The sequence below is a fragment of the Molothrus aeneus genome, chromosome 2, assembly GCF_037042795.1.
Source record: "Molothrus aeneus isolate 106 chromosome 2, BPBGC_Maene_1.0, whole genome shotgun sequence".
Lineage (NCBI taxonomy): Eukaryota > Metazoa > Chordata > Aves > Passeriformes > Icteridae > Molothrus > Molothrus aeneus.
The window spans coordinates 15,966,274-16,020,369 of record NC_089647.1 but is presented as its reverse complement, the minus strand read 5'-3'; the positions used below and the strand labels follow the sequence as shown (position 1 = coordinate 16,020,369).

The following is a 54,096-nucleotide window of genomic DNA, read 5'->3' as shown; positions in this document are numbered from 1 at the left end:
ATTCAAACAACTTTTGGAGTTCAGCTGGATTTATATACCTAGAAATCTGGCCTATATGGCTTTAGACAGTACTGACCAACTGCAGGCACTTTGCAGTGCTTATTTAATGGTACAATAACTGAGTCAAATATGCTTTAAATAACACTGTACAGAACAACTGACCAATGTGCCTCTTTTAGCTGGTAAATTTGAATATGCCTTAAATCTCATACACTGTGGGATTAATGAGTGACCCATTTCTAAAAGAATGCACGAGTGTTCTCTTCCTATTTTTCTCTTTGTATTTAGGTTAAGTAATCTGAATAGGGGAAGTGTCAGGCTTCAGAAGAGTGTCCTAATGCATGGGCAAGGTTCCAACCACAGGTTGAGTTTCAGCAACCCAAAGTGGTTGTGCTGGAATATTAGAACTGCTTTACCAGTAACAAATTTAGTGGCTCTTGCGCATCCCACCATCTATTTGAACAAACTTGTTTCTGGAAAATTTGGGTCCCTAGAATATTCTGAAAGGTAAAAGAGCAGAAAAAGCATGCTACTAACTTTGGTCTTCAACTTTAGCTGCTTCAGAATTCACCTTCAATTAATAAAAAGAAGTTTATGTTTTGTCATTTGTCTGAAATATGGTAAGAGGTAAAATTCTAGTTACACTGTCTTTAAAGGTGAGACATGAAGACAAAAGGATTTTGCCAAAGACACCATTTTTACTGGCAGTTTTTGAGACCTTTGTATCTCCTGAGTATAACTGTATGTGCAGTGTTTTCAGATGTTTATGATATTCTTCTAATCCTGTAAATTCTGTTCAAGAGAATTTCAACTCACAGTTTGATTGCCAGAGTAAATCTACCATTATATTACTGTCCAAAAGGAAATCACTTGTGAATGTTTATCATGAGAAAGTGGCATTTAAAAGTGCTTAATATTGCTTTTGAAATGAAGCTGTCCAAGTCTAAATGAGCAAGACTGACTGGTAAGAAATCAGCAACGCGAAAAAGGCACCACATGGTAAACTGGATTTAGGCTCTGGTTCAAACAGCACTTACTGTGGGGCACTGTGCCCACATCAAACAAATCTCTTCAACATATCCCTAACTTGAAGCAATGAATAGTTCCCACTGATTTGCCAACAGGACTATTCAAAGGAGGTTTACTCATGCACTGAAGTGTTTTGCTGGATTGAGGCCAGAGAGACCAGTTCCTCACTTGAACCTTGACTGTTTTGGGATCCATTGGAATTTAATTACAAGCTTGGAGTTTTCAAACACTGAGCTACAACGAGGCCTTTCCACTGAGCTGTCTTTCAGGGGGCTGAAAAGATCTTCCCAGCATCTACCACCAGGGAGGACCTTTGTGTGGCAAGGTGCATTACAAAACCATCTTGTGCAGCACCATGAGCTGGTCTAGATCCAGTTGCAGCAGCCACACAAGCCAGATGCTTGTAATGCAGAAGTAGTGAACAAAACATTCTCTTTGTCATTCCTAGTAAGCGCATTTGTTCCCACTCACACAACTGCAGCCATGCCAACCCATATGAAGTGACTCTGTAGGGTCATTATATGAAACTGTATGAGTTTAAAAAGAAAAAAAGCAAGCAAACACAAAGGAAAGGTCAAGTATTTACAAAGGACTATAAATACATTTAGAAATAGCATTTAACTGGCTGACTAACAGCACAATACTACTAAAACTTTTAGAAATGCTCCTCTTGCTTTGGTTTTTTGGGAAAAATGTAGCAGAAATACTGGACTAGGACAAAAATGCCATGGGTGTCTGTCAGATAGACCCCATTCCTCCTTTTCTCTCTCTTCATAATACTGCTCCCTGTTCTTCCAGCAAGAGGAGATCTCAGCTGCTTCAAAGATGAGAGAGAGAAATAAAGTGTTTCCAACAGTTGTGGCTGTGGTACCCTTTTGTTGGAGAAAGCACCCTCTGCTTTTGATGTAGGAACTGGGCAGAGGAGGAGTGCTCTGGTTAAAGGTGGGTCCTCTGCTCTCTACATGAATTGCTACTTGAATTTGGATGTGTGATAAGCAAATAAAACTTTCAATTTGCATGTGGGAAGTAAAGACGTAGAGCTAAAATATGTCCCAGCTGAATTTACTCTGAATTAACACAAGAACTTTTGTGAGTGGCCACAACCTGGACCCACAGCAGTAGGGAATCCAAATCGTTTATTCAAAAGAAACGAGCTGGTTCCACACACTTTTCAAGGCACAGTATTTCCTTACAAGCTAATTCTCACTACATGACCTATCCCATGTTGCCACATCAGCTTCTGAAAAGCCCCTCTATGGGGTGATCACACGCTGCTCACCTGTCTGTCGCCTCCCAGCCGGTTCCTTGCCCGTGGGGGTCTGTGGTGACACCTCCTCCTCCCAGGGTCCAGAGGGGACAAGCCTCTCTCTGCTGCCAGCTGCTTCTTTGTCCTGCCAGGTGCCTCTGCAGGCGTGTCCCATATCCCACAGCTCAACTCCATCCCATCTCTTCCTACTGCCATTGATGCACTGGCAACAATTCAACACGCGGACCTCTCTCCTCACAAATTCACACTTCACACAGACATATGTGGCCACAATTTTGCTTGCGATTCCATCTCACAACTTGATTCTCCCCTGCTGTCAATGCCATTCCTTTGGTCTTTGTAAATTGTGAAAGAAGAATATATCCAGTTCAAACACAATATAATCCAGTATCTGGACCTAGGAAAGAAGAAGACTGCCTTTAAATTTGGCTTGAACCTGTTCCTAATTTTCTGATTTGCTAATCAGAATCACCAATCAGTACTAATCAAAACCAAAGCTTTGCCTTCTTTTTCCCTTTCCTTCCCTCCCCTTCTCTTCCCTTCCCTCCCCTCCCCTCCCCTTCCCCTTTCTTTTCTTTTGCTTTTCTTTTTCTTTTTACCTATTCAGGAATATCAAGAGATATGCCTACAAAAGACAAGGAACTTTGAGTGCCTTTATAAGATGTCATATAGCAGTGAGCTCAGACCTATGTACATGTACAACTGAACAAACAAAATTACTATTTCAGCATTTGGAAGGTTTTGTCTGATTATGCACTTTCCTGTTTCAGGAGAAGCATTTACTTAACATCTCTCTGCTGCAAGCAAAAGATTTATGAAGCACATCATCTTCAGCTAGTCTCAGCCTTACTGATGTGTAATTGAAGACTTTTATTTCAAAACAAACAAATAAATACATATCTCCAGCCTCATTTAAATATTAAACACATTTTTAATTCCATTTTAGTTAAAAATCAGTTCCAGCTAAAGGGTGAAATTAGAAGAGGAGTCTATACTGAGCTTTGATCACTGTGAAGTTTGAGTTTTCAAAACTAAGTAATATTTGCAGGCTGAGTCTCTTGGGACTTCATTCTCAGGCACTGGATAATAGGCTTTTCTGAGTATCTTATTTTTCTGAAATAAATAAAAATTGACATGTTACATCATGCCAGACTTCACCTTTGAAAATGAAGACTGCATAAAGAATCTTCTGACATCTGACAAGAACTCGGACAACAGAGAAAATGCCATGGTGAGATGTTAGCAACTCGGATCACGCGTTATCTGGGGCTGATGCTGCCCTGGGAATGGGGTCAAGAGCTGGCAGGAAATGTTTGTTCCAACTTCAAGTGCCTGGGATAGAGGTCTTTTCCTTCTGCACTGACTGTTTAGGGACATGGGGGTCTAGTCACCTGAAGCAGCTGCTGGAACCTGAGCTAGCTCTTAGAGCTCTGTCGCCACACCAGGAGTGGGGACCTGCCTCCGTATGGGAATTTACCGGAGGCAGAACCTTCAGAGCCACTTGCTCAAAGGTGCCAGACACCAACCAGACAGGGAGCAGGCAGAGGAGAAAGGAGGAGGCTCTCCATCTTGAGGTTCCACAAGGAAGGATGTAAGAGCCTGAATGAGAGATGTGAGACTCCAGGCTGCTCTCCAAAATGCAGTTTATTGTATCCAAGATGTCACAGCAGTCCAGGGTCCTGGGTGACAGAGCCTGTGCCTACAGCTGTCAGCTCCAGCTGCAGGCAGGCCTGGACACCCTTTGGTTTTGGTTACAATGCATTAGATACTTTTCTTTGCTGAGCATCTTAATACAGAAGAACCAATCTATACCTTAACTTTTACCTATAGCCTATCATAACTACTGTAATTACCATATTCATGTTACTATTCTCCAGTCACTAAAAGTTAGTACATTACAGTTTAAGCTAGAAGTTGTGTTTCAGTTTTCTTGCAGTGGAAAATTCTGAGACCTTTTTTCTACTTGCAGCATTGGCATGCTTGTTTGCCTGTGCTTTCTGCTTGGTAAAAACATCTTCTTGTTTGAGGTGGGTTTATCCTTTGCTTTAAGTCATAAAAACCCCTTCTAACTAACATACCCTTTGTCTTCTTGGTTATCCAGCCAAACTGGCTCTGCAATCTTTTCTTCTATATCAAAACTTGCTTCTATCTCTATTCCTTCATCGGACTCTACATTCAAAAATCTTTCTGCTAAGCATACATATCTGTGAGACTTTTTGTCAAACTTTCATCCTTCCCAACAGAAGGGTTTATTCCAGGTGAAGGGAGCAGGGCAGAAAGCCTCTGGCTCTATTGTACAAGGGGTTTTGTTCAGATACAAGTCAGGGTACAAACAGCTAACCAAAAGGGTATCCTCAGGGGAGGAGGGAGGGGATTACATCAAGTGTCTGGGGCCAGTTGGGGGAGGAGGGTGAGGATGGTTCACATGGGCCAACGGGGCTTTCAGGAGTAGGGGAATTCCAAAGGGTCGTTGCAAACAGGGATTGGCTCGAGGTTTAAGTGGCAGAGAAGGTTTGGGAATCAAGGGCTGGGTTGCCTTGACAGGCAGGGAAAGAGCTGGAACAAGGGGCAGGGAATGGCATGAGGGACAGCTTTGAGGGAGGGTAAAACCCAGGGGTAAACCAGCTCAGGGAGAACATGGGGGTACAACAACAAACCACTTAACAAGGAATCAATAAAATAAATTCAAACCATGACAGTCACCCACCAGCTGAGTCTCCATGCCCCTCTTCCTTTGCTGTGAGGGTGGTGAGACCTTGGCACAGCTTGCCCAGAGAAGCTGTGGCTGCCCCATTCCTGGAAGTGTTCAATGCCAGGCTGGACAGGGCTTGGAGAGACCTGGTCTAGTGGAAAGTGTCCCTGCCCATGGAAAGGGCGTGGGAACAAGATGATCATTAAGGTCCCTTCTAACCCAAACCATTCTATGGTTCTGTGAAAAATGCCAATCACTTGGGTTTTTTTAAATTTTAAAAGTTTAATGATAATAAAATGGTTATAAAAATAGCAATATAATTAGAGTAATAATAATTTGGACAATTGAGATTGAGGACAATATGAGACAATAGAAACAAAGAGCTACAGACAGTCCAGGTACCTTTTCTGGGCAAAATAAGCCCAAAAGAGGACACACATTAACAGAGGATTAACCCTTAAAAACAATAGCCTGTTGCATATTCATATACCTCATACATGATGCATAAATTCCATTCAAACACAGGATTCTGTCTGGTCAGTGTCAACTTCTTCCTCTGAATCCTGATGGCGTCGTCCTGCCCAAGCGAGGTGGGAAGAAGTTCATTTCTCCTGATAATGGGGCAATAAATTCTCTTTCTCTGAAAGATTTAGGTGTCCTGTAGCTGTTATCTCCCTGCGAGTCCTTTCTTTAAAAATAGTATCCTACATAGCATAGTTTCTATTTTAACATTTTGTTATAACCTAAAACTATATTTAACATACTACTTAAGAAAATTAATACAGCCTAACTTTCTAACATAACACGTATAATATTCATTTTAATATTTGCGAAAAGCCAATCAAAAAATATGCATTTTTCACAGTTCTGTGATTTACTTAAAACTTGGCTCTCTGCACTCAAGTGCTTCTTGGACTGCTGTTAAGACTGAGACTCCAGGTATTCTGAGTCATGTTGTGTGGATATAAAAAGTACCTAAAACTCAGGTTTGAGTAGCATCAGCATCATGCTATTCTGCTTTGCTTGAAAAAACCACTCCAGAAACCAACTACTTATCAACAAACTATTCTGCCAACCCCACAAAGATGGATATGGCACAGGCACAAACATAACACATCACAAGGAATTTCAAATCCTTATGGAAAGTCTGTGAAGCTGCAGACATTGTTCTCTTGAAGTTGGGGGTCTCGTGCAAAGCCCCACTGTGGGCCACACACAGCACAGTAGATTTGTGTGACCTCTGTTGCTTATGGAGTCGCCTCCAAATTCTGCAGGGCAAAGCAGAGCAAAGGGGCTGCTCCACAACCTGATCTCCTGATTCTGCCTGTTGTTTTCATGGAACTGGCAAAAGGCATCAGAGTCTGTAGAGAACAGAAAATTTAGCCCTTTGTCACCTGAGCGCCAGAGGCACTATCAAGTAGCAAAGAAGCCAAAAAGATTTCAAACATGCAGGGCAAGTGCTCCTGAAGCTCCAGAGGGCTCTAGGGCACTCAACAATAAAAGGAGAGCCAAATGGAAAATGAGATTTAAAGTACAATGGAAACATTCCTGTTAAAAAAAAATAAAAACCACAACAATAAAACCCAAAGCAACGATTTTAAAAAATATTATTTTGTTGCTGCAATGAAGAAGTACGAGACAGACAATTGACAGTTGTCTGTACTGTATGGACAATTATATTCAAGAAGAACTTGAGCTTTTTCAGGGTTCAACTTGCAGCTTCTTCCAATAAGTTGAAACCCTGGAGAAAGACAGCTGACCAGGGGCAGGACACTGCTTTCCTAACATGCTGAAAGAATGTTATTGCTCCGTGATCTGAGCTCAGAGATACAGGAAAAGTACCCTACAAATAAGTTTGCTCATCTGCACTCTTTGACCCCTCCAGAAGGTTTTGATGATGTCTCAGCTTAAGAACAGACTTAGAAGAGTAATAAAGATATGGGAAAATGTGCACTATAAACTTTGTGACACTCTAAGTGGGTCTTTTGGAACTTCCTTGGAAAACTGTTTGGGATCATTTCATTCATGTGCAGTAAACAGGAGGAGAAAAGCATGCAGTGATGTCCTACTAATCCTCTCCAGAGCCAATCTGTAGGACCAGAAATCCCAGGACACACCTGATGATTCATCTCCAGTGCTGCAGGAACTCCTAGAAACTCCAAGCAGGAACAGACTCCCAAGCAAGGGAAGGAGGAAGCAAGGGAAGGAGAGAGGAAGGCAGGCCTGGTGCCTGGGCTGCCTGGCATCCTCTACTAGCCCACTTTTCCCACTTTGCCCATTCACTCTGGACAACTGATCTGGATTGCTTTTTTTTTTCAGTTGCTACTCCAGGTGGTTCCTTCCTTGTTCTTGTTACTATTTTTTTTTTTAGGTTGGGCTATGCACTCTGTGAAGTCAGCTCCAGTTTCATCCTTCCTTCTGCCTAATTATTTCTGGAGACCCTGTGCACAGTTTAGCCATCCATTATTGGTCTGAGCCAACAGTCCTTTTTGATTAAGCAGAAATGTTTCATTTTAATGCTGTTTACTAACACTCTCAGGGCTGAACTTTTCTGTTACCTGTTCTCTGCTAGAATTTTGTTTCTCTTTTCCTTTTTTTGAATTGAACCATTTCATTGTGTTTTGAGTCAGAAGTGCTCTAACCTTCTGTTAGATGGCTCTTTCTACAGAAAAATTAACTTAATACCCACACCAATGCTTTATTAAAAGAAAAAAAGGATTTATTGGTAGCAACACAACTGTCTTAACTTATTAACAGCCAAGTAACTTTCTTAATGGGCAGCTTTTCCCTGATTGTAAGAGTCTATTGCAATTAGCTACTTGTTTTATAATTACTCTGCTTTCCAATATCTTACAGACTCATTGATTGGTTTTTCCTCAATGCTCTTTTGAACTTTTTTTTTCTTTTTTTTAACTAACAGCAACAGCTTTTTTCCCTAGTAAAAGCTTATTTCTCTCTCACAGCCTGTAGGGTAGGGAGAGGACTCTATCTCTGGTATGTCTGCTCTGACATTGATATGGAGGCACCTTTCCTTTCTGGAACTCATTTTCACAGAAGTGTGTTTTCTGCTTTTATCCGATAATGCAAACGTATTTTGTACTTCAACAGCTTCTATGAACATGATGACTTTAAATTCTACCCAAAACAGCACAGCTTTTCTCAGCACTTCTCATTTGTTTTCTAGAGAAGTTTTTAGTTAACTAATTCTAATTCATTCCATCAGTGGTTAAACTTTATAATTTTACTGTATGAATATTCCAGGGCTTTATCTACTTAAATACCATTTTATTCCCTTTGGATGAAGCTTCTTTTTTTTTTTTTTTTTTTTTAATTACACACCATAATACTGCTCAACTATGATTGTCATGTAGCCAATGAATCAAGGATATCTTGCATCTGGAAGGTAGCTGGCAGTTGACAATATGTCGTATTTTGTTGTATGAAACTCTAACAGCATCTGAAAAAGCTCAGCTTAATCCAAGCTAACTATCACATTTTTTATGGCCTACTTCCTATTTTTTATAACTCATGAATTCCAAGCTTAAAGTAGTGGACATGAATTAAAAAAAATCTCCACGTGATGTCTTCAGAAGAGCAGTGTTTGATCAACATAAACAGGCTAATGTCTGGAGAACTAATGATCAGAAGATTAGAAGAACTAAGGAAAACTGGTGATGGCAGTTTTGGTTTTTGTGGCTTTTTAGTAATTTCTACCAAAATAATTGAAAGAATGCTCAGAGGAATGTAATGGCAAGTTTTGTTAGCTTCAAAGACTGTGTCCCCAACACCAGAAAACAGGCTGAGGAAGTCAGAGGATACAGGCAGAGGAAGAACCCTGATCCTGTCATGTTGCAAATGAGTCCTTTCCCAGCAACTTTTGCAACATAGAACATTGCAAATGCCACTCCTGCTCCTCAAAACTGGAGCCCTGCACTTAATCAGGGACAGGCAATAGCTTTCCTGGGCTGTGCATGCACAGCTGGGGGCACTGGGAAGATGCTCAGGTCAAACAGGAAAGGATGGAGCAAATTGAGCTCTGTGCAGGAAGATAATCAAGGAACCCACTGCTCAGTTTTGCATTTTGGATGTAAGTGGAGATCAGTCTTAGAAAACCAGGTGTATTTGTATACCTAGATATACCCAGGCATGTTTCCAACCTCTTCCCACAGAGCAGTGTTTGCAGTTGTGCTACTCTGTCACCAGCTCAGGGGTGCTGTTTGAACTGCTTTATCAAATGCAGTGCTTTAAACACACCAGCTATTATGAAGTTGCCTCCCTCCCCTTTCAGTCCAGTTAATATTTTACTGCTTCCAGCTCCCCAGAAGAATCACTGAAGAGCAATACTTGCAAATAAAACATACCCTCTTTCATTTTGCAGCACAAGTTTTTGCTAATGTCTTTGCTAATTATCTAGCCAGAGGACCTGTCTCACCTTAGGGTAGAAGTGGAGGTGGGTCCACAGCCAATGCAGTGACCTTTGCAAGGAACCACACTGAGAGCAGCAGATCTCCCCAGGGCTGAGCTGTGCAAACCCTGGAAGGTTCCTGGGCTGGGGGACTGCTCTGCTCCCCCAGGGGGCACTTGCTCTCAGATTAAGGTGAAGAGCCTTGAAGAACTCCTGGAAGGCTCCCCAGGGCAGTGGTCATATCCCCAAGCCTGCCAGAGCTCAAGGAGCATTTGGACAACACTCTCAGGCACAGGGTGGAATTCTTGGGGCTGCCCTGTGCAGAGTCAGGAGCTGGTCTTCAAAGACCCTTTTTGATCCCTTCCAGCTAAGGATATTCTGTGATTCTGTGATTCTATGATCATGATTTTCTTTGTCAGAGACCTCCATCACAGGCTTTATCTGGTGAAAAATGCTGTCTTTCTTGATTGAGATAAATATATTCTTTATTATCATTCATCAGGGGATTTATAGTACCAGTGGCATTGTGTCACCTTGCACATTAACTCATGACCTTCTGGTTGTCCACCTGTTCTGGTAAATCACAGCTTTCTGCAGCAGCAGCAGCAGCAGACTACTCTCTAATACACATCATTCTTTACACTACTCTTAAGATACATTGTAATTTAAGAAATGTAATGAAAATAATATGTGACATTTAATTTAAATATAATTTTATATTTAATATTGAAAATGACAAAATATGAGTTAAGAAGTTACTTCTAACATTGATTTCTCTATTCTTACCAGCATCAGCAGTGTAAAAACTTGGCAGCAGTTGAATTCAAAACTGCACCATTTGTGATAGTCGATAGTGTTATTTCAAAACCAGAAAGTACCTAGAAAATACAACTGACTCTTCAGCAGTTTTTTTCTGCTGTATCATTTCCACTGCAGTTGGCAAATAACAAAAAAACCCAAGCAGGCTGTTCATGTCCTGACAGAAATAAGTTTTCCTTTGCCCTGTGCAACTGAGAATCTTTAAACCCAAATCTGTACTGCAATGTACATTTGAGAAGTTTCTAGAAACTTTTAAGGGGTTATCAAAAGTATTTCTCACTTTATGCAACAGCAAGTATTGATATCAATGACTGCCAACTTTATATTAATAGAAACATGTGAAGCTTAGTCATCATGTCCTTACAAATACAACCGCTGGCAACATAAAAACAATTAAAAGTTTCTTGTTGGAAGATGAACAGCGACTAATCCGAATAAACATGCCTGTGATGACACATGACCTCTCTCAGTCAAACAGGCAAGATTTGGGCAATGAGAGACAGAATGGGTAGAACCTCAAACTGTGTTTTATCTATATATAACTTCACATTTCAGTACATAATTCAATGTATTTTCAGTATATATATTTCAATGTATATTGACAGGCAGGTTTAGAAGTCTCATATATGAAACAGTTGTGAAGAAAAAATTTTCCAAAGATGGTGAAATTTGTCATTAATTATTATTACACAAGGACATTTACCCAAAACTGGTTTTACACAAAATATCTGTTACTCCTTGTTTTTTGAGATCAGTGTCTGGAAGTTTTCTTCTCATTCTGCTGTATCATTTCAGTTTGTTAAATCACATTGTGCCACCAATGAAACTGCTAAGTGGTGTTAAAATAGCACAGATCAGAATGATGGAGAAAACACTTCTCTGACATTTCCTGATATGCAACAGAACAGAGTATGTTTTGAATTGATTTTTAAAGGCTTGTTCACTCAGATTCTAGTGGGACTACTCTTCTACTCATGTACATGTCTTAGTCTTAGCAGAAGAGGGACTCAGCCCATGCAATATTCCATTTTACTCTCTCTTTGGAGTATTTGCAGCTCACAACCCTAGAGCTGTAAAATTTTGTATAAACATTCCTTACATAGGCTGTAAGTGCCAGTCCCAAAGCCTACAACTACATACCCAGCTGCAGTGGCAGTTGATTTGCTTCTGTCACATTTGTTATTTTGCTTCAGAAATGCTGTTAAAAATCCCCCTGTATTGTTCACCCTCACCCACACCTCATGATCTGTTAATAACACAGGAGCCACTACTGTGTATTTACATGCAATTTCTGTATGTATTTATTAAGTTCATGCTCAGAGAAAAACATCCAATTTTGATTCATCTAAGGCATGTGAGGGAGCACTCACAGCTGAAGGCTTATCAGGTCCAAACCTTACTTTGTTTTGCCATAGCTGCAAGCAGAGATGTAAACAAGTTGACCCTAACTTGCAAAACTCCACCTGAACTCCAGAATCCCAAATTCTCCAAGTCGTTCTGAGGTGGAGGGACATGAGGAGAAGTAGGTAATATGCACAGGTAGGACACACATGGGGAACATCACTGCCCCAGGGCATTTTGAGGGGTTAGTGAGCAGCAGACTGCTCTGCCAAGCACTTCTCTGGATGCCCCAAGAACAGAGCAGCAGTGTGCTTGGCATAAGCAGGTAGAGAAGACTGTTCTGCAGGTCTCATAAATGGTCACAAAATAAATCCTCTTAAAAAGGCTGTAAGGGTCTTGCCCTTCTGGGGAATACAGCCACCCACAGACAACAGTCTTACACAAAGCCTTACTACAGCCAGCCACATAGTGGGACAGTCCTTGAGTCAATACAGCTGGAATTTGCTAGACAGATAAAAGAGGAGGATTTTGTACTGGAGAAAAGAATCACAGTGGCACAAGAAATACTAAGAGAAAATCAATCTTCTAAGCCAGTCAGGAATCACCTTACAGGAAACTCAACTTTGTAGGTCTCTTTATCAGGAAGTGGGCAAAGAAGGACCCACAAAAATTAGACTCTCTCCCAGCCTTTTGGTGAGGCAACCCTTCACTTCCTCTGCCTTCCCTTCTTTTTCTCAACCTTCCAAATTCTTGCTGAGAGGTAAAGCAGCCAAACTAAGCTGGTCTCTCCTGGGGACTGAAAACCCTATGTGAGCTTTGGAAACAAGAGATAGGGGCCAGTTTCAGGAAAGATAGAGAACTTGCAAAGATACTATCACCACTATACTCACAGACTGCTTTTCACCACTGCACTCAAGCCTAGCATATGTTTGATCATTTTAGCTATCAAACCAGCCCCAAGGCATGTGACAGTAGGTTGCTGCACCATCCAGGATGAGTTTTAAAAAGCCTTCATTGACTTTTTCACGTGATTTTTCTGCAGACAGTTTTGAAAAGGTCCCAGGCTTTGTAAGCTCTGGCTGGAGCAGCACCCAGACTCCAAAAACACTCAAGACCTGCACTGCCATTAAGAGCAATATTTATGGGTTTGTCTGTAAATTGTTGGAATTTGTCTCAAAATTGTTTGTTTGTCTGAAAATTGTTAGAATCATGCAAAAACAGCACCAGAGATTTTTGCTGGGTAAATATGTCTTTCACAAGGCATTTTGGCCTATTTCAGCCTTCCTTTAGTACTTCCTCCCTGCTTAGCAAAAGCTGAGGGCAGATCTTAGCAGGTAAAATATCAGAAGGGGTGGTATAAAGATGATGGACATGGGTTTTTCTCAATGGCACCCAGTGACAGGCAACTGGCACAAACTGGAACACAGGAGGCTCCATCTGAGCATCAGGGAATCCCTTTTCACTCTAAGGGTGACCAAGCACGGGTTGCTCACAGAGGCTGTGGAGTCTCCATCCCTGGAGTCTCTCATCCCTGGAGATATCAAAAAGGGTCTAGGCATGATCCTGAGCTCTGCTTGAGCAGAGGGTTTGGAGCAGATGTACCTTAAAACCTCAGCCATGCTGTGATTCTGTGATGGGAAAGGGGAAGAGAAACTGCTCCTGAGATAGGCTTTGACACTGGTTTCAAGAAGCTCCTACTTGCACTGTGAGAAACTCAACTCCAAAAGGTTTCTAAAAAAAGGTTGTGTCTCCCCTCAGGTCCTGGTACAACCAGACTCCTAAGACATGGATCCTGAGCTGTGCAAAGAGGGGAGAGGAAAAATACAACCAGTAGGAAATTTGCTTATTATTGTGTGCTAAACTATGCCTTATAAGACAAAAAAAGTTAGCTAAGAACCAAGTTATCAGGAAATGACACTGTATAATCAGTTCCATCAGTTCTATAACAAGTTCCAGATTTGCAAGTGCACTTTCCAATTGTCAGCTTGATGTTTTTAGTAACTTTCATTCTCTGACAAACACCAACCACTAGTTTGTGCATCATCCAATGGTCTGGTTTTGAGAAGCTGTCAGAGCCAGTACAGAGAATTGCAGGTTTATGTCTCTTTCTTTCTTTCTTTCTTTCTTTCTTTCTTTCTTTCTTTCTTTCTTTCTTTCTTTCTTTCTTTCTTTCTTTCTTTCTTTCTTTCTTTCTTTCTTTCTTTCTTTCTTTCTTTCTTTCTTTCTTTCTTTCTTTCTTTCTTTCTTTCTTTCTTTCTTTCTTTCTTTCTTTCTTTCTTTCTTTCTTTCTTTCTTTCTTTCTTTCTTTCTTTCTTTCTTTCTTTTTCTTTTTCTTCCTTTCTTCCTTTCTTCCTTCCTTTCTTCCTTTCTTCCTTTCTTCCTTCCTTCCTTTCTTCCTTCCTTGCTTTCTTTCTTGCTTTCTCTCTTGCTTTCTCTCTTTCTCTCTTTCTCTCTGTCTCTCTCTCTCTCTTTCTTTTCTTTTCTTTCTTTTCCTTCCTTCCTTCCTTCCTTCCTTCCTTCCTTCCTTCCTTCCTTCCTTCCTTCCTTCCTTCCTTCCTTCCTTCCTTCCTTCCTTCCTTCCTTCTTTTTTTTAATTTTCATGTTGATGGCAATATCTACTTCTGTGTCTGATTTGCACCAGGTAACTTTTTGCTGTGCATAGCAGTTTTGGCGACTTTCACAGAACTAACCTGGAGATAAAATCAAAAGTAGAGTTAAAATTGGCCTCATTTTCCCTTCAGTAGAGCTGTGCACTTAAACCATGACTCATCATGACTTGCAGTCACACCCAGGCCCATGATGAGCTGACTGGCCAGTCTTGAGAACAGAAGGCAATCCAGATAGACACAGCAGATGGGTGAAGGTAGGCTCCCTCCTCTTACTGGATCACCACAGTGACAAACAAGCCAGCAATCACCCTGGTTTCTCAGCTGAGGTTCCAGCTTGGTAATGAGTCCTAGAAACTGAATAGCCTCTGTTGTGGGGCATTTCAATGTGCAGCTCTAGACAGAAGTAGGTACTAAATAAATTTTTTCCTCAGTTATGACAAATGGGGAAATGCACAACCTCAGAAAAATAAATCACCTTTTCTGAAAGCTGTAACAGGAGAGTGACTGTGTCAAATGTCAAACTAATTTCCTGGCAAGTCATTGAATGATCAATGCATGAATAGCAGGCTACAACATGCTTATGCTGTGAAATTAAAACTTAGCCAAGTGTTTGAATGCATGGTACCCTTTCCTATTTTTGGTATGCTTTCCAGCCTTAGCCAGGTCCTCAAATACAGCATTCACTTTTGCAATCATTCTGTGTAGCAAAAGCAAGGTGAGTGATCATGAAGAAGAATTGATTTAAGCAAAAGAGTAGCTTCATCAGGTACTTTTAAAACTATGTTATATCATGCTGCAAAAGATATGTTACTTTATGCCACTATCAGACACCTCCAAAAGCAAATGCAATTTCATTGTTCTCTATTCTGGTCCTCATATATCCACAGTAGCCTTCAGACAGCCTAAGTGTAAGTCCTTCAGAAGCTTTCTACCAATAAATGTTAAAATTAATCTTTCTTCAGGCATTAGACTCAAAAGGAAAATATGCTTTATTTCTATATTTTCTTTCAGAGTACTTGAACTGTTTCAGTCCAATGCCTGAAAACCCAGTCTTTTGAGTCACTTAACCAGTGTTTTTGTTGTTCATCTGTCTGTCTTGGTTGTGTCTGACCTCTGGGATGATTGCAATAGAAAAAACATTCAATTTTTCTTTCTTTCCTTTCTTCACTATGACTCAACATCCTTCTCCTCTCAGGGGTATGACTACAGTTCACAGGGAATAGGTCCAAAGTTTCAACATTTCAAGTGTCTCACCCACAGATACTTTTGTCATTTAAGAAATCTCAGGGTACCTATTTTTGCAAATATACTGAACATTCCCTGGATTATAATCCGGGATGGGGAGGGTTAGCATTTTTCTAGAGAAGCAACAAACCAGTACTCCAGATAGCCCTGATAATGAAGTGCTAAGGAGTGAAAGCAATAACCAGATATGTATGGGAATATTGCACTACCAGCAATTAGTTTTCCTAAACTAAGCATATGCAGAAGGGTTATCCCAAATTGCTACTTCATACTTCAGGAGACTCTCAATAGACTGTATTATAAATTAAAGAGATGGGTTCTTCCCACCTGTGAAAAATGCATATTTTATGACTGGCTTTTAGCAAATATTAAAATGAATATTATATGCGTTGTGTTAGAAAGTTATGTTGTATTAATTTTCTTAAGTAGTATGTTAAATATAGTTTTAGGTTATAATCAAATGTTAAAATAGAAACTATGCTATGTAAGATACTTTTTTTCTAAAGAAAGAACTCGCACTGAGATAGCAGCCACAGAACACCTAAATCTTTCAGAGAAAAAGAATTTATTGCCCCATTTTCAGAAGAAATGAACTTCTTCCCGCCTCGCTCAGGATTGAAGACATCATCAGGATTAAGAGGAAGAAGCTGACACTGACCAGACAGAATCCTGTGTTTGAATGGAATTTATGCATCATGTATGAGGTGTATGAATATGCAACAGGCTATTGTTTTTAAGGGTTAATCCTCTGTTAACGGGTGTCCTTTTCCAGGCTTATTTTGCCCAGAAAAAGGCACCTGGAGGTCCGTAACTCTTTGTTTCTATTGTCTCGTACTGTCCTGATCCAAATTGTCCAAATATTTATTACTCTAATTATATTGCTATTTTTATAACCATTGTATTATCATTAAACTTTTTAAAATTTTAAAAACAAGTGATTGGCGTTTTTCACACCAGCCTAGCAGTTTGTTTTGTGAAGAGATGACTCTTTCCCCCAGCATGACCCCTTCACGTGGGGTCTGTTATGCATTCACTCTGTGGTCCTGGGAATGCACATCCTCAGTCCTCCAAGCATCAGGCGTTTCACCAGGTCTCCCTCTACCTTCCCAAACTCCTGGTCTTTCCACCAGTCCATGTGTGGATATGCACCTGGATGGAAACAAGAGCCTGCTGGTGTCAGGCTCAGCAGTTTTCTGCCTCAGAGCCCTCCCAGTGGGATCCCAGAGCTGGAAACACTCAGCCCACCCCGCAGGACATGCTCTGGCTTCCCCACGCATTTCCTCACAGGGTTCAAGAGAGCTACTGTGTGAAAATGCCTGGTCTGGAGAGCCTGGCTGCAGTAATTTCACTTCACCTCCTGAACACCTCTGGTCTTCTCCCAGATCAGTCAGCTCAGGCATTGCTGTCTGACAGAATTACAGCCATTGACAGTGTTTACTCCAGGCTTCCAGGAAGGCAAATCCATTTCTCATTAATAAATCATCTTCCTCTTTTAAGTTAAGTACCCTTATGACGCTTCTTTAGCTGTCCTGCTGCAATTCTCATTCTTTGGTCTTTTCATACAGCTCCCCCAGCCTGTCTAAGCAGAACTCTTATTTTCTGCAGCTAGCCCCTTTGTTTCCCACCTTTTTGCCATTCTTTACACATGGTTTATATCTCTTCTCACAGAATCAAAAATAATTCTAATTCTATTAAAGAAAAGAAGTCCCTTTTTTCCCATTGAAATGTTACTGCTTAATTTAAGGATGGTGGTTTTAAAAATGATATCTGTGGGAAAAAAAAAGGAAACAAACCAGATTTAACCAAGACAGCAGTTTTCATTTTAAGAAGATTTGATGTGAATCTGGACCATATTAGATGTAGGTTTAAGAGAATTACACTTACAATTGCATTTTAAAAGATGGTTTACTAGAATAGGATTTACTTCTAGGTAGAAAACATTTTTTTTCTCATTTTTTGTAAAGAGGGAATGTAAAACTATTTTCCTATGATTAACACCATGCTTTCCCAGGACAAACAAAGGAGTTTTGTAAGCCAGAAACCACAAAAAATAAGCATGTGTGTTCCCAAGGATTAGAACAGTATTACACACATACAGCAGAAGACGGTATGGAAATAAATTCTAAAATAATGTGTTCAAAGGCTTCAAAATCCATTTTAAAATAAGAGTCAGTTTTTCAGCTCATACATATTGACACAGCCCTGAGGTTTTTAGATACATACCACAGTAGCCCCTTGATAGCTCAATTTACAGTTAGAAAATGTTATCTAACTGTAGATTAGAAAACAGCTTTTGTGTTTGCAAGTTCACAAGAGGGAGTGGTTTGGCTTTCATTTACTGGAATGTAAAACGGACAAGTCTTCTTTATAAGATGCCTACAGAAGTCATATTTGATGTGGCCATGTCCACAACACGGTCATCAGCCTCTGCCCTGTGAACCTACAAGATTCACAAATACAAGATGGGCCTTCAACATGAATTGTTCCTAATGACTCCTCAGCACATTTGCTGTGAAGGAATCTGATGAAAGCATCCTGCAGAACTCCATGGCCATGGGTTTAATCCAGGAGTTCTGTCTCTAGCCTAACCCAGTTATACACATTCCCACCACAAAAGCATGGGACAGGCATCTCCAAAAGGAGTTTCATCACCCCTGTGTCAGACACCAGCCACAGCAAGAGAAAAATTACCCCATGGAGATGCCTATCTAGGACCCTAGATGAGCTGCTTAGACTACACAGCTAAATTTTAGATGGCTATATGTAGGTGAGATGAATCTCACCTTTAGGCTTGGTGTAAGAGCCTGAATGAGAGATGTGAGACTCCAGGCTGCTCTCCAAAATGCAGTTTATTGTATCCAATACATTACAGCAGTCCAGGGTCGTGGGTGACAGAGCCTGTGCCTGCAGCTGTCAGCTCCAGCTGCAGGCAGGCCTGGACACCCTTTGGTTTTGGTTACAATGCATTAGATACTTTTCTTTGCTGAGCATCTTAATACAGAAGAACCAATCTATACCTTAACTTTTACCTATAGCCTATCATAACTACTGTAATTACCATATTCATGTTACTATTCTCCAGTCACTAAAAGTTAGTACATTACAGTTTAAGCTAGAAGTTGTGTTTCAGTTTTCTTGCAGTGGAGAATTCTGAGACCTTTTTTCTACTTGCAGCATTGGCATTGTTTGCCTGTGGAATCTTTCTGCTTGGGAAAAACATCTTCTTGTTTGAGGTGGGTTTATCCTTTGCTATAAGCCATAAAACCCCCTTCTAACTAACATACCCTTTGCCTCCTTGGTTATCCAGTAAGACTGGCTCAGCAGTTCTTTTCTTCTATATCAAAACTTGCTTTCATTTCTATTCTTTCTTCAGTTTCTACATTCAAAAATCTTTCTGCTAAGCATACATATCTGTGAGACTTTCTTGTCAAACTTTCATCCTTCCCAACACTTGGGATATGTCACAATTTACCTCTGGAGTATTTATTAGTCAAGTTTCTATGGCAGGAAACCAACTTCAGCATAGAAAGGATGAAGAGAGACGACAAGGGCAGAAGAGAACACACCCAGTATTAAAGATGGCCTGAGTATTCCACGGTATAACCTGTGCCCTGCAGTACACACAACTGACCTGCAGATTAGAGCACTTTCATCTCTCTGGACCAGTGTCAATACACAGGGCAGCCAGAGCTCAATAAATTAAGTTACAAACTGGTGGGAGCTGAGGCTGGAGCTTTCAGAGTGCCAGAAAACAACACAAAGACAGGCTACAGCCAGGCTTCATAAGGAATTAACAACATTTGACAGAATGGGACCTAAAGTCCCATTAATGCCACCAATGCATCAGAAAAATAAATCAAATTCAAAAAAAAGGGAAATTTTCCCTTGCTTTGTTCTGGTGATATTATTTGTTATCATGCACACTAACTTTGAGAGCATTTGTCACCTGAGTTTTTATATTGTTTTAAATGCTTAAAGCATTTGTCATTCATCTGCAGGAGGATGTATGTCCTTGATTTTGAGCTTAGATTCCCGGATCTCCTTTTTATTGGTTTTACTTCTTCATTTTAGGAAAAAAAAATGGACTAGTTTTTTGGTTTGTTTGTTTTTTTTTTTTTTGGGGGGGGGGGGTTGGGGGTTTTTTGGGTTTTTTTGTTTTGTTTTGTTTTTTGGGGGTTTTTTGGGGGTTTTTTGTTTGTTTTTTTTTTGTTTTGTTTTGTTTTTTGGGGTTTTTTTGTATTTCCTCTTCTAGTTGTGTCTAATTTCAATGCAGGAAACTTATGCAGTCCTTCAGTCTGTGAGTGAGAACTAAGCTATTACACTATAACTTCACTCCTATTGTGTGGGAAGTAAGAATTGCATCATCCCTAGGATCCAGAACAGGAGATGAAGATCCCTTCTTGGTGGGTGTGGTCCATGATTTTGTTGTCAGTCTTTCAACCAAAGTAAGAGCTCCTTTTGGTTTTATTCATTTCTTCCTTCTTCTGTTTCCCTCTCTTCCCCACAAAAATCTTTGTGGAAGACCAAAAAAACCCGAAAAACCCCAACTTTCAGTCTAGTAGTAGGTATTTTAAATTTTATGCTTAAACACTAAAAATCTCCTACTTCTGCAACTCAGTTTTTACCATCGAAACAGTTTTCTTTATTCCCCTCTTCACGTGTGAGTACCAGGGGATTAGGAATTCCCAACAGACCTAAGAGCATGACAACAAGTCATAGAAAACATAAAACGCAGGCATAGAAACTTTGATTCAGAGTACCTTAGGTATTGTTAGTACCCAAATCTCAAGACAAATGCTACTTTTTGGATATCATTACCTAATAGCTGCTTTAAAATTTAAATTCCAACAAATTGCCTAGGTTATTTTGTAATGCAGCTCTTTGTACTGGTGAATACGTTGACCAACTAATAAATACAAGTAATTAAATTCTGCCTTCTTAACAAGGTGAAAGGCCATTAGCAAACAGACATTGAAGGAAAATCTGTAACAGCCTCTACCAAAACTGAAAGCCAACTGTAAAAACAGCTGAAGAAAGTTATGTGACACTCAAATACAGTGTAAAACAGCATGTCACTCTACGAAACATTAAAAAAGAATCGTTCAAAGTCACACTGAATTGTTAAACTGGGTTAAAATATCCTAACAATGAAATTCCCATTAGGACTCTTGGCAGTGCATCATTTGCTGTCATTAACGTTTTATTCAGGAGCTCCCGGAGGAGGCTGCCTCGCCTGGTGCGCTTGGATAAACAGGTACGTGAAAGCTGAGAGGGAGAGAGGGCAGGAGATAGGGAAGGGAAGGGAAGGGAAAGCGAATAGAGGGAGGGAAGAGGCAGGGAAGGAGGCAGGGCAGGCAGGGAAGGAGGGCAGGAGGGAGTGAAGGAGGGCAGGCAGGGCAGGGAGGGGAAGGGAGGGGAAGGGAGGGGAGGCAAGGCAGGGCAAGGCAGGGCAAGGCAGGGTGGTGGGGAGGCGGGGGGCAGGGAAGGCAGAGCGGGGCAGGGAGGGCAGGGAGGGCAAGGGACAAAGGCGGGGCAGGGAAGGTAGGGAGGGAAAGGGACGAAAAGGGACGAAGGCAGGGCAGGCCATGGGCCAGCGGGGGCCATGTCCCGGCGCTCTGCAGCCGCCCCGTGCGCCGGCAGAGCTGCGCATGCGCGGCGGTGTGGGCGGCTGCGCGTCGGCGGCGAGCGCCGCGTCCAATGGGCGCGCGGGGCGTGCGCGGGGCGTGCGCGCGGGGGGGCGGGCGGTGCTGCGGGCAGTCACCTGACGGCGCGCGCCGCAGTCGGGCCGCAGCCGGAGCCGGGAGCGGCTGGGCCCGGGCGGCGCGCGCGGGGCGAGTGGGCACGGCGTGAGGCGGCGGCGGGCACCGAGCACCGAGGTAAAGCCGAACCGCGCCGCACCGGCCAGCGGCGGGAGCGTGCGCGGTGAAGGGTTGGCGGCGGGGGTGCGAAGGCGGCGCCCTTCGGGCGGAGGGTGCGGCGAGGCGGGGGTCGCCGCGCGTTCACAGGGGTGGTGTCGGTGGTGCGGCCTTTTCCCGGCGCGGCCCGGCCCATGCAGGGTCGGGGGTCCCGCCCGCGGGGGCGCCGGGGCGGTGGCGGAGGCGCTTCGTCAGCGCCGGGCACCGGCGGCGGCTTTCCCTCGGCGGTGCCTTGCTGAGAGTATTGCACCTTTCCCCCGAGCCCGCTCCTTGCTCGGTGCCTGGCTCAGGGTGTTGCCCCCTTGCCCCCAGCCCGCTCCTTGCTGAGGGTGTTGCCCCCTTGCCCCCAGCCCGCTCCTTGCTCAGGGTGTTGCCCCCTTGCCCCGAGCTCGCTCCTTGCTCGGTGCCTCCCCTCGGTTCGCAGGGTGCCCTTGTGCCCCGCTGGCCCAGGCGTGAGTGTCCCACGCCGCGCTGCCCGGTGCTGTGCGAAGGGACCGGCTCGGCCCCGCTGGGAGGTCGGCGGGATCCCCGCTCTGCCGTGCAGCTGGTGTTTCCCTGTGGGGGGAGCCGGGGAAGGTCTGCTTTAGATTGTAAACAACGAAATACAAATCCTGTCCGTCCTGTTCTGTGCGCCGAGATCCTCGGCGTGCTTTGGGGCTTGGTGGAAATGTAGTAATCGCAAAAGAACAGTTACCTCTTTTAGCTTGACAGTAATCCCAAAATCATCCACAACTCGGTCTTCCAAATCCTTATTGAACTAAAAAAGGAGGGAGAAAGTGTTCTAGCAGTAAAGATAACTGTATGTGGAGTAAATTTTGACAGATGCGTTAATTTGAGGCACTTGAGGAAGGAAGTTTGTGTGAAAAACATCTGGCTGCAGTAATGGAGTCATTTCAATTTACTGTAAATTAAGGTGATGCGGCACTCGCAATGCTCTAGCATATAGAATCAGCTCTTTAATCTCAAGTATTACACCATACAGTAAGAAAAGAAAGGTCTATATTCCTGTCAGCATGATGAGTTTGAATTAAACCATCTGAGGTAGATCACAAAATACGACTTGTAAAATGAGTTTAACTTTAAAATTACTTAAATAGCATAATTACTCTTGGATGCCCAAACTCAAGTGAATAAACCTGTATGTGCCTTAGCAAGCAGTGAGGCCCAAAACAGGCAGATTTGCAGAGAGAAACAGTTGTCACTGAAAACTGAATACCCACTGTGTTTTTCAGAAGGGTTCCCTTTGACCTGGCTTAGTAAATCTGAAAAAAAAAAAAAAGTTAAATCCCTTAGTATTTGAAATTCTTGAGAACTTCTAGAGTGTGTTTTCCAATTTACTTCAAAAAAGAGCCTACTCTTGTTGTCTGGGTTCATCTTGTGATGTGAACAAAACCATAATAAATGGGGTGTTTGGGAAGTTTGCTTTACTAGCACACTCCTGGTTTTAACTAAAATGCTGAAGTACAGTTTTAGCTTCCATCAGCTGTATCTTAGAGTTTATGTGTGAAAATGTAGAAGACCTTAATGTGCTAAATGTTTAATTGCTTTTAATAGGTACTAATATTCTTATGCAAAGGATATTTTGACCACTAATAAATTTCTTATGATAGAGTTGGTCTAGTATGAAAGCCCATAACCTTTACCTGATCCTTTGGATCAGGTGGGCACTCTTGTTAGGTGTAGAATAGACAGGTCTTTGCACATGAGTTCTGTAAATCCCAAATAACTCTGCTCTACGGTTCAGGGAAACATAGCTCAACAAGTCTCCTTGTCATTGTCATCCCCACCTTCCACGTTTGATAATCAGCCTGTTTCTATAAACACTTAATGGGTTTTCTTTTAACCCCAGTCCTGTCTCTCTCCCTGCACTGGGCAGGCTGGTGTGGGGGCAAAGAAGGGTGGTAGGTCAGTCAGAGGGTTCATGTTTGTGTCCGAATGCTGGCATTTTAATTGTCCTGTAGAATTTGACCACTGAAAGTTTCATGGGGGAGGTTTTGGGGAGCAGGAGAAAACCCTGTGGTATTCATAATGTGAGTCCTGTTTATATGTAGTCCTTAGTCAAACCAGAGGTAGTGTGTTAGTTGAGGCAAGTGTGGGTAGGAACAAAACATTGAGTGAGCCAAAATTAACTGCTGAACCAATCACTGAGTTGTGTAGATTCAGCCTGGTGTGACCACAGTGGGGATAATGTGTGAGGATCCACCTGCAGGTTTCCCTGCCCCCACCTCTAATTCAGAGGGTACTGAAAGTGATGGAAAGGCTTACTTTGCTGTAACAAATCAAAGGCTGCATCCCAAGTCACTCTGTTTCCAGCAGTATGCAGTGCTTTTTGGTTAAGGCACTCTTTAAGGGTGGAAGAAAGTTTTGTTCTTGTTAAGTGTGAAGGGAAAATGTAGTATTTGGTATAAAAGTGAGTTAGAAGGTCAGAGGAAGGCTCAACTGACCGATCAGCTACTGAAGCTTTAAAAAGGGGAAAGTGTGCTGTGAAGGGTAAATTGACTTTAGAAGCATTGGTGGAATACAAATAAATTGAGTTTAATCATTAAACATACGCTGGAGAGGTGTAGCCTAAGGTATCAGTAACTAAATGTCTTTAAATGAGAGCCTGTGACTTAAAGAATATTCAATTAATCTTAAAAATTGTATTGAGATACTTTGTTTGTGAATGACTTTATTTGAACTGTTAACATAATGTTTGTTGTTTTTTGGATTCCAGTGTTGGCCCACTGACAAATACTATGATAAGTAAATATATGGCACTTGCTTGCCCTGTTCATGCTAGTTTTAAGGTCATCAAATCCCAGAATCCTGGGGTGGTTTGTATTGGAAGGGACCTTAAAGCTCATCCATTTCCAACCCCCTGCCATGAGCAGGGACACCTCCCCTAGACCTGGTTGATCCAAGCCCCATCCAGCCTGGCCTTGAACACTTCCAGGGATGGGGCAGCCACAGCTTCTCTGGGCAGCCTGTGCCAGGGCTCACCACCCTCACAGGGCAGAATTTTTCTAATAGCTAAGCCTGCTTTCTTTGATTTGAAGCCATTCCCCCTTGTCCTGTCACTCCTGGCCGCTGTCCAGAGTCCCTCTCCAGCTCTCCTGCAGCCTCTTTAGGCTCTGGCAGGGGCTCTGAGGTCTCCCTGGAGCCTTCTCTTCTCCAGGATGAACACCCCCAGCTCTCCCAGCCTGTCTGCAGAGCAGAGGGGCTACAGCCCTCAGAGCATCATTGTATTCTTCTCTAGACTCATTCCAGAAGATCCATGTCACTCTGATGTTGGGGTCCCCAGAGCTGGAGATCAGTATTTCATGTGGTAGCATCCCAAAAATGCTTATTTACAGGTCAGCTAGTAAGATCATGTCTTTTGACATCATATGTCAGATAGGAAATAGTCTACAGTCTCTACAGGATGGGAAGACTGAGACAGTTTGGTGTGATTTGTTGGAGACCTTTACTAGACCCTTATTATCTGAAGCCTGGTCTAGTGCATATATAAATATTTAATTTTTTTTAAGTTTTATTATTATATATTGTTAGTTCTGATAAACCTGTGCTGTTCTGTTTTCATATAAATGTTTCTGAAGTTCTTTCTGATTTATGTCTAAAACATTTGCAGGTTTCTTTCAGTTTCACATACTGTGAAGAACTGTCATGGAAACAAATCAAAGTTAAATAGATAATGCCAGAAATGAGATTAGAAATATAATTTCCAACCAGTATTTTCTTTGACTTGGAAATATAGCTGTTTCACAGTCCTTTCATATTGTTTCTTGTGTCCTTCTAAGTACATTAAATGGTTAATTTAGTATTCATCATACACATTTTGACATATGTGTGTCAAAATGTGTATGATGAATACTAAATTCATCCATTACAAGTGGATGTAAATGGATTGTAATAGTCATTAAATGGATTGTGATAGTCATTCAGATGAAGTTAATGATGTGGTTTGTTTAACTGTAGCAATGAGTAGAAAATGTAGCTCTAAATACAAAGGTGTTTGTCCTTTATGCAAAGGCAGGAGTTGACAGTAGATTTTAGTTGTGCATGCTTTACTTATCCTAAGTGAATATTATATTATCTAACCTAGTTCTTATTTAAGAAAAAATAAAAGCATTTTTACTTGTATTTTTGGGGTGTTGTGTTTGTGGTTATTTTTGTTGTTGATAGGTGCTTTGGGGGTTTTTTTAAAGTTCTTTAGAAAGTCTGTGCATTATCTTTCCAGTGCAATTCTCTGTGAATCCCAGCACAACTGAAGGGCTGTAAGTGATGGAATTTTTTCAGAGGAGCCTCTGAAATCCCTTCAGACCTATTTCATTTTTTAGCAGTGAAACAAACCAAATCCCACAACATGATTTTCATCCCTGATCCAAAAATTAAACAAATTAGCGTCATCTAAAATAATGGGAAAGTGCAGAGTAGTTTGGGATTTATTTGGCTTTGATACAGACTTTTGTCATCCTCTGGGGAAGCTTTTCAAACTTCTGTTCTTTGAAAAATGTCTATGGTTACATGGTATCAATCTCTTTTTTCTTTTTAAAATCGTGGCTTCTGGAGGCTTGTGACTACTAGCATTCTCAGGATCCTCCATGCTCTCCTTCCAATGTCCCAGTTTCTCATATATTTTGCAAATACTGAGAAAAAAGTATGTATTCAGTATTAAAACCTGGAAAACAAATTAAGACTCTTAGCACAGACTTAAGACTTGTCAGACTTCCGTGATTGTTTTTAATACTCACTTGTGATTTGACAGGAGTCCAAATGCAGTGTTTAAAATTTTGCTACAAAAATACAAACTAGTAATTTTTAAAAATCTCATGTAGGTAATTAAGCTGTGAATAATACCTTCCATGTGTTAGACTAATAAAGAAGACAATTTAGAATTGTGACTCTGCTAATAACTGAAGATTAAATTTACTTTCTTCCTAAAGGAGAAAGCATTGTTCTTGGGTAGCAAAGCTTGCTTTTTGCTTTTTTATCACTTTTTTCTTTTGCAGTGTTTTTGAAGATGAAGCAATGAACACGCACACTAAAGTGCTTGTTCATTCTTTGTCAGCATAATGTGAATCAGCAGCTATTAACCACTGTAGGCATTCATCTGTAATATAACTATTTCCTTAAAAGGAGATAGCTGGGGGCAAGGACAGAGAGATAAAGCTGTAGAAAAAAAAGCCTTTGCAGTGTGTTTTGAATGAGCTGTACCTTATCTAAACTGTCTTGTTTTAGCAGTAGTAAATTATAGTTGACGCTTTGGACTTCACGTGTGTGGATGACAGAGCTTTTTTTTTATAGGCTAAAGTAAATGTAAATGCCAACCCTAAGAAAACTGATGGAATTACTGACCTGCTAGAACTTACTGAGTAGATCAGCATAATAGGAGTAGCACCAAGAGTTTTGTTTTCTCCAGGCTGTATTTTTGAAGGTCTACAATTGTATTTTCACCAACTGAGGAATTTGTAGTGTTCCAAGAATACAGGTATTTTAGAAGCATGGTGCTAACTGAACAGACCATTATTGTCTGCTAGGTGATAAATTAATCTTGCTAGTTTTATAATTTTTGTGATCACAACTGAATTTTCATCTGGGTGCCCAAGTTCATTCAAGCAGCTGAGAGAGCAGTGACAGCCAAGGTGTGTGCTGCCTGGCTTCTACAGCTACCTAGGGGAGCTTTGCTCCCTGCTCTTTGGTTTCAGAACTTCACCAGTGTACAAGTGGCACTTTCTGCATTTGCTAGAGAGGATGGATACCTAGTGTGGTGTTGCTGGATGCTTGTTCACTAAGGAAGGACTGAGGAACAGGGGTTTGTTTCCATTTTTATAACCTTAAGCTGGATCATGTATGGAAATTATATGATAGGTGCAGATCAGAAAAAAGCCAGACACATGTAGACTGAGTTGATTTGGATGGTAGGGCTGCATGGTTATATCTGAGTCTAGGAATAAAAGGCTAGCTCTTCTTTATAGGAATATCTGAATTGGATTTATGCACCGATGGAAAAGAAGAGGCTTTTGCTCTTAAAAAGAACCCTGAGCTCAGAGGATGTAACTCTTGTAGCTCGAGTGTTTTTGCTTGGCTCTTGCTAGAACTATGGCTTGGTGGAGCTTAAAACAGAAGGACCACAGGTCCATTTTTGCCCAGCTGCTCTAAGGTATGTTACAAGTGATGGTAACAAGGTAGATTCCTGTGTTTTATTTGGCAGTGAGTCTGAGACAATTGTTAGATTTGGATCCTAGATTGGGTTAAATCGGGTGCCTTTGGATGAGTCCTCTATTCCTCATTGTTCAGCTGGTGATAAGGAAATTCCTAGTCACAGAAGCACAGAGAGGTCCTGCTGGATAGGAGTGGCTGCTCTGCAAGGCTTACTGCAGTGCCAGGTCCTCAGCTGAACAGGGAGAGTGTCTAGTGATTTCTGTATCAAAACCTCCTCTGGTTTACTCTGCTCTTCAGTCTGCTTTTTTCCTGAATTTGAAAAACCTGTAGTTTGGAGGGGAAAAAAAGAATTTGGAAGCCAAACTTTGATATGTGGAGATGGATGCTGCCTCTGGATTTGGTGTTCCCAAATCTTGGTGACCATTAGATACTGGAATTTAATTTTCCGGGTCCTTGGATTTAGCACGAAGAGTGTAGATTGTAAAATGTAATTAGCTGTTTTTCCTGAAAGTCAAAGTCTTCAAAGATATGACTGTCATTGATTTGCATGGGTTCCTGTGCTCTGATTTAGTATTTTTAATGACATTTGAAACATTCAGAATGTTCAAAAAGCATTTTGGTAAACATATATACAAATGTGTGTGCTTTGGTCACCTTCAATGACAATTTGATGCCATGTAGCTTCCCTCAACTCTTCCAGGACACTTATTTGTCCACAGGATGTTGAGTGCCCTCTTACATGTGGTGGTGCTGAGCTTGGATGAAAGTTTGTCTGCCTTGTGTGAGATTTTTGTGTGGATGAGGAATACATCACGCTATTTTGAGTTCTTCTCTGGTACTCTGTTCCTGCTCTGGTACTCTACCTAAACTGGATACATTCCTCAACAATGTTACCTGTTAAACTACTATTTTTCTTCTGTAACTTAGCAACAACAGTTCCTTATAGCTTTAGCTTTACCTGGTTTCGACCATCATGATTCTCATATTTGTAATAATTTTTCTTTTAAACTACCAATGGGGAGACTTTATGGTTTATCTGAGGATCTGCACCAAGTGACTCTTTTATATCTATCTTTATTCTCAGTCAGCTAGTAAAGAGCAGTAATTGTTACCAGGTGTAAGCACTCAGATGAGCAAACCTGCAGCCTAATTTTAAAGTACCTTACACTCCCTGTACCTCACTATTACCTTCCTGTAATAATGTAATGAATGACTTTGAATGCATGAGAAAAATGAGCCTTGGATGAGATGTGTGTTTTACAATGAGTCCTGATAAGCATCTTGCTTTGGTCTCTATACTGTGTACTTAAATGTGTATTCCTTTTTTAAATGTGGTTGCAGTACTGATTTCCATTAAGATAAGTATTTATATGTTCTTTGGATATATATATATATATAAAATCAATTGGATGGAGAGATGTCTAAATTTACTGAAGATATGGTAATTTTGCAGGTAACTGTTGGGCATTATTTTCATAATTGTGTACTAGTAGGGAGAAAAAATGGAGTTACTTCTCTTTGATAAAGCAGAATAAAGTTTTCTAGCTGGTACTTAGGAGGAAATATTTTTGTCCTTATGCAAAACATAATTTATCTCAAGATCACTGATAAAGAATGAAAGCTTTGTAGTAGCAGGCTTGGTTGTGTTCTCAAAGCAGAACTTGATTGGTTGTTGTGCTTCAGGTGTTCATGTAGGTTTTGTACTGGCATGTGTGTATGCTTACATTCACAAGCTTTTTTAATTTTCAGTCTCAAGAGTATGAGGTTATTAGGTGTGCAGGGTTTCAGGTGAGAGGAATTTGAGGAATTATCACACTATTCGTTTTCTTCCACAAACTGAGGATTTGTAGTAAGTAAGCTTTCATGGTGTTACTTCTTTAATCCTTCCAACCTGTGCTATAAGAACTATTTTAAGTTTTGGAAGATCTTTTTGGATTCTCCATATTTTTTATGGCAATATCTGTTACAAATATCTTAATATTCTTGCATGGGTGTTTTTTCTTAACATCTTTTGCATTCAGTCACATGGTTGTTGGCACCTCCTTTGTGAGCTGTGATTTCCACATACAGTCATCTGCTTGTGGAATACTTTTCCAAGTTATCTGTGCTTACTTTTAGTTTTCCTTGATTGAAGGTTACTTTTAAAATACAAATAGCATTATAGGAGTTTTAGGCTGCTTTCCAAGGATATTATTTGTTATGGTTGTTTTTAGTATCAGTTTTCCTTTTTGATACCTGGTTGCTGATATTAATAATATTTCTGAGAGTGGAAAAAAGAGCCTGATAAGTAATATTTGTAGAAAATTAAATTACATAAAATGGACAGAAAAGCCTAGAAGGCCTGTTCTCATGACAGTTGCAGCGCAAACTTGTACATTTAATTGAATTGTTTTCTTTGCTTCGTACCTTTCCCCACTTTGTCCACCCAATCATAAATAAAACTAATTTTAAGAATTCTGAGTGCTCTAGAAGAACAGTTATAGTAGAAGAGAAATTAAACCATTTACAGAGGAGATGTACTTTTTCTCTTTGCTATGACAGGAAGTGTTCTTGTTGTGGATGTGTGCAGAACAAACCTAGTTATAGAGCAGTTATTTTGTTCTCACACTGCTGTGGAAAATCTGGTTGGCTGTCATGACAGATGCTATCATAAATATGTAACCCTGCCCTTATTACACAACTGGAAAACAGAATTCAGACATTCACAAGTTTGACCTCTGTTAATTCTTAAGTGTAACAGCTTTTTACAGTGGTTGCATTTTCTCTTTCCCATTTTGTGCTTTTGTTTTCACCAGCATTTTCAGTTTTCTGATGCTTTACTTTTGGATTTCTTTTTATTGTATTTGAGTACCTAAATTTTACAAAGACTGAGAGGAGTTTAGTGTTTGAGTGTAGTGTAGGAGTGGTATTTTTTTGGTTTTGTGGGGTTTTTTTTAAAGGCTCTACTAAAGTTTGAAATGCTTATTAAATGCTGCTTGCTATATTATGGATACCTCAAACTTGTCATCGTGTTTAAATATAGAGGGGACATAACTTGGCTGATGAAGTCCAGTTAGGAAGTACAACATTCTGTCAGAGTGAAGTGTTAAATGGAGTTATGCTCAAACTAAGAGTTTCATTCACTTATCAAGAAACAGAAGGTAGTGTTTCAGTGTTGAGCTTTTTTTTTTTTTTGTGGGTTTTTTGGGGTTGTTTTTTTTTTGGCAGCTGAAACATTGGAAGCTTTCCCTCAGTGCTCCAAGTTGTCCATGAGCTGTTTTGAAAGGATGGTGTGTGTCTCACAGAGATAAGTGAGAAGGAGGGTTAACTCTTCTTCGCATTAATTTGTCTGTATCTATATAAATAGAAATAAAGTAGTGTGCCTGTTAGCCTTCTGTGCTATGGAAGTGTAATGAACTGAACTGGATATTGGAATTGATTATTTTATCAGGAAAAACCCAAAAGCATCATTTATGATATGTCTTGTCTGTCTGAGGGCTCTTTCTTCATAGAAGATAGAAAACAAGAACACTTAAAGGCTTGTCTTTAACTATGGTCTGCCTCATGAGTTTGCCTAAGTGTTCACCCAGAATATGTCCTTGTCTATAATGCTTCCCTGCGTTCCCCACCACTTGTGGATTTAGTCTTAAATTTTTCTGGTTTGTCCTCTGTTCCTTTTTGGGGTTTTGGGTTTTTTTCACCTTGTAACAAATACAGAGTTATACTTCATTAAACTCTGTGTGCTGTAAGATGTGAGCAATATGATAAGCTAGGCTACAGAGCAATCCAGTTAGGAGTATATCATTTATTGACTGGTTACTTCTCATAAGCTCTTACAAAGATAGAATTTCATGAGGAATTTTGTTCCCATGTAAATTGACTGGAAATTAAATATTTCCTAAGTTAATGAATCTGTAGTCTTGTTGTTAGGTATATGAAAACATTTAAACTGTTTCCTTCCAAAAATAAGCCCTTTAGGATAAACAGTGCATGGTATGTAGCACTTTTCTCTACCACTTCTTAGAGGGAAAAACTCAGGTTTGTGGAACTTTAGGGATTTTTCTGTTTTCAGCATACATTTGTACATTTTGTTGGTGAAGTTAAGCAGACAGTGTTCCATAAGGGAGTGGGAAAGGCAGGTAGTGCTGATGTGCTCTGCACTTCACTGGGATCCAGACTAGTACTGTGCTGCTATTGCCACTGGAAATAGGGATCTTTTTCTTCCCTCTTTCTGTTCCCAAGCTCACTCAAAATGCCCGTGTGCCATGGAAATAGCTGGAGCAGTGAGTAACCAGGAGCACAGCGTGGTTGCTTTTTCCGCAGTGTGTTTAAATATGTCCATGCCCTGTGCACTCCCCGTGTTGTGCAAGTTTCCCCACACCTGAAAGCTGAGGATTTGCACTGGCTACAGTTTCATTATTGCTGGGAGCTGGCAGATGGCAACAGCCTCTGTTGAGCAATGGGAGGATGAGGCCGTCCCATGTCAGCCGCAGTGAGTCTCCACAGCTGTGCTCAGTTACAGGAACTCTGGGCTCAAGTGTAATCTCAATGCTTGCTTTGTTAAAGGATAACGTGTCCTAGGAACACCATATTTTCTTTGCAGGATAATTCCAAATCTGACTTAAGTGGTTTCTTGATTGAGCAAGGACACTTCTTAATAATCCTTTTTTCTTCCTTTTGGTTGGAAGAAGGGCTCAATTGAAAGCGAAATACAGTGTAAAGATCAGATTTGGAAATACTTTCAAACTTTGCACTCTCTAGCAGAACTGCCTTCTCCCTAGCCCTTCTATTTTTTGCAATTTTAAGAATCTTCAGAACCGTTATATATGAGTTATATATTTCAAGGTTCTAAATAATGTCTAACTTTAACTGTTGTTTATTATCCAATGAATACTGTTATTTTAGAACTTTGTCAGAAGAGAGACTATTCCATTGCCAGGGGATCTGAATCATAATGATCCATTGGGAAAGCAAACTTGTAACAAGTATGACAAATCAAGTAGTCATGAAAGAAAAGGGGGAGAAAAGTTTGCATTAAGGCAGTTAGAGAATTCAAATTTTAAAACAAGACACCAGCCTACTAGAAAATCAGGGTATTTTACCAATGCCTGATTGGTTTAGCAGACAAAATACTTTTGAAACAAGACAGAACACATATGTTTTAGTCTGCATTAGGTGAATCAGTAAACAGAAGTAGCTCACATGGTATTTTGGTGAACTTTAGTTTAATGCATTTGTTTTATTTCTCTTTACATTTTCATAGTGCTGGAGTTAGAATACACCAATTACTAAGAGTGAAAGATAATTTCTAGGTGTTACAGTAAATTTATGTCTCTCAATCACTTGGCTAAGAAAGAACAGTTCTTTATTGCTGAAGTGCATTTTTTGGTCTGTGAGATTATAAAAGCTGTGTTACGATGTACATATCAAGGTTTGGGTACTGTGAATGTCACAAGCATGTATTTATTTAAAGTACTAATTTGAAGAAGAATTAGACCAGAACAGTGCACGTTTAGCCTGCTCATGTTTCAGTACCAATAGGTTCCTGTTGGACATGACTTTCAGGGGTACAACTTGTTTCTTTGCTCCCCAGGTCTGAAGCACAGAAGCATGCTTTCCCCTGAGCCTCACACCACCAGCTGTGATACAGAATGTCTCTAAGTGAGAACAACAGCGTGGTGTTTGCCTATGAGTCCTCAGTGCACAGTACCAACGTACTGCTCAGCCTTGACGATCAGCGAAAGCAAGATATCCTTTGTGATGTTACCATTTTAGTGGAAGATCAGCGATTTCGGGCTCACAAAGCTGTGCTTGCAGCTTGCAGCAGTTACTTCCTTTCAAGAATTGTGGGCCAGGTGGACGCTGATCTTATCATCACTTTACCGGAAGAGGTGAGTGTCACTCCCTTCTGCATTCTACCTGCCAGTGCTTCTCATCTGCTTTGTTCAGTTCTCTTTTATGGGAGGCTGGCGTTTAACTGACGATTTAGAGTAGGGGATTTGAGAGCTGAAAGACACCAGCCCACAATCTGGGGTACCAGAAATATTTTTTAAATCAAGTATTTAATATATATTATATTGTAAAGACTAACTGCTGTCATCTTGGTCTGGGGTCTGTTGGTTTTTTGCCAGCATTTTTATTCTCTACTTTCATCCCAAATAAAAATTAGATAAATGACTACTGCAAGAGTTGCTTTTCTAGGTCAGTCACATTAAGAGTCTTTCTACAATTTTTTTCTTGCTTGAGCATAGGTAGCCAGAAATGTGTAAGAGAAAGTGAAAGGAGTAGAGTGTTCTTCCCCTCTTGATCATTGCAGTTTTTGCAGTGTTTCTCCCTTAGATGGAAAGAAGGTACAGTTTTAAAATGCATTGTATTTTTTCTTTCAGTTTCATTTATGAATGCTACTTATTTGTAAAGCCACTTTTGTTTTGTTAATGTTTTTGTTTGTTATGTATGTTAATGTTTGTTACTTGTTTGTAATGTTTTTGTTTTATTAACTACACTATGTCTGAAGACATGTTGACAGCTTATGGATAAACTGTCTTTTACATTCTACTTCCCCACATTATGAAGGATGAATTAATGTGGTGGTGTAACCTCCAGAGCATATTTCAAATGCTATTTTTAAGAATTCTTTAGGAAGGTCATAAGTGTTTACAGACAGTTTTAAAGGACTGGTCTCTGTGCAGATCTCACCGTCACTTCATGTGTTGTGTCCTTTAAAGAGAACATACCAAACAACTACTAAAAAAAACCAAAGTAAACAAACCCTCAACTGATTCTTAAATTGAATTGCATGAATAATTCATTATTTTACTGCCAGAAGGATTCAGTGTAGGTAATGCATTGATATAGTGCTTTATTTAACATAAAATACTGGTCATTTCAGTAAAGGCAGGGAGCAGAGTGTGGACTTGAGTTTGAGTATTAATAGTGGACATAGTGCTTTATTGCTCATTTGCAGAGAAGAGGCTAAAGGAAGTGTCATGTAGTTGGTAATCTGTTTGTGGGGTCTGTTTGTGGCTTCCTACTCGATTCCTTAGACATTGTTTCACGTGTAGGAGATCTTGCACAGTTTCTAATGATAGTTTTTGTTTTTCTCTGGGTTCCTTGATAGGCAACTGTTGTGAAGATATAAATGTGCAATTAAAATCACTTGCTCTAAAGGGGCTTTAAACTTGAGAATTCTGTTTGGTGTACCAGTTTTGAGTGCCTTTCTTTGAATCTATGGGAAGAAGAAAGGAGTAGGTGGCTGTAGTAGTAAATAATCATATGTGGTCAAACTCCATTTCTTCAAACTTTTTTTGCATGAATGGTGCATAAGACTAAGTGATTAATTGTAGTTTTCGAAGAGCAATTACTGTTAAATACTAGCAGCATACTATAGAGTAATTAGTATACAACTTGCTTTGAAATATATCTTTGTGAGGTTGGAATCTGGTTACTGATTTGCAGCATACAGCAATATTTTCCGCTTTTATTACTGTAAGAACGTTTTATTAAGACACAGATCACAATAAGGAAAACTGTCACAAAACGTGCATGATAAAATTGTATCAGAAGAACTGTTTCAGAATTAGTTTGACCAGGTTTTCACAGTAGAACAAGTCTGTTGCTTTTGTGCTGTGCTCTGTCCTGCTGGCAAGACAGGTAAATTTGTGTATTTCTCTGCTTAAACCATACTAATTTGACCACACTAATTTTTTTTCATTTGTTTTTGTAATAGGTAACACTTAAAGGATTTAGTCCTTTGCTTCAGTTTGCATATACAGCAAAACTTGTTTTAAATAAAGACAATGTGTCTGAAGTTTGCAAATGTGCAGAATTTTTGGGTGTACGCAACATTGAAGAGTCCTGCTTTCAGTTTCTCAAATTCAGATTTTTGGACTTTAAGTTGGATCAGCAGGAATGTCCCAGGAAGAAGTGTTGCACACAGCATTGTCAGAAAGCAAACCCTAAAACTGGCAATGTGGATGATGGAGACCTAGAAATAAATTGTGAAGTAGAAGCTCTGCTAGAAAAGGAATATAGTCAAATTCCTGACACAAAGCCCTGTAAAGATGAAGAAAATGCTAAATCATCACCTGTTCTCCAAAATAATGCCAATCAAAATTGTGATCCTGTACATTTAGAAAGGGGTAGTGCTTCCAGCTTATCTTCCCAATGCCCAAAGTATAGAAAATTCCAGAAAGCTTTTGGAAATGACAAAGTTAATACTTCAGAGTCCAGTTCCAGTATTAAAGACGTTCAGGTACCCCCATTTGCAACTTCTCTTGAGAAGGAAATACCTGATAATGATGGCATACAAAAAGCTCAGGAGTGTGTGCCTATGCAGCTGATCTCAAACTGTGAAGAGACTCAGGTAGAAATGGAGGAAGGGGAAGAAGGCATTCAGAAAAAAGAAGAATCAAAGAGAGATTCTGTAACTTGGAATGTGTCATGTCCTGTGGAGAAAATGGATCTTGCTGCTTTCCCCCAAAACTCTGCTGCACCTCATGGACTCAATTCTGTGTCTATTTTACATAGTTGTGAGCAATATGGTAACTTGAATTTCAGTAGTATGCAAAACAACACAGTCTTAGCTGAAAAAACTGTGTCAAGTACTGGAGCTGGAAATGACAAAACTGAAAGTCAAGGTAACCCATCTTCAAAGGTGGATTTGTGCATTAGGGAAGCCACTAACATCAGCTCAGCTGGAGATCGAAGCAGTGTGGAGAGAGAGATAGCAGAACAGCTAGCACAGGGCTTCTGGAGCGATATTCACAGCACAGATGCCTGTCAAGTACATTTACCACCTTCTAAAGAGTACTCGGAGCCCTCGTATTCGGGGAAAAAATCAGAGTGCCCGTGGCTGGGGATCAGGATCAGTGAAAGCCCTGAACCTTGCCCTCAGCGAACTTTTACAACACTGAATTCTGTCAATTGCCCCTTTATAAGCAACCTGAGAACTGAAGGATGCTCCAACAGCTCTGAAATAAACAGTGGAGATTATGTTCAGGGACAGCAACAAGAACAGTGTCCCTATAACTATGTGATAAGTTTGGGAGAGGACTCAGAGACTGACACTGAGGGGGACAGTGAATCCTGTTCAGCAAGAGAACAAGAATGTGAGGTAAGAACATCCTGATGGATCCTTTGCTTCCCAGTCTTTTAAGGCCATATTAAAAAAATCTGAGTTTTCTATGTTTTGTTGTTTTGGGTTTTTTCTGTGGCTGCTTGTTTTTAAAAGTCTGGAACTGAAACTTGAAATAACCATTCAGAGGTTTGTATGGAGGATCACTGTTAATTCAGAGAGACTGAATAAAAGTATGAAAGTATTTTTGGTCAGATACTGAAGTGTTAGATGCCTACATATTAGATCTTTTGAGATTTTTTTCTGGGACAACTGTCAGAAAACATTGTGAGCCTTAAATCAAGGCATGAAGGTTCATTCTTAGATTTTTTTTTAATCTGCTTTAGTTTAGCGTTTAAGAAAGCTCTAAACTTCTTGGAACCTTTGTTTAATAGAAACTTGGAACCTTTGTTTAATAGAAATTTACCAGTTTTCGTGGTTTTATTCTGAGCTGTGGGGTGAAGGTGAGAGAGAAATGATACTTCAGATTTAATGTGAAGTGACAATTAAGCTTTTAAGCTGGCTTCAGTAGCTGTGTATTTAGGACTGTCTAAGAATATCACCTTCTCTAGCACTAAGTGATATACCTGGAACAATTCCCATCTCAGTTCTTAGAATCATGGGATTGCAGTGTAACTCTGCATGATGGATCATTCAGTGTTACAAAAATTGAGTTGTTCTTAAAGCACTAAGGTTTTTGTCTTTCAAAACGCAGGGCTTACTGAGACTGAACATAAGTGAAACCTGCCATCAATACAAAAAATCTGGAATGCTAAACAAAAGGCCAGAATTTGTTTAATACATTCCTTACCTTTATGTGACAGAGAAGGTGGTATCACTGCTGAGGACAGTACTCTGGGATTTTTTATTATTTTTTGCCTGTTTGTCACCAGTAGTAGCCAATCAGAGAAAAGATTTCTCTGTGTTCTTTTTAAACTCAATTCAGATCTTTGACCAGAGCAAGGTGACATATTCTGCTACTTATTATACTCAAATGTCAGGATTAAAATAAAATGTCTGTAGTTGGATACTCAAAACCATGGTGATTATTTTGTAAAGGTAAATATGTTTTTCAGTATTGGTCAACACTTTGTGATCTCAAATGCTTTTGTAGCTTGGGTATACAACAGTAGCTCGAGCCTGGTCCTCTGTCTTCTCCAACACTAAAAAATAAAAGACAAATATTGTAACTTCTGTATTCTAAGGAAATGCCTGTTTCAGAGGAACTTTTCCTGCAGAAAAAAAAAGCATAGGTATAAAAATGTGTGCAGGATGCTGTCTCAATAGCAGCTTTGGGAGAACTTTAGACTATATTAGTGAGTCTTGACACTTGTTGTGTATCTCACCAAACTGTAACTCATCTTCTTAGAGTGCATCACCTGCATATTTGGTGCACACACAAGTAGCTGTCAGCCTACTCTGAATCTGCTTGTAAGGATCTAATGTAAATGTGCAAATACTCTATTGCACCTGTGCTTGAGCTCCTGTAGTTGGATCCCCTGGATTTTATCCCATCATCTGGTCGTTATGTTAGTTTGCTCTTGTCTCTGAGGTGTAGGAATAAAGATGAGTTGTGTGGTAAAGAATGCTTGAAAAGGAAACTTGAGTTGTTGGTGTTTGTGTATATCAGTTCCACCTTGGATTTACAACTGTATCTCACGTTCTAGGTAAAACTGCCGTTTAATGCACAAAGGATTATCTCACTTTCCAGAAATGACTTCCAGTCATTTCTGAAAATGCATAAGTTAACTCCTGAACAATTGGACTGTATTCACGATATCCGAAGACGGAGTAAAAACAGAATTGCAGCGCAGCGATGTCGCAAGAGAAAACTTGACTGTATACAAAATCTTGAATCTGAAATTGAAAAACTGGTATGTATAGATACTCATTGCTGTTGTCATGTCTTTCTCTAAACATCTGGACTGCCTATCTGGCAGTAGCTTGAGAGTGGGGTGATTTGCTACCTTTTCCACTCAAGCTTAAAAAACTTTATCAGTCTTGTATAACTCCTTAATAGCAGTTCCAGATTTTTCTGAGCCTTGCTCTAAAGTACACACATCTTTCCTTCTGTGGACTTGTTTCCATTCAAACAAAACCTGCATCACAGGATAATTTTTTGGTGAATGATGTTTCTGAAACCCATAAGCTTTGAATTTAATTGTACAGAATGATTCCCAGACTGTTATCCTACACTGCTTTTTGCCTCTTCCCCTTTCTTGCTTCAAGATGTTGTTCCTCAGCTCCTGGTATTGCTCATGATCAAGTTTGCAGTTACGCAATTGTTAGTTGTGTAAGTTCTGTTCTTGGAACACATCAACATGGGCTGGCAAACTGTTTCCTGAGTCTTGGATGTTAAAAATGAGACCCTTGCAGAAAGGCGGAAGATACAGAAGAACTTGCCTTTTTAGCAGTTGCATCAAGATTGTAGCTGAGGAATTGATGCATCCAGATTTCTCAGCAGCCATCTGTTAATATATTTTTTCCTCCTTAAGAAGGCAATAAAAAGATAAATATGTAATTTAAGAGAAATATAGGTAATCTGAGGTTAAGATTATGTAAAAATAACAATGGCAAGAAGATAATCGAGTGGCTTTTCAGAAAAACAAGTCTTTGTTTGATTCTCATCTCAGTTTCATAGTTGGTCATAACCATGTGCGCAAAACAGTTCAGTTGTTCAGGACTACTGTACTCTCATTCTTGTCCATGGAGCATTTTAGGCTTGGTGTACCTGAATTTGGTATCTGCATCAGCTGGAAAATAGCAGTCATGTTGCATCTTTTTGACTTGAAAGTGAAAAGGAAAGTAAAATTAGAGCCAAGTGCCACGGACTGGAAACTTATTTTCTTGTGATCAGCATCTTTCACTGCATCTACTCCTACTTCTGCCGTGGGGAGATAGGCTTTGAAAGAAGGCTTGCAGTGCCATAGAGCTCTGATAAGCTGACAGAGCAGGTTGTGCTCAATGAAGAAGGTGCTCTCTGAGGGAGGGTAATCAGGTGATTGTACTAATAATATCTTTACTGAAGAGAGAAGTTGCATTTCTGACATTTCAGAACTTTTTGCCTGGTTTTGTCATTATGTTGTCATTTCTGTTATGTAACTCTGTCAATATTTTGCAATACTTGGGCAGGGAATTAAAGGTTGATCTGCAAGATTAGGCATGTGGCTGTTTGAGACTAATAATTATAACATAATATCCTTCTTTCTGTGGACCTGTGCTGGAACAGACTGAATGTCTGCTGTTTGACAGGTAACACTTTGCAAGGCCTAGATAATAAGTGTTGAGTCTTGAGAGCTGTGAGGTGGGGTCTGAGTTATATGAATCATCCTCTAGGCACAAACATGTTCCAGTTGCATATGTTTTTTTCAACTGTGCTGAAAGTTTCTTCAGAAATTCCTGAAAATTTGGAGGTGTTGACCATGCCTGACAGATCATCAAATTTGTATAAGCAAATACAGAAACATCAAGGTCTGTCCAGGCATGACTTCCAGGTGGATGGAAGAAAAGACATGTCATGGAGGAGCTGTGTGTGGTACATCCAGGTTGCTTCAGGCATGATGGCTCTTGCCTTGTTCCTGTTCTGTGTCAGTCATGTCTCACACCTTTTAGACTTTGATCTTCTCATGGTATCATCTGTAATGTGGCTTTGAGAGGGAATAGAATGGTGTAGCTATAGTTTGACAGCTCTTGGCAAGTAGATTATACTCTGTACTACCAGTTAGGAAATACTTTTTCGTGGAATTCCTCATCCTGGCTTTCAGTATGTGCAACATGTTGTCTTGTATTAGTTTCTATTTGGTGCTGCTTCAGTTTTTTTCTCTCCCAGAAGATGCTTGTGGCGTGTTTCTTGGAACAGTCCTATATTTGGAACAGAATGACCCCTGCCTGACTAGAGGCTGCAGACTAACAGCTGGCAAGTAGCTTTGACAAGCACCTTGGGGCCTGGGCAGACAGCAGGCTGAGCATGATCAGCAGCATGTCCAGACTGAAAAAAAGTCCATCAGTGTCCTGGGCTGTGTTAACAGGAGTGTGGCCCCTTGTTGGAGGGCAGTGGTTGTTACCTGTCTTGGCACATGTAGCACTGAATTGTTGGCTGGGTTTTCACCCCTCCCAGTTCCAGGAGCACATTGATAGGCAGAAGGAAGGTTGGGTGAAGGCCATTGGGATGGCCAGGCCCGAAGTACTTCTGTGGTGAGAGGCTGAAGAAATGGGGCTTCTACCTGGAAATGGAGTGGGGAGACCCTAATGGCTGCCTGCCCATATCTGTGGGGCAGTCCTTGAGCTTACACAGCCTTTGGTAGTAGCAGATCTCCAGCTTCTTGGGGGAGAGCTTGGCAGCAAGAGAACAGGAGACATGGTCTTAAATTACAAGGGGGATTTCATCTGAGTGTAAGGAAAGTTTTTTCCTCCCGTGGGGACAGGCAGGCAGTGGAGCCTGAAAGGCTGTGCATGTGCTGTCTTTGAGGGTTTTAGGGCATGACTGAGCAAAGCCCTGAGCAGCCTGATCTTACCTGATCTCTGACTTTGTTCTACAGACCTGCCGAGGTACCTCCCCTCCCAAGTGGTTCTGTAAAATTGGAAATCTTATGTTAAGTTCTACTTATATTGAAGAAAAATACTGTTCAGTCCTGAACCTGTTATCTGGGAGAGTTACCTTTGATCATGTCTTTTGATATTCTGTACTGATAAAGTCATTTTTTTTACCTCCCCATATAGCCTTTGCTTATTGACCTGTCAGGTGAGTCTAGGTGTTCTTGTTGGTCACTTAGGTTCTGTATTTGAGAACATGCAAGGGCTACTTTAGGAGATGTTGACTTGTTAGAAACAGCTCTTTCAGAGACCCTGTGTATATTCACATTCCTTGTACTTTCTCCTGTACAATGGGATGACCCTGCCTGAGCAGGGAGGTCAGACCAGATCACCCACTGTGGTCCCTTCCAACCTGACCCATCCTTGGATTTTTCACTTGGAAACTTCTACAATGAGGGCACTTGTGAGGGGGAGCAGAGTAGAAGACAACTGATCTCCAAAAGCACTACTTTGCTGAAGATTCTGTAGCTGAGGAAGATGCACAATGCTCCAAGAAAAATGTAATTGAGATCTTGTTATATATATTATATATAGCAGGGTGAGGTGAGTGAACTAAGTACATTCTTTACCAGGAGATTCAAAAGAGCTCTCAGTTTATTATGGCCTCAAAACTAACTGACATTTTTGGTAGTATTAGTATAATGCTGATAAAATAAAATAAAAATATTTAGGTGTATTAACCTGTCAACAGCTTCAGAAGGGGGGTGAGGAATTGATGCTGGAATAACTATTTCTGAATGTTCATGTTTGTTTTAAATAGCAGTCCAGATAACAGATAATTTTGTCAGTCCATAACACACAACTGAGTGCCTCTACATACCCAAAAGGTATTAGGTGATCTGCCTAACAGAATGGGAAAGATTAATCTGATCAGTACTGAAAAACACCTGGAGGACAATGCAGGGATCAGTCACAGCCAGCACAGCTCCATGAGGGGAAAGTCCTGCTTGTCAAAACGGATTTCTTTGTATGACAGGGTGATCTAGGAAAGCCAGTAGATGTAATCCTCTTGGACTTCACCAAAGCTTTTGACAGGCTCTCCCAGGATCCTTCTGAACAAAATGTCCAGCCCACAGCTGGGTAAACACATCACGTGGGGGAGAGCAGCTGGGTCATGGGTCAGGAGCAAATGGTGACAGTGACTGGGTGACATCAGGCTGGCACTGGTGCCCAGTGGAGTTCTGCAGGGCTGCACCCTGAGCCCTGTGCTCCTCACCACCTTCATCAGCAGCCTGGACACAGCACTCCATGGAACACACCCTGAGTTTGCCGTGACACTAAACTGGGAGGAGTTGTCAGCTCCCTCAAGGGCAGAGAGGCCCTGCAGAGAGACCTGGACCAGCTGGAGACTTGGACAGTCACCAACCATGTGAGGTTTAACGAGGGCAAGGGCCAGATTCTGCTCTGGGACAGGGCAGCCCTGGCTGTGTGCATGGGCTGGGGAACAGGAGGCTGGAGAGCAGCTGTAGAAAGGGACCTGGGGCTCCGGGTCCTTGGCCAGGTGAACAGGAGTCAGCAGTGCCCTGGCAGCCAGGAGGGACATCCATGACCTGGGGGCATCAGGGACAGCATGGCCAGCCAGGCAGGAGGGGACATTGTCCTCTCTGCTCTGCACTGGGGCAGCCTCACCTCGAGTGCTGGGGCACCTTTGGGCACCATGGTTTAAAAAATGGCATTCAGCCATTGGAGAGCATCCAGAGAAGGGTCATGAGGATGGGGAAGGGTCTGGAGGGGGGAAGCCTTATGAGAGGTGACTGTGGGCATTTAATCTGTTCAGTCTGCAGAAGGGGAGACCTGGGGAGACCTCACTGAGTTTTTCAGCATCCTCTGGAGGGGCAGGTGCCAATCTCTTTGTGACCAGTGACAGGGACTCAAGGAAACAGCATAAAGCCCAGTCATGGAAGGTTTAGGCTGGACACTGGAACAGACTCCCCAGGGCAGTGGTCACAACACCAAGCCTGACAGCGTTCAAGTGTTTGGACAAAGTTCTCAGGCGCAGGGTGTGACTCTTGAGGTGTCCTGTGCAGGCCCAGGAGCTGGACTCAGTGACCCTGATGGCTCCTTTCCAGTGTGGCGTATTTTATGGTTAACAGCTGCTCCCAGTATGCTGACAAATAGAAATTTATTAGCCAAGTCCTCTTTCTTCTAATTTTAGATAAAAAGAACTGGCAACAACTGTTCCTCTTGCCAAATGTTGCCTAAACTTAATCATTTCTTTCAAAAAGAAGTTGTAGAGGTTGCAGTATGATGTTTCTCTGCAAAAGGGGATGTGAGGAGGAGTGAAAATAATAAAACTTTCCAAGAGTGAATTGACATAACAGTAGCTGTAACACATAGTCCCCATGATTAAAACTTGAAAACTATTTAAAGCTTTATATGTCTTCAAAACTCTATCTTCTTTTAATTAATTAATTACAGAATTTACAATGTGTGTGTTGTGACATGTTTGGATTCGGGTTCTTTGTCCTTTTCATTCAACTTCTTCATGATGGTCTCGGTTGTTCCCTGTCCTTTGCCATTTCCTCATTTGTCTTTATTCAAAAAGTTGCTTGTTTCTGTGATTAGACTTCTCAGTTTATCAGCGTCTTTTCATCTTTAGCCAGTTCTATCAGAAGCCTCAGAAAAATTCACAACATTGAAGCCAAATAAAAGCTTGATTTAACACAGGCTGCTTTTTTCTACTTGATATCTATTATTGAGTTGCCATCCTGTTTGTTGCCATCTGCTTGGACAATCCTCCTACATTATCTCTAGGTTGTTAGTGGTTCACCACATCTTCTTTCCTTTACCTTTCTTAAATTTTCTATCTAATTTAGGAACTATACTTAACTCCATTGTTTGTAGTGGGTTTGGCACTTCTTTAGAATGGACGTTACTTTCACCTAGTGGAATAGTATCAACAATTAAAATGTGATGTTTGATTTTCAGCATTTCAATTTTAAAATACAGATCTCTATGAAGACTGCTTAATGTTTTGTTGGCTCATTGGTAATGGTTTATGTTATCCTGTAGAACTAGTGTTTCAGGAATATTTACAGTAAGTGCAGCTATGTTTCATTTGCTCAATAACAACAAATTACTCCTTTGTCTGCCAGCATGAGTTTGGAAAAAGCTGCATATCTGAAAAACCACATCAAATACCTTGCCTGATGATGCTTCCAGAGAGGTTAGGATTGGGCTTTTGATATGTGTTTGATTGTGTTTCTGCTTTCCTTCTTAATGCCAAATTACTTCTGTTTCAGCAGACCAGAGTATTTAAAGTCTTGGTTTAGCTTTGATAGGAGCTTAAACCATAGTTCTTATGTTGAAATGTAGACTAAAATACTGTTTTTATTTTTGCAGCAAAATGAGAAGGAGAATTTGCTGAAGGAAAGAAACCACATTTTATCAACTCTGGGTGAGACAAAGCAGAATCTGACTGGACTTTGCCAGCAGGTGTGTAAGGAAGCAGCCTTGAGTCAAGAGCAAATACAAATACTTGCAAAATATTCTTCTTCAGATTGTCCACTCTCATTTTTGTTCCCAAAAAGAGAACAAACAGCTCCATCTGATAGTGAGCTTGTGGTACCAGCATCTGTAGAATCAGCAAATGGTCTTTCAGGTGTCACCCCTACAGCTGAGCAGAGTTCCTGTTACCAGTGTGTCAAAAGTGTGTGTGAGGCCACGTACGACCAAGTACAAGAACTGCACCTGGTTCCTGCCAGAACATTGGAGCAGACATCGCTCCTGGAGCCCTGTGGGCAGAGCAGTGGCATCACAGACTTCTGCCAGCAAATGACTGACAAATGCACTACAGATGAATGAATCTCTCCTTCCCATTGCCAGCCTCTCAACATTGCAACCAGAAGTGGGCTTGAGCATTATTGGAATGTAACTTACTAAGTGAGAGAGAAGATAGAAGTTTAATCTTTTGAAACTATATTGACAATTCCATGGTCACCATTATTACTTGGCAAGCTTTGGGTTTGCTCTGTGTAGTTCCAGAAGGTAATTTGTATGTGTCAGTTTTTTCTGTGTGGTGATGCCAAGGAGGGTTCAGGAAAGATGTTGGAAAGTACAAATTCCATGCACAGGTGCTTATTTGTGAGGAAGTTTTGTTCATGTACAGAGCAGCCTACTCTGATTTATGCCACAGTACTTAATGCCACTCTGCATTTTAAGGAAAGCCTCCTGACAGCTGTTTATGCACGATGACTTCTATACCTGGAATTCTTCTAAGATTTCTTTTTTCCTGGTAGACAAACCTTAAGAAGCATATATAGCTCTGTAAATGTTCATTTAGTAGATGGGCTAATTTACATGACAGGATGAGGAGATTCTGAAAAGTGCACTCTGGTATAGCTCCTTGCTTCCTGCTGTTTCCCTCCCCGTCCCAGAGAAGACTTTACTGAACTAAAGTAGTAAGCTACTACTACTGGTAGTAGAATTGGTTAGTAGTAGGCTTTTGTTGAATAAGTGGTTCTGTCACTCTAGTACAGAATTAAAAGAACTGGAGCAGCAGAGGTGCTGCCACATTCTACTCTCTTCTCTAAATTTAGTGGGAGGAATAGCAAGGCACTGTGGAAGGCAGACATCTGAAACTGGTGCAGTTCTTGGATGAGTGTGCATTGGATCCTCTGGCATCTGAATCCCATAGGCTTGTTAAAACCAACAGCTGTATTGTGACTTCCTGTCCTAGCACCTTCCAGCTTGCTGCTTCTTTGTGGCAAGTTGGAATCAAAGTATTGTGAAAGTCTAAGGACAGACTTTTTTTTTTAAGGTATTCAGGCCACATCTTTTTCTTTCAGTGCCTAACTGCCTAAAGTAAGTTACAAATATTTGTTCTCTGATCACTGGGACCAGTAAAGTTCTATTTCAAAATCAATCTTTCAGGATACTTTATGGCTAAACCTGTAGTATATTTTCAATGGCTTGTGCTATTAGCATAGATATATAAAAAGTTTAGTGAAGAAATGAGCTGGAGATATTTCCTTTATTACTTTGTGAAGGAGAAATTCAGCTACTGAAAATAATCCCCATTTTCTAGATTTTTACATAGCAGTGGATGCATATTGTATACCAATGATGCTTTGTTATTTAGATGCTATTCTCACACCAGAACTAAGTATTGAACCTCACCACAGAAAACTTTGGGTTTGCTGGTTTACAAAACATGAAGAATCTTGTACAAGCCAGTGGAATTCTTCATTTCCTACCTCAGAATGTGTATTAGCTTTTTGTGTCTTTGTGTGCATGTACAGTAGGCAGCAACTAAGCAATGGCCCTTGTAAATACTGCTTTTCAGTTTTACCTTGCAGCAAGGCAAAACTTGTTCTTGGCAATGCTCTTCTTTTTCCTCTCCCCACCATCCATAGGTAACATAGCATTAATAAATACAGTAAGCCACTTATTTAAAACAAAAATTTAAAAATTGCCAGAATTCAACAGGACTTCTCATAACCAGCACGCAACACAAATGACTACACTACCTCACCTATGGGACTGAAAGTTGATTCAAATCTCTAGTGAATCCTTGGATTTTCATCATATATCATTACTTTTTTAAGGGAAAAAATATGCTGATGGCTCATAGCTTGTATAAATCACAATGCTTGCAGTAATTGAAATTCAGAAATAAATACTACATGGCAGACATCATGATAATTGGATTGAAATTCTTTTAAATGACACAATGATCCTGTATATGTATTACTTTATGAAGCTCTCTGGGCTTTTTCTTCAGTTTCTGTAGATTCCTGGTTAATTTAATCCTGTCTCCCTCCCATGCTGCCACCCTGGGAAGCATTTTGCTCTTATGTCTCCATTTTGTTTAAAAAGCAAACCAACAAGAAACAATAAAAAAACAAAATTCAAAGCCCAAACCTCTACTCTTCATAACTACTATCACTTTTAAAGCTGCTGATACTCTGAAAAGACGTGGACAATGGCATTAAAACATTGTCCTAATAGTGCACGTAGTTGGAAATGGAATTCCTTGGGGTCAGTCCTTATTATAAGGAGGTGGAGCATCTTTGTAGGGAATGACTGTCTGGGAGCTTATCCAGTGGCCCAAAGCCCTGACACACTTGACTGCAGGTATTGGAAACCAAGGTCAGTGATGACCAAGTGTGAGACTGGAACATCCCTAAAGAGTTGTGCTCCACTGCTGGAGTCTGGGGATCAGCCACAGCATGAATTCCATAAAACCGATGGTGGAGGGATTCCAGGGCAGGAATCATGGCAGTCATTGACCAATGATAAAGGTAACATCATGTTTTTAAACCTGATAGGAACTTGATGAAGTTTGAAGGTAGGTTTTTGCCTGACCAGCTGCATCTAAGTAATTTTTAAAATATTTATTTAATACCATAGACCTACAAGTTGCATGTTGACTTCTATAAGCCTATATCATCAACTTGCAAATGTTACGAATGAATGACAATTTTATGATACAGAATTCTCAGGAAAATGTTTTTGGAGTTTGGTTTTATTTTTTTCTCTTCCAGTAAAGAAATACTCGTTTTTGAAATTGTAAAATACTTTGTTAAAGCATGTTTTAAAATACTTTGAACAGACTATCTTAAAGCCATATGGGTATGATGGCATACAGATTGTAAAATAAACAGATAATTACAACAGTTGATTTTGTATTTTTCATAATTCAGTATTTTCTAAGTCTGCAATAAAAACCACTATCCTTTCTACAAAGGCTTTTCTATTTTGTGTAAGTTTTCTGCTGTGAAAGTCTCTACTGGTGCATTATTCATTTATGTAGTACTGCTCAAACAGTTGTGAAAATGGTAGCAAAGTAGTCTCTATATAGTTTATAAATTTAATAGGCCCAAACCAGTAGCTTAGGATTCTTCAGACAAAGCTGAAATTTAATAATACAGAGAGAGGTAATTGTACCAAAGTTGGGTGTCTACTAAATTACTCATGATATTTCCTCAATAGTGTGTATTTTGGTATTTTGTTCTATTGATATTCTTTTTTAATTGCATATTCTTAAATATGTGAATATTCTTCTCAACCTACTGAAGATTAAATTTGCCATGTGAAAGACCTGCTGTTTCATATGGATGACAGAGCCAAGGTAGGCAGAATTAAAAAAAAAAAACCAACCTAAAAATGTTAACAAATAAGTAATGAGTGAGAATAATATAGCAATACAAGTAAGATGAGTATATCTTGTTAACTTGAGAAATAACATTTAAGGCTTTCTTGGTATATGTTAATAGTCTAGTAAGAATTCAGTATGATACTTTAACAAGATTTCCTAATTTTTTATAATCTATTTCATATTTACTGTGAAAGAGGAGGATGTGGATGTGAGAGATTTGGGAAGAAACAAGACTCAGTAATCAAAATAGCACCCCAGAATGTGTATATATTCAACTTGAATAACTTGTTGAAGGCCATAAGCCTCAAGATTTCAGGTGAACTGGAATGATTTTGTTTAGAAGTATTTGGTGATTAGAGGGACTCAAAATTTCTAAATCATATTGCAATTTTATTTCTCAGCCCAGTGGTGATAAATCAGATTATACATTTCATGTCAGCCTGGCAACATTTGCCACTTTTTCAGGCAATGACCTAGGAAATAAGAAGGATTTTCAGTGAACAGCCTCTGTTGGTTCTGAGTTTTCATTGCTTTTACTCTGACTCTTGTTAAAAACACACTTGATTTGCTTTAATACAGGATCCATTGAAGTCCTTCAGATGGGGCCTCATCAGGTTGCACTTACACAGGCCTGTCAGGTACTTTTAGGTGGCAGTGAAAAATCAACATGTGAAGATAATTTAAATGAATAACACTGTTGGTTGGTATTGTTAAATAATTGCTTGTTGTAATTATAACTACCCATATTTACAACACTTGAATGCAGAATAATCAGCTACCAACTGTGAAATTATTATTCTTAACAAAGTAGAAGGTTAAAAACCAGGGGACAGGTGCAGGGATAAAAGACAACAGAAGTCACAGAATCCCCAGAGTGGATTAATAGCAGATCATGGGTATTTGGGGAATATCACTGACAGCTGTCCTTTGGGCTGGTCCATTTTTCACACGTGGTGTGTGAATGTAGGAATCTTAAAAGGTACATAGAATTTTCAGACTCTTATTCTGATCTCTGAAGTTAATCAGTCCTGCTTACCCATAAAACCATGAAACTTTGCTAACCTCTGTCTATCCCAAAAAGCCCATGGACCTGTCATTGTTCTTGTTGAAAATCTGTCCTGTGAATTGTTTCACAGGCTTTTATAAGGACTTTAAAAACACTGACAATTTCTGCGCTTTTACGTCCTTTCATTTTTCCTCCCTCTACAAGAATTATAGTAAACCTTTAACATGCAAATCAAAATAGTGGATGAAGGACTGAATGAGATTCTGTGCTTTGTGTTATACAGAATACCAGAATTTGTAGTGGTTTTCTCAGTTTATAAAATCTGCTATGTCAACTTTGTGGTGGACTTTCAAGACTTCAAATTCTTACATAGAGATTTGGACTCTTAACTGGTTGGAAATCTCAGACTAATGGGCAAAAACAGAACTGTGTGAGGGGAGGTTCTTTTGCAGGCTTTGTCCTTTGGTGTTTCCCTTCTGCTACATCCCAAGCTGATGTGAATTGTGTAGTGTAGACCTGCCAGTTCAGAGCAATAGACTTTAAGTAAAATAAGTATTGAGGCTTGTATGCCCTTAGATTTGCCATCAGAGGGTGTGTGCCTGTTCAAACCAGCTCTCACCATGCATCTCTAGCAGTGCATTAAGGGCAGAACTGGAGTCTGTGTTGACCTCAAAAAGTGAGATTTTGTGTATGTGTGTGACTCCCTTTGTGAGCTCTTCACATTTTCATGTAGTACTATGCAGCTCAGAGTTTCTAGGTTTGTAGAAGGCAAATTGATCTCTTGCATTAAACTTTCTTATGCATGCTGTCATTGCAAGTGAGGGAGAAAATTCCATTATGGTGGTGCCTTTCCTTGGGAAGGAAAGCAGCTTGCCACAGTATTGGTGTGGAGATGATTGGTTGCCCAAGGGAGGTTAAGGCCAGCAGAATCTTTCTCTCATGGCATTGTGTCTGGGAGCAGTCCCCAGAGCTATTCAGTTTTGGGGGTGGTATCCAAATTTCGGAGGTTGACTCTTGAAGGAGGATTACACTACCTCTCCTTGGGAAGGAAAGCACCCAGCTCCAGTGTTGGTAGTGCAGATTTGTAGGGTGCCTATAGAAATTCTTGGCCAGGAACAACTTTCTCTCTTGGCACTTTTTGTGCTGGAGCCATCCCCAGACATATTTTGGAGGTGGTCTCAAGATTCTGGAGTGGGCTCCTGAAAGATCAAATTACCTTTCCTTGGGAAGGAAAGCACCTAGCCCCATTATTGGTGGTGCAGATAATAAGATGCCACGGGGAGTTAACAGCCAGGAATATTTTATTTTCATGGAAACCTTTGTATGGGAGCAATCCTTAGATATGTTCAGTTTTGGAGCTCAGTTTTGAAATTCAGTGTTGGGCTCATGAAGGAGGATGACAGCACCTTTCCTTGGGAAGGAAGGCACATACTCCCAGTGCTGGCAATGCAGATGATAAGCTGTTCATGGGGTAGAAAGGCTAGGAAGGGTTTTCTGTTCTGGCACATTCTGTGTGAGAGCAATGTATTCCATAATTCTGCAGGTAGGATGCAGAATTGGGTAAGTGAGCTCCTGAGGGAGGTACCTTTCCTGGGGAAGGAAAGCATGTATTGACACTTAGGGTGCTCTAGATGATGATCTGCTTGATGGAGGTAAAGGCCAGAAACATCTTTCTGTCCTGGAACCTTCTGTGTGGGAGCAAATCTTGAACATACTCAATTTTGGAGGTCAGCTGCAAATTCCAGAGGTGGGTTTCTGAAATAGGATGTCACTACTTTTCGTTGGGAAGGAATGCACAATAGTCTCAGTGTTGGTGGGAATTTGACTTTGTCCTGCAAGATCAAGGATAGCAAACCAGATACATCAAAATAAATTATTTACTCTCATAGTCTTCAGATGACAACATCCCCTATTTGGCTACCACCTCCAAAACAGAATCAGTCTGGGCTTTGAGCCCAAAGAAAAGGTGCCAGGACAGAAAGCTTGTGCTGGCCTTTACCTCTCCAGGGCAGCCTCTCATCTGCATCACCACCACGAGGACTAAGTGCTTTCCTTGCAATATTAAATGGTGCTGCCATAAATTTCAGAATACCTCCTCCAAAATTTGATTCTCAGCACCATCATTAAAAACATCCAGAGATTGCTCCCAGACAAAAGATGGCAGAACACAAAGCTGATATTGGTCCTTCTCTCTCCTTGGCAGACTGTCACCTGCTCCAACAATATTGAGCTTAGTGCTTTTCTGCCCAAGGAAATGGAGTCTCATCCACTTTCTGGAGCCCACATCCGAAATTGAAATACAGCCTTCAAATCTTAATGGGTTCCAAAACTGAGGCTATACAGGAGGCTCCAAGAGAACAAACTGTTACTGGCTTTAGGTGTCCTGAGCAGCCTGGTGCTGCTCTACCTCTGGGGCTGCATGCTTTCCCTCACAAGGAAAGATGCCATTCACTTTTTGGAGGGCATATGCAAAATTTAAATTCAATCTTCAAAACTAAATAGGGCACAGGATTATTCTCACCAAAATAAATGTCCCAAGAAGAAAGGTTTTGTTGCTGTTTACCTTGCCTGGGCAGCCTACCATCTATACAAAAAACAATGGGGCAAGGTGCTCTCCTTTCCCAGGAAGGCTGTTTCACCCCCTTTCTCTCTCCCTCCTACAAATTTGGATACCAGTGCTCGACCAAATACATCCAGGGAATGATCCCACACAAGAGGTTCCAGAACAGAAAGCAGTTGCTGGCCTTCACCTCTATGAGGCAGCCTCTCTTCTGCAGGATGAACTTATTTATATTTCCGAGGAAAGGTGATGTGATTCACACTCAGGACACTCTGACAAATTGATCCAAAGGGAAGAAGTGTTGCTGGGCTTTACCCCCCTGGGTAAGTTATTTTCTCCTACTGGAACACATGGTCTAGGTGCTTTCCTTCCCATGTAAAAGAACTGTTGTTGTCTTTCAGGATACCTCCCACAATTTTGAACACATCCAAGGGTTGCTTGCACAAAAACCATTTTAGGACAAAGTTCTTGCTGACCTTTACCTTCCTTTGGAAGCTTGTGATCTGCAGCAGCAACACTGGCATTATGTTCTGTATTTCCTAAGGAATGGTACTGTCACTTAGTTCCTGGACCCCCCTTTGGAAATTTCAGGCTGAGCTCAAAACTCGAATAAGTCCAAGGATTGCTCCAACACAACAGGTGCCAGGCTGGAAAGCTGTTGCTGGCCTTCTGCTCCAGTGGGCAGCCTATGATCAGCACTTAGAAACACTGGATCTCCAGGTTCTCATTCCCGTGGAACAGCAGCTTACCAGAGGTAAGAGGGAGTGAATGCTGCTAGAGTGTGATGTGAATTAAGGGCTGCAAATGGAATCTGAAGGCCAGCCAAACGTTTCTGCCCTGGCACATTGCTTTTTGCCTGTACTGACGATTTCAGCTTGGGATGTGCACGCCTCGTTGCTTCTGGGGAATCGGGACATTTACCTCTTTTGCCGCTACGCTGCCGCCATCGTGTGGAGCTGAGCAACTGCTGCGGGGGAGGAAAAAGACACCACAGGCTTTTTGTTGGGACACTGTTAGTGTGGGAGCAGTTAGTGAACTGTTTGGGATCTTGGGTCTGTAAGAGGGAAGGAATGGGAAGGTACATAGACAAGGAAACTGCACAGCACCAGGATGTGCACAGGCTGCAAGCAGAAGGTGATGCCCAGCGCTTTCTTTTTGCTCTTGGACCTTGCTCTGGGGGTTATTGGAGATTTCAAATTGGCACATGGACTCACCAGACTGTAGGAGAATGAGACCCTACATACAGCTGGCAAGAAGAGTGCATAGCCCCAGTGTCTGTGGTACACTGATAGGCAGTGAGGAGAAGGGGCAGTCCAGCAAATCCTTTTTTACTTGTACATTTTTCTGTGTGAGCTGTAGCTGTTTAATTTCCTGTGTCCACAGCAGCTATCCCAAAAGCCCAGTTATGTCCTTGTGGGTCCTTGAAATACCTTCTCCTGAGACAATCTATGCCCAGGATGTCCTGGGCCTCTGGGCAGTCACAATGGGGTGATTCTGCCATTTGTTGGCAGCCAGGCTCACTTAGCTTCCAGCACAGTCACTGTTGGGATCCCCCTGTCACCCCAGAAACACAGATGGATTCTGCCCCTACATATCTTGATGGCATCAGGGTGCTTTGTGCAACAGTGTCAATTAAAGCCTTATATCCCATGCCAGGCCACCGGATCCTCACAGTCCAATAGATCAGATTGTCCCTTTCCTCCACCTGGCAGGAGACAGGGCCCCTCTAGCTCTCATCATGGTACTCACTGCTCACTTCTTGTAAACGTGAACTGGAATCCTTCAAGAAGGTCTGAGGACTTGCCCACAGGAAATAGGAGAGGCATTTGTACCTGTGCTGCCAGGGCAGAGGTGGGTTTTGCATCCCACTTCTTTATGTGCTCTCCATGGTCATGCAGGTAAAACCAAAGGTTACTCATGGTGCGCACCCTCTCTCTCAAGCAGAAGGTTCCTGCTTCCAATAGCAGAGACTCCAGGCTCTAGGGCTGGGGTGTGGGGCCACTTCTTTTAATCACTGGTAGTCCTCATTTAATTGCTGCAGGTCCTTGGAAAGTCTTTCCATGGACAAGACACAGGACTGGGGAGGGAAGGGCAGAAAAATAGTTCATATAGCTGGAGTTTGATAAAGAAGTTTGATAACTACCCTTTGTTCTTCTTTCCATGACAGCACTGCCAATGACCTGCCATATGACACTGGCATGCTCTGTCAGAACTTCTGCCACAGAGTTTGTAGCCACTGGACTTCATCTGGATTTACAGGGGATTGCTCATCATTTGAATC

At 40.9% G+C, this 54,096-nt stretch overlaps 1 protein-coding gene across 1 annotated transcript; it reads left to right on the top strand.

Moving 5' to 3' along the window:
• The first annotated feature begins 21,186 nt into the window (after positions 1–21,186).
• On the top strand, positions 21,187–47,840 carry BACH1 (BTB domain and CNC homolog 1). Its single transcript, XM_066571984.1, has 5 exons — positions 21,187–21,283; positions 33,039–33,336; positions 35,172–36,557; positions 38,225–38,431; positions 44,493–47,840. Exons 2-5 carry the CDS (start codon positions 33,097–33,099, stop codon positions 44,952–44,954), a joined length of 2,295 nt encoding a protein of 764 aa, XP_066428081.1. The 5' UTR covers positions 21,187–21,283; positions 33,039–33,096; the 3' UTR covers positions 44,955–47,840.
• Positions 47,841–54,096: the final 6,256 nt, after the last annotated feature.

Excerpts from the sequence above, each read along its gene's own strand:
- BACH1 (XM_066571984.1), top strand. The coding sequence starts at position 33,097 with ATGTCTCTAAGTGAGAACAACAGCGTGGTGTTTGCCTATGAGTCCTCA. Across the intron at positions 33,337-35,171 it reads TCATCACTTTACCGGAAGAG|GTAACACTTAAAGGATTTAG; the intron begins GTGAGTGTCACT and ends TTTTTGTAATAG. Across the intron at positions 38,432-44,492 it reads AATCTGAAATTGAAAAACTG|CAAAATGAGAAGGAGAATTT; the intron begins GTATGTATAGAT and ends TTATTTTTGCAG.